Source organism: Salvelinus namaycush, chromosome 36 (genome assembly GCF_016432855.1).
Source record: "Salvelinus namaycush isolate Seneca chromosome 36, SaNama_1.0, whole genome shotgun sequence".
In the NCBI taxonomy this organism is placed as follows: Eukaryota; Metazoa; Chordata; class Actinopteri; order Salmoniformes; family Salmonidae; genus Salvelinus; species Salvelinus namaycush.
Window position 1 is genome coordinate 14,769,278 of NC_052342.1, and position 70,949 is coordinate 14,840,226.

General features: G+C 44.5%; 1 protein-coding gene across 1 annotated transcript; it reads left to right on the plus strand.

Moving 5' to 3' along the window:
* The first annotated feature begins 36,934 nt into the window (after positions 1–36,934).
* chrnb1l (cholinergic receptor, nicotinic, beta 1 (muscle) like) lies at positions 36,935–57,456 on the plus strand. The gene is made up of 11 exons (XM_038975596.1): positions 36,935–37,016; positions 40,337–40,470; positions 41,507–41,551; positions 42,233–42,342; positions 50,297–50,405; positions 50,559–50,706; positions 50,879–51,067; positions 51,863–52,086; positions 52,285–52,460; positions 56,721–56,859; positions 57,307–57,456. Exons 1-11 carry the CDS (start codon positions 36,935–36,937, stop codon positions 57,454–57,456), a joined length of 1,506 nt encoding a protein of 501 aa, XP_038831524.1.
* The last annotated feature ends 13,493 nt before the right edge of the window (positions 57,457–70,949 follow it).

Sequence of the window (70,949 nt, forward strand, 5' to 3'; positions counted from 1 at the left end):
TCCATAGGCTTCATTAATGTCATTCAGACTGTTTTGAAGTTGTTACAACTGGCTATGATAGCTGAGGTTCATAGCTAGGTCCTGAACTAATATGTATTACAAACATGTAATGGTCCATACACAGATCGGCTACATTGCTAGCCCAACATCCATAGGCATACAGCTATTTTTATCCTCCACAAGAAAATCGTTAGCTTGCCAAGTTACTTTATCTGCATTGCATGGCAAATATCAGCAAGGCAAGCTTACAAAATTGTACATTCAATTTGCAGTAAATGGTTTAGCTAGCTAGATTCTTTACATCCACTGTTTCACAGGACGACAGCTTGGTGTGATGGTTGCTTCTTGAGTCCCTAAAATATTAAACAACCAGAATTACAATTTCATACTCATGTCACAACACCCATAAAGCTAGCCAGCTAGCTGGCTAATGTGAGCTAGTCAGCTAGCTTGCTAAATTGCAATTTTTGGAAATTAACTTTATGACAAAAAAATATGCGTAATCGTTTGTCTCTACATTAACTAACATATTCCTATCAACTGTAAAAAAATGTTGCATGATTTGTTATAATGTTATAATCACTTACATTTCCTTCCATCCTAGTATTTTTGTCAGCTATCTTTGCTGAAGAAAGTCTCCAGTCTTGGGTCGCATAGAGTCAAATTCGTCACTCGATATGATTGGTCATCCATCGCCCAGCGGTTGCCGCTGGTGATTTGCATAAAGTTGGGAATAGTTTATATTTTTCACCGCCTCTCACGCCACCACCTTCCCTGCCCTCTCCGCTTCTCACCGCGTTCCTTCCATTGAAAATGAATGGGAAGCGGTGCTTCACCGCACGCACCATGTGCTATTGAACACGGGGCATTATACAGGGGTTAAAGTTCTCAGTCACTGCGATGGATTTCAGTCATATGGATTCTGGAGAGTTTTTTTTTTTTTTTATCAGGGGTGTGGGAGATGACATTGCCTAAAACAGACAGAAGCATATATTCGTAAATAAATGTGTTCTCAAATATTACATTTTCTCTGTTAGTCTGTGTGCACTGAACTGACATGCATGATCGTTGATGACACTCTGATGGTCAGATGAAGGGAATTAAACACCACCCTCTGGGGCGGCAGGTAGCCTAGTGGTTAGAGCGTTGGGCCAGTAACCAAAATATTGCTGGATTGAATCCCCGAGCTGACAAGGTAAACATCTGTCATTCTGCACAACCAGTCAAAACTGATACACATTGGTTGCGGTGGACTCATACATGGAAACTTTAACAGGTGTCCTCAGTACATTTAGAGAACATAGCCAAGGACTGTGTTTGATGTAACAGAACACAAGTCAAGATTACTCCATGTCACGTCATTCATTGGCCACAGTGGACTAATACATTGGAAATTTAACAGATGTCCCTAGTGGAGCATTTACACAATATAGCCAAGTCACTGTGTAATGTAACAGAACCCAGGTAAAGATTACCACATGCCACGCCATCAACATTTCGGGTTGTGTAAAGCCATGGGAAAGTCAATGGGGACTGCTACAATAGATTAGGATAGTGTATGATAAGAAAGGTTACACTACATTATCGTACTATTCACTGTGATATCACACTTTGAAGCAAGGATGACAAGTTTGATTATTGCCTTAAGTGGTAACATTTTACAATATGGTTCTATTTGTAAAGGGTTTATAACGGGTTTGTAATTAGGTTATTAACAGTTATTTAATCATTTGTAAATGCATTATATACCATTGGTCAAAATAGTGTGATAGCCAGTGAGCCACTATTTCCCTCCAGCTATTATAAATGCACTTACAAATGCGTATAATATTGAACCCAAATGCATCATGCAACCTTATTTTAAATGGTTGCACAGTTAAACAATTATTGTTTTCTCACTTTTGCGTGTGATGCATTGTTGCTCCGTCCCAGGAACAGAAATGGTTGGTTTTCAGACCAATGGTCAACTCCCATGTGTCTTGCCTTCAGAAAGTATTAACCCCTTGACTTATTCCACATTTTGTTATTATATAGTTTTTTCCCTCATCAATCTACACACAATACCCCATAATGACAAAGCAAAAACATTTATATTTATTTATTTCTAAAATGTATTAAAAATAAAAACTGAAATATCCCATTTACATACACTACCGTTCAAAAGTTTGGGGTCACCTAGAAATGTCCTTGTTTTTGAAAGAAAGCTTTTTTTGTCGATTAAAATAACATTAAATTGGTAGGAAATACAGTGTAGACATTGTTAATGGTGTAAATGACTATTGTAGCTAGAAACTGATGATTTTTTATGGAATATCTACATAGGCGTAAAGAGGCCCATTATCAGCAACTATCCCTCCTGTGTTTGGCATGTTGTGTTAGCAAATCCAAGTTTATCATGTTAAAAGTCTAATTGATCATAAGAAAACCCTTTTGCAATTATGTTAGCACAGCTGAAAACTGTTGTTCTGATTAAAGAAGCAATACAAATGGCCTTCTTTAGACTAGTGGAGTATCTAGAGCATCAGCATTTGTGGGTTCAATTTCAGGCTCAAAATGGCCAGAAACAAAGACCTTTCTTCTGAAACTCGTCAGTCTATTCTTGTTCTGAGAAATGAAGGCTATTCCATGCGAGAAATTGCCAAGAAACTGAAGATCTCGTACAACGCTGTGTACTTCTCCCTTCACAGAACAGCTCAAACTGGCTCTAACCAGAATAGAAAGAGGAGTGGGAGGTCCCGGTGCACAACTGAGCAAGAGGACAAGTACATTAGAGTGTCCAGTTTGAGAAACAGTCGCCTCACAAGTCCTCAACTGGCAGCTTCATTAAATAGTACCCGCAAAACACCAGTCTCAACGTCAACAGTGAAGAGGCGACTCCGGGATGCTGGCCTTCTAGGCAGAGTTGCAAAGAAAATGCCATATCTCAGACTGGCCAATAAAAATAAAAGATTAAGATGGGCAAAAGAACACAGACACTGCACAGAGGAACTCTGCCTAGAAGGCCAGCGTCCCGGAGTCGCCTTTTCACTGTTGACAGTATTGGGTACTCATCATTGCATTCATGAGAGAAGATTCAACACTTTGTTAAACATGTTCAGTCAATGAATTGTGGGTACGAAGACCAAAACATTTCACAGTTTTGAGAGGATACCTCCTCAACTGTTTCTCCAACCAAAGGTATTACGGTTACCATTTCACATCAATAATGTCCTGGATGTAAATTTGCCCTGGGCATCAGGGTTTCAAAGGTGGGTCAAGACAAATAATGAAAACCAACCTTTTCTGTTCCCGGGACAGAGCACCAATTCATCACACCCAGAAGTGAGAAAATGTGCAACTATTGAAAATAAGGTTGCATGATGATACATAAGGGTTAGTCTTAAAAGCATTTGTAAGTGCATTTATAAATGGTTAATAAATGAAGGTAAATATTGACTCTCTATTTGGGAAACTGACCAGTTATTGCACTATTTTGACCAATGCGATATAACAGTTTCTTAATGGTTAATAATATATTTACAAATAATTAAATAGTCGTTAATAACGTAATTATAACCCCTTTGCAAATGGTACCTTTTTGTAAAGTGTTACCCTTTAAGTTTGGAGGATTGTGAGTAGTGCACACCTCATGTCTGTTTATGTGAAGGAGAGAGAGAGAGAAACAGAGAGATTTTACAAGCCTTTATTGTACAATTCAGGAATCCACAGAGTTTAAATTCAATGTGACAGAATCAAGAGAAAGACTACAGTTCATCTGATTGCATGTCAGCTTTTCTCACATAGGGAAGAGCAGAAAGACACTGAAGATACTGTGTTTATCGTGATCATCATAGAGCCTAAAGCCTGTATCGAGTTCCATATAGACCACATCCCTTTCCTCCAGCTCTAGAATCACTGCATTGGATACATACTGATGATCTGCTACATTCTTCTGACCTGCCCACATTATATGGTACTTGACATTCTTTTTCATGGATACACCCACCCTTTTTGAGATGCGGTTGTCCATACCAGTGATTCTGATGTAGTAGACACCTCTCACTGGTGCTGTGAAGGCCCCTGTAATTGGGCTGTAGGCATTGCCAATGTTTGTGATGACATTGTTGTACACTAATGTGACAGCAGTATTGTAGGGGCCCACTGGACGGCCTAAAGCAGCAGAGAAGGCCACCTTTGGTCTGTCTGTGTTCTCTCTCTTCAGCTCCTCCACCTCTCGCTCACTGGACCAGCAGGCCTTTTCAGAGTATTTAGTCTATGAAGCTCAGTCCCCCACTTCATATACACATCAGAGGTGGCTGGTGGGAGGAGATATATTGGAGGACAGGCTCATTAAAATGGCTGGAATGGAATGAATGGACTGGACTCAAACACAAGGAAACCATTTGTTTGATGTGTTTGATTCCTGTTCATTTATTCAATTTCAGGCATTTCAATGATGATATCTCCTCCCACCAGTCACCACTGATAAACATTGGTCTTGGTGGACTAATACATAGAAACTTTAACAGGTGTTCTCAGCACATTTAGAGAACATAGCCAAGGACAGGTAAACATGAATGAAATCTGGGGTTGTTTAAGGCCACAGTACATCTTCCTCCTCCTCCTCTTTCTTCTCCTCCTCCTGCTTCTCCTCCTGCTCCTCATCCTTCTCCTCCTCTTCTTCCTTCTTCTCCTGTTCCTTTCTCCTCTTTCTTCTTCTCCTGCTCCACCTCCTTCTTCTTCTCCTGCTCCTCCCCCTCCTTCTCCTGCTCCTCCTCTTCTTCCTTCTTCTCCTGCTACTCTCTCCTTTTTCTTCTTCTCCTGCTCCACCTCCTCCTTCTCCTCCTCCTTGTGTGTGTGTCTGGCACCTGTGCGTGCCTGCATGCTTTCGTTCGTAAACGTGTATGTGTGCTCGTCAATGTATGTGTACTGGCTGGCCCTGCTTGTGTGAGATACTTCTTGCTCCAGTAAGCGGGTGGCAGCTCTTGACTAAAAATGCCTCTTGCCAGTCTAACCAACCAGGGATCCAATCTTCACACACACCTCCTTAGCCGTGTTTTTGAAGAGCCCACGTCAATCGTTTGAGCACGCACACGGATAGACACACGGAAACACAAACGCTTCCTTAGCCGTGTCTTTTGAGAGCCCACGCCAATCGTCTGAAAATCAACAAATGTTCCTTTTTCCATCAGAGCGTAGGAGAAAACACTTCCTCTCTTCTAGGCTTATCTGAGTCCCGTTATCTCCAAACAGAGACACAGACACTCCTGGCCGCTCCGCTTTCTCAATAGCTTTTCTACTGGCACCTGATTGAATTTTCCTTCCTGAGACGACTACTTTTGAGAAGGAGAGGGCTGATGCACTGAGACTCAGTCATGCAAAAAATACACTTTTGTATGAAGTATCCATTTGTGCACACAGTACATGCACAGAACGAGAGGTGAAGATTGATACGTTTGGCTTTACTGCAATCTCAATGACAGTGTGACCAGCAAACATGTCCACATTGACACGATGTGGGCCCAATTCGGGCTAAAATATTGGCTCCACATAGGCTGCCGAAATTGGACTGATGTGCCGTTGCTCATTGGCTCCATGTTGGCCCCAAGGACAGCCCTCACTTCCCTTGAAATAAGCGTTTTGGATTGGCTGCCCGTTACATTGTATCAGAAAGACAACAAAGTTGTTTCTATCATATACTGTGTATATACACTGAGTGTATCGGCGGTCCTCCTCCTCTTCAACCGAAAAGGAGGAGTAGTGAGGGAACCAAAATGCAGCGGAGGTTGAAGACATAATTTATTAAACAAGACGGGAAAAAACACGAAACGAAATACACTTGGAAAAACTAACAAAATAACAAACGGTGTAGACAGACCTGGACGACGGACTCACATAACACAAATAACGCACGAACAGGGAATATAGCCTACACATAAATTAACAATGAACAAACCAAACCGAACAGTCCCGTATGGTGCGACAAAACACAGACACAGGAGACAACCACCCACAACGAACACTGTGAAACCACCTACCTAAATATGACTCTTAATTAGAGGAACGCCAAACACCTGCCTCTAATTAAGAGCCATACCAGGCAACCCATAAACCAACATAGAAACAGAAAACATAGAATGCCCACCCAAACTCACGTCCTGACCAACTAACACATACAACAAACTAACAGAAATAGGTCAGGAACGTGACATAACCCCCCCCATAAGGTGCGAACTCCGGGCGCACCAGCACAAAGTCTAGGGGAGGGTCTGGGTGGGCATCTGACCACGGTGGTGGCTCAGGCTCCGGGCGAGGTCCCCACCCCACCATAGTCAATCCCAGCTTCCATCTCCCCCTACAAATGACCACCCTCATACTACACCCACTTAATCTTTTGGGTAACATCAATACAAGGGGCAGCCCCGGGATAGAGGGATAACTCAGGACAGAGGGATAGCTCAGGACAGAGGGATAGCTCAGGATAGAGAGGTAGCTCAGGATAGAGGGGCAACTCCGGACTGAAAGGCAGCTCCGGACAGAGAGACAGCTCTGGACTGAGGGGCAGTTCTGGGTAAATAGCCGCTCTGGGCTGAGGGACAGCTCATGACTGGCTGACGGCTCTGGCAGATCCTGTCTGGTTGGCGGCTCTGGCAGATCCTGTCTGGTTGGCGGCTCTGGCAGATCCTGTCTGGTTGGCGGCTCTGGCAGATCCTGTCTGGTTGGCGGCTCTGGCAGATCCTGTCTGGTTGGCGGCTCTGGCAGATCCTGACTGACGACTGGCTCTAGCGGCTCCTGACTGACTATCGGCTCTGACGGCTCGGGACAGACGGGCGGCTCTAATGGCTCGGGACAGACGGATGGCTCAGACGGCGCTGGGGAGACGGATGGCTCAGACGGCGCTGGGGAGACGGATGGCTCAGACGGCGCTGGGGAGACGGATGGCTCAGACGGCGCTGGGGAGACGGATGGCTCAGATGGCGCTGCGGAGACGGATGGCTCAGACTGCTCCTGTCTGGCGGAAGGCTCTGACTGCTCCTGTCTGGCGGAAGGCTCTGTAGGCTCATGGCAGACGGGCAGCTTTGCAGGCTCATGGCAGACAGGCAGTTCATGCGCCGTTGGGCAGACGGCAGACTCTGGCCGGCTGAGACGCACTGTAGGCTTGGTGCGTGGTGCCGGAACTGGAGGCACCTGACTGAGGACACGCACTTCAAGCCTAGTGCGGGGAGCAGGGACAGGGCACACTGACCTCTCGAAGCGCACTATATGCCTGGTGCGTGGTACCGGACTGAGGGCACGCACCTCAGGACGAGTGCGGGGAGAAACAACAGTGTGCACAGGACTTAGGAGACGCACAGGTGGCTTAGTGCGCGGTGCCGGAACTGGAGGCACTGGGCTGGAGACACGCACCATAGGGAGAGTGCGTGGAGGAGGAACAGGGCTCTAAAAACGCACTGGAAGCCTGGTGCGTAGTGTAGGCACCGGTGGTACTGGGCTGGGGCGGGGAGGTAGTGCCGGAAATACCGGACCGTGCAGGCGTATTGGCTCCCTTGAGCACCGAGCCTGCCCAACCTTACCTGGTTGAATGCTCCCCGTCGCCCGACCAGTGCGGGGAGGTGGAATAACCCGCACCGGGCTATGTAGGCGAACCGGGGACACCATGCGTAAGGCTGGTGCCATGTAAGCCGGCCCGAGGAGAAGCACTGGAGACCAGACGCGTTGAGCCGGCCTCATGACACCTGGCTCAATGCCCAATCTAGCCCTACCAGTGCGGGGAGGTGGAATAACCCGCACTGGGCTATGCACTCGTACAGGAGACACCGTGCGCTCTACTGCGTAACACGGCGCCTGCCCGTACTCCCGCTCTCCACGGTTAGCCTGGTAAGTGGGCGCAGGTCTCCTACCTGCCCTTGGCCCACTACCTCTTAGCCCCCCCCCCCCAAGACATTTTTGGGTGGTACTCACGGGCTTTACAGGCTTCCGTGCTAGACGCGTCCCCTCATAACTCCGGTTCCCTTCTCAGGTTCCCTTCTCCGGTTTCCAGCCACGTCTCTTTGCTGCCTCCTCATACCATCGCTCCTGGGCTCTCGCTGCCTCCATCTCCTCACGAGCGCGGCGATATTCCCCAATGTGAGCCCAGTGTCCTTTTCCCTCCAGTACTTCCTCCCAAGTCCATGATTCCTGTGTAGCAGGCCACTGCTCGAATTCACGCCGCTTGGTTCTGGATCGGTGGGTGGTTCTGTAACGGTGGTCCTCCTCCTCTTCAACCGAAAAGGAGGAGTATTGAGGGAACCAAGGCGCAGCGGAGTTTGAAGACATAATTTATTAAAGAAAACACGAAAACACGAACTCGACTATAAACTAACAAAACAACAAACGGTGTAGACAGACCTGGACGACGAACTCACATAAACACGAAGAACGCACGAACAGGGAAATTAGCCTACACATAAAATGACGAAGTACAACACAAACCGAACAGTCCCGTATGGTGCGACAAACACTGACACAGGAGACAACCACCCACCACGAACACTGTGAAAACGCCTACCTAAATATGACTCCTAATTAGAGGAACGCCAAACACCTGCCTCTAATTAAGAGCCATACCAGGCAACCCATAAACCAACATAGAAACAGAAAACATAGAATGCCCACCCAAACTCACGTCCTGACCAACTAACACATACAACAAACTAACAGAAATAGGTCAGGAACGTGACACTGAGTGTACAAAACATTAAGAACACCTGCTCTTTCCATGGTATAGACTGACCAGGTGAATCCAGGTGAAAGCTATGATCTCCCTTCTTGATCTCCCTTATGTTCCATTGTGAAAACATGTTACTATTGATGTTCCCAAACAGATTTCACTTGGTTTCCCATATTAAGCACTGGGTAGCTGCAGGAACCTGGTTGGAGAGCCCATGGTATACAGAGTTTGGGCGGAATATAATCTGTGGTGCAGTGAATTCACCGGAGTAGCCTACCCAACATGAGTGAATAACATATGAGTGGGAAAGTGTTCTCCCTTCGCTATTCCAGTGCATATGGATTACATGCATTTTCCCCCCCTGCCCCTGTTCCTGCCCATTTGATAATGGACCATTCTAAATCAAAACTAATTTAACATATTAGTAAAGACAAGATTAAATTGAGAATAGTCTGATGGGTGAAGATATGATCACTTGATGAGAGAACAGCTGTACAGCCTGAGGCAAGGAAGCTTTTTTTTTGCACTTTCTCAAATCATCAATAGCAGCCCAAATATCTTTTGCTTTCTAATACATTCTACGGTTTGTATCATTGCCAAAGTTGCCAAATAATTCTAAATCTAGCATATAGGACCTACTTCAAATTATCACTTTTATGCTCAACATAGCCACTTCATATGTGAGCACAAGCTCCTGAATGGGAAAAATACCCATTCTATTCTTTTTACTATAAAATCATATAATATAAAATAATGGCATTGGACTTATAAGCATATCTCGTCTGCTAAATTAACAAGCTTACAGCCTACGGCATGGCGCATAGCCAGATATCATACAGTAGCCAACTTATATTCTGTTCTTCTGAAATACATTTTCTTCATATCATGTTTCTTTAGACCTGCCTAAAATAAATAATGGATTTATTGTGATGGTGTATATTAAATTGATTTATTAGACTTGTTAAACAGTAGATGTTCCAAAGGCGCACATCAGAGGCTTGTAGGAATGGAGCCTGGAGATGCTGAACATATTAATTAATGGGAGTTGCCATGAGACCGGCAGTCTTTTGCATGACAATAACCGGCTGACAAGATGTCATGACCGCCAACGCCATAGCGCAGGCGCACCGGTTTGTGTCAAGAACTGCAACGTGGCTGAGTTTTTCACGATCAACAGTTTCCCGTGTGTATCAAGAATTGTCCACCACCACCCAAAAAACATCCAGCCAACTTGACACAACTGTGGGAAGCATTGGAGTCAACATGGGCCAACGTCCCTGTGGAATGCTTTCGACACCTTGTAGAGTCCATGCCCCGTTGAACTGAGGCTGTTCTGAGGTCAAAAGGGGGTGCAACTCAACAGTAGGAAGGTGTTCCTAATGCTTTGTACACTAAGCGTATCTTTCTCTCAAGACTGCAGGTAACAACTGTAGCTGAGGTCAAATTAACATGCCTTCAGTGTATCTAGTTGCATTCCTCCTTCTCACTCTTGTATCATGCATGCCTCCTGCCAAAGATATCTCATGCAGTGTGACTTAGGCAGTCAGATGGTGAAGTTATCAGCTAGCTATGAGTTGATATGTAAATATGAATCAAATATTTCAAAATATGAGTACAATCAAGTTCTTTCCAAAAGTTTATTGAAGTAGGCAGTCTGCTGTAAACAATGAGAATTGGGCCATTTGACCCAATCGCCTAAGATAGGTGTGCAGTCAATATAATATACTGTAGGTATAAGCTTAAAAGGGGTTTGTTACTTTGCAATCTTTGGGAAAGATTAGTATTGGTGAGTCTAACATGAAATCTCAAGCCTAACCCTAACCTGTGTCCTGTGTAATTGCTCTGTTTCAAGCCATTTGTGGGTTTTAGTACCGTAATGTTTGCACCTTCCTACCATCAGGGTGCAGGGTACTGTATTTACCAGTGAAACCAAGAGGGGCCTGGCTTTGTTCCTGCCTCCAGAAGACTACTGAGTATGAAGGACTGCATTCTGGTCTACTAGGCCCTCTGCACCACCATCTCCCCTGAAGTACTAGCAGCATGTCCTATTCCCAATTCAGTAGTTGTCTTCAGTTTTGTCCTACATGACTGGGAAATGCCCAGAAGTAATGAATACGCCAGGGACATATTCATTACGGAAACAGTTTACCGTTTAAGAACCTAACGGAAGCAAACAGAAAAAAACAAGTTTCTATTGGAAAATTCAATTGGGTCCCTCCCCGTTTCGTTCCGCTTGTGTAACGGTTGTTCTCCTCCTCGTCTGAGGAGGAGCATGGATCGGACCAAAACGCAGCTTGTGTGGAATACATGATGAATTTATTTAAACAAGACGAACACGAAGCACACTTGAGAAATTACAAAACAATAAACGACGTAGACCGACCTGAACATGAGAACACGAAGAACGCACGAACAGGAACAGACTAGACAAACGAAACAGTCCCGTGTGGTACATACACTGACACGGAAGACAATCACCCACAAACAAACGGTGTGAACAGCCTACCTTAATAGGGTTCTCAATCAGAGGAAACGTCAAACACCTGCCCCTGATTGAGAACCATATAAGGCTAAATAACAATGAACCTAAACATAGAAACAAATAACATAGACTGCCCACCCAGCTCACGTCCTGACCAACTAAACAAAGCTAAACAAAGGAAAATAAGGTCAGGAACGTGACAGCTTGCTTTCGTTTAACAAACGTTTTGCAACACAATCGGTGTAATGATTACGCCCCTGGTTTGCATCCCAATATTGTGTTCATTGTTTCACAGCCCTTTAAGTAATGGGTTGGAATTACAGAGAGAGCTCAGGGCAGCTGAGTCAAAGTAGAAGCCGGAATTGGGGTAAGTAACTTCTGATCTGATGTTCAAGAGTTCTTGTCAGTTGTAAGAAATAATAGCGGATACATTACGTGAAAAAAGACAAAAAATAAACGCCAAAATAATGACAAAATAGCAAAGCTGGATCGGAGCTTGAAAAACGTCTGCCATCCAGTACGGCACCATCTTTGGCAGTACCGACATACTTTTGTAAGGACCCAGGTGAGGAGAGACACAATCTTGTTGGCCGTCAGGTCATGTAGCATCAGTGATGCACTACAAAAGTATATGGACACCTGCTCATTGAAAATCTCTTTCCAAAATCATGGGCATTAATATGAGGTTGGTCCCCCCCTTTGTTGCTATAACAGCCTCTGCTCTTCTGGGAAGGCTTTCCACTAGATGTTGGAACATTGCTGCAGGGACTTGCTTCCATTCAGCCACAAGAGCATTAGTGAGGTTGGGCACTGATGTTGGGCGATTAGGCCTGGCTCACAGTCTGCATTCCAATTCATCCCAAAGGTGTTCAATTGGGTTGAGGTCAGGGCTCTGTGCAGGCCAGTCAAGTTCTTTCACACTGATCTCGACAAACCATTTCTGTATGGACCTCGCCTTGTGCAGTGGGCATTGTCATGCTGAAACAGGAAAAGGCCTTCCCCAAACTGTTGTCACAAAGCTGGAAGCCCAGAATCGTCTATAATATCATTGTATGCTGTAGCGTTAAGATTTCCCTTCACTAAAACTAAGGGGCCCAGCCCGAACCATGAAAAACACCCCAGAGACCATTATTCCTCCTCCACCTAACTTTACAGTTGGCGCTATGCATTTGGGCAGGAAGCGTTCTGCTGGCATCCGCCAAACCCAGATTAGTCAGTCAGACTGCCAGATGGCGGCGAGCTTTTCACTATTCCAGCCGTCGCTTGGCGTTGCGCATGATGATCTTAGTCTTGTGTGCGGCTGCTCGGCCATGGAAACACATTTCATGAAGTTCCCAACAAACAGTTCTTGTGCTGACGTTGCTTCCAGAGGCAGTTTGGAACTCGGTAGTGAGTGTTGTAACCGTGTTCCCAATAACTTTACTTAATCGATTTCTGTAGCTAGTATCAGACTACAACATAGAGTTACAAACTCTTAATAACAATGACTTGGACAATAGCTTCCAAGAACCTATTACAACAGAGAAAAAAGCTTGCTACCTAGCCAGAAAAGAAAGACATTTAAACATGACAGCTAACAGCCGGGCTTCTTTGGTGGACATTGCGCAATCAGTCAGTGGTAACCTGGTAACTCACGTCATGATTGGCAGGTGGTTGCGCCCGACAACACAGCCAATGTGAGCTGTCACTAACCAACCAATGTAGAGTATGCTTTTCTATGAAACCCAAATTTGATAGGTTAGAAGAAACAGGTCCCTCCTCCCAAAGCTCCTTCTCACCATCTCTCTCCTTGCTTGCAAATCGCTGTTTGCACATCTACAAAAAATGTTGGTGCAGTAGGGCGCTAGCACTGCCAAAAGTCTGAATGAAATTGACATGTACAGATGCAAGTTTGCGAAAGCAATTACAACTTCAAATTATTCTTTCATGTTCATAATTCATCAGTTACACCCTTGCAAATTGTGTTTAAAACTATTCTACACGCTCAAATCATTGTCAAGGATTTAACTTCAGAATTCCATTGATGTCTCTGTGATGGGTGAGACGGGCGGCCATTGGGTGTACCGATTCTCCCCATCATGGATTTAACAATGGTTGAAACCACATCCAGCAAATGCTTGCACCAATTAAATCAAATTTCAATTTCAAATTATTTATTTTTTTCAATAATTTTTAAAACCTTTTTAAATTACATGTTCTCATTTTCTCATTTTGATTGTTATGGTTAAGATGGAAATGACAAATTGAACCCCTAACCACATATCTCAGATATTTTTGTGGTGAAAGTAGTGACCTCATAGGCACCATTTTCACAACATAATCTAATGACCATTTTCTTATCTGAGCCTCAGGGTCAGTTTATACCTGGGCGACTCGAAAGAGTTAAGTACAGTCGCTTTTATGCGAATACATTTTGGAGCATGTCGGGAGTGAGTTGGTCGGAATTCTCTCGGAGAGTCTGATCTTCTTGTCGGTTCGACCTCCTATGACAATAGCAAATCACGAGCCAATCAACACAGAGCCCAGGGGTGTTCCCAAATCATAGCACATCTCAGTATGGATTCAGTGCAAACAATGAAAGTATCATCTCATCAGCTGGTTTCCTGCTTTGGCAGGTAACTTTGCTGCAGCATAGCCTGCACAACCTATAAACACAATGAGTCTGATGGAACACATCAAAACGTTAAAATGTTGACAAACTATTATTTCTTCACATTTTAAGGCAATACGCGCAAATGTTATTATTATTTTGTTTTATGAAAAGAGATCCAAAGATGCAATAACTAGCATGAGTTGCTAATATGACATAGGATTGTGCCTTTGGCTGCTGAAAGAAAGTTTATTTGAAAACCAAGAGAAGAGAAAGGCTAGTTTCAAATGGCATATGGAAGTGTTAATAAAATAATTCCCTCAACATTTCCATCGTTGGATTTTGGTTACAGGTTACTTCGAAGCAATGTAAGACATGGCTCATTATAATAAGTAAAACGTCCAGGTTACAAACATGTGCACAAGAGGCACTGTCCTTTCTCTCCGCTCTTGTGACCATTTGATCTGAACGAGTAGCCTGTGTTGACAGAATCAAGTGTTAAGCATTATGGCCAATCAAAGCTCTAAAGTTTTAAATTGTCCTGTGACTTTTTCCCCCGCGCTATCAGGACCACATTGGACTGATATGAATTGCTTGTTGGGCCATGTGGTGGAGGCTTTACAATGAGTTGGTTCTGGCGGTACTGGAACCGAATCTGACGGCTGTCTGCTGTGTATAATTTGAGCTTTAACCACAGTCTCTCTGAATCTGTTGGGGAAGACTCACTTCTGGTAACATGTTTTGTCCCCTAAGGTGAATTCTAACATAAATTACTGAAGATCAGCCACCCAGGGATTGATACTATGAGGACCAAATATGAGGACCAACTATGAGGACCAACTATGAGCAACTATGAGGACCAAATTTAACCCTCTTCAAAGCCATTTACACACACAGTCTAACTCACACAATCAATAATGAGGAGAGACAAGGTCAATCACTAAACAGGACATTAACTTTATTAAAAACTTAACGATAAGGGACCTGGTCACACCACCCACAAAGTGAATGGAGCCCACTGAGTGGAGTGAGCCTCTGGGTTATATACATCTCAGGATAGGTGCAACCTCATACAATGATTCCAAACACTAACCCCACACATCCTGTGCCAGCACTTGGCCTCCGGTACAAAGAACTTATTGTTTTGTTCAGTACTAAGAACACAAAAGGACATCTTTTGTTAGTTATTGTTCATATTAGATACACATTCACCTATGGAAACAATGTTCCCTTCTGACCTCCTTTGCCCGTTTCTCTTTCTGATATTTTACACAGCAACAGGGACATGTGATAGACAAGCCTGGCTTCTCCCCTCTCTGGGCCACAGGTGACTGAGGCCCATATGAGGGAGGAAGTGCAGCCACCAACACCAGAGTCTGAAGACATATCAACAGTAATTAAAACATGTAAGCATTTTCTGCAAATGAGACACCTTAATTATGTCAATGTTACTTAGCTAATTCTGATTTTCCCCCCACAACAGTCACACAAGCAATCGCACACAGAGAGACCCAGCCACCTATATCTTTATTAACCTCCACGCTAAATCATCTCATGGAGGAATGGACGTATGAGGCCATGAGAGAGAAGAGAGAGAAAAGGGAGGAGAGAAAAATCATTGCTAAAATAAGCGCAAATAAGCCTCTGACACATTAGGCCTGGTTTGCATGTGTCGATGGTGGCTGGGCGACACAGGAGAGGGGAGTGAGTATTAGAGCAATTTGATGAGACAGCAGTATCCCCGCTCCCCGGCCTTCTTAATTGGTTTTAGTGCGTGTTTTGGCACCGTCTGTGGCCGGTCTGAGTTGAATTAGTCTCCCTGATTACTCATCTACATCTCCCTGAAAAAGTGATACTGTGAGAGGGGGACCAAGAGGAGGAGGAGGGGAGCGAGGGAGGCGAGAGGAGCAATGGATAAGTGGTCAGGAGGTTAGAGAGGAAGTTTGGCGTCGTGAATGTGTGAAGAGGTGTGTTTATCCTCCAATCAGATTTGGAGTTTGGAGGGCCTTGTTCTTCAGCCTCCCCTCAGTATTTGGCTGACATCCACACACACACACACACACACACACACACACACACACACACACACACACACACACACACACACACACACACACACACACACACACACACACACACACACACACACACACACACACACACACACACACACACACACACACACACACACACACACACACAGCTTTGTTTTTAGGACTTAAAAAAAAAATGTATTCCCATTAAAAATCCTATTTACCCTAACCCTAACCCTGAACCTAACTGTAACACTAACCTTAACCCCAAACCCTTAACCCTAAGTCCTAAACCCTAACCTTAACCTTAACCTTAACTCCAAACCCTAAACCTAACCCTTAAGCCTAAAATAGCAATTTAACAAATTCAGGACTTGTTCTTGTTTTCCTACCTTGTCAGGACATTCTGGTCCTGATAAGGTAGGACAACATGTACACACACCCAAACCCCACATGAGAAAATACAACTGTTTAAAATACTACACTACTTACTATAGAATGATGTAGTAAACTGTAGTTGTCACGCCCTGACTGTAGAGAGCGTTTTATGTCTCTATTTTGGTTTAGTCAGGGTGTGATTTGGGTGGGCAGTCTACATTTACATTACATTTAAGTCATTTAGCAGACGCTCTTATCCAGAGCGACTTACAAATTGGTGCATTCACCTTATGATATCCAGTGGAACAACCACTTTACAATAGTGCATCTAAATCTTTTAAGGGGGGGGGGGGGGGGGGGGTTAGAAGGATTACTTTATCCTATCCTAGGTATTCCTTAAAGAGGTGGGGTTTCAGGTGTCTCCGGAAGGTGGTGATTGACTCCGCTGACCTGGCGTCGTGAGGGAGTTTGTTCCACCATTGGGGTGCCAGAGCAGCGAACAGTTTTGACTGGGCTGAGCGGGAACTGTACTTCCTCAGAGGTAGGGAGGCGAGCAGGCCAGAGGTGGATGAACGCAGTGCCCTTGTTTGGGTGTAGGGCCTGATCAGAGCCTGAAGGTACGGAGGTGCCGTTCCCCTCACAGCTCCGTAGGCAAGCACCATGGTCTTGTAGCGGATGCGAGCTTCAACTGGAAGCCAGTGGAGAGAGCGGAGGAGCGGGGTGACGTGAGAGAACTTGGGAAGGTTGAACACCAGACGGGCTGCGGCGTTCTGGATGAGTTGTAGGGGTTTAATGGCACAGGCAGGGAGCCCAGCCAACAGCGAGTTGCAGTAATCCAGACGGGAGATGACAAGTGCCTGGATTAGGACCTGCGCCGCTTCCTGTGTGAGGCAGGGTCGTACTCTGCGAATGTTGTAGAGCATGAACCTACAGGAACGGGTCACCGCCTTGATGTTAGTTGAGAACGACAGGGTGTTGTCCAGGATCACGCCAAGGTTCTTAGCACTCTGGGAGGAGGACACAATGGAGTTGTCAACCGTGATGGCGAGATCATGGAACGGGCAGTCCTTCCCCGGGAGGAAGAGCAGCTCCGTCTTGCCGAGGTTCAGCTTGAGGTGGTGATCCGTCATCCACACTGATATGTCTGCCAGACATGCAGAGATGCGATTCGCCACCTGGTTATCAGAAGGGGGAAAGGAGAAGATTAATTGTGTGTCGTCTGCATAGCAATGATAGTAGAGACCATGTGAGGATATGACAGAGCCAAGTGACTTGGTGTATAGCGAGAATAGGAGAGGGCCTAGAACAGAGCCCTGGGGGACACCAGTGGTGAGAGCACGTGGTGCGGAGACAGATTCTCGCCACGCCACCTGGTAGGAGCGACCTGTCAGGTAGGACGCAATCCAAGCGTGGGCCGCGCCGGAGATGCCCAACTCGGAGAGGGTGGAGAGGAGGATCTGATGGTTCACAGTATCAAAGGCAGCCGATAGGTCTAGAAGGATGAGAGCAGAGGAGAGAGAGTTAGCTTTAGCAGTGCGGAGCGCCTCCGTGACACAGAGAAGAGCAGTCTCAGTTGAATGACTAGTCTTGAAACCTGACTGATTTGGATCAAGAAGGTCATTCTGAGAGAGATAGCAGGAGAGCTGGCCAAGGACGGCACGTTCAAGAGTTTTGGAGAGAAAAGAAAGAAGGGATACTGGTCTGTAGTTGTTGACATCGGAGGGATCGAGTGTAGGTTTTTTCAGAAGGGGTGCAACTCTCGCTCTCTTGAAGACGGAAGGGACGTAGCCAGCGGTCAAGGATGAGTTGATGAGCGAGGTGAGGTAAGGGAGAAGGTCTCCGGAAATGGTCTGGAGAAGAGAGGAGGGGATAGGGTCAAGCGGGCAGGTTGTTGGGCGGCCGGCCGTCACAAGACGCGAGATTTCATCTGGAGAGAGAGGGGAGAAAGAGGTCAAAGCACAGGGTAGGGCAGTGTGAGCAGAACCAGCGGTGTCGTTTGACTTAGCAAACGAGGATCGGATGTCATCGACCTTCTTTTCAAAATGGTTGACGAAGTCATCCGCAGAGAGGGAGGAGGGGGGGGGAGGGGGAGGAGGATTCAGGAGGGAGGAGAAGGTGGCAAAGAGCTTCCTAGGGTTAGAGGCAGATGCTTGGAATTTAGAGTGGTAGAAAGTGGCTTTAGCAGTAGAGACAGAAGATGAAAATGTAGAGAGGAGGGAGTGAAAGGATGCCAGGTCCGCAGGGAGGCGAGTTTTCCTCCATTTCCGCTCGGCTGCCCGGAGCCCTGTTCTGTGAGCTCGCAATGAGTCGTTGAGCCACGGAGCAGGAGGGGAGGACCGAGCCGGCCTGGAGGATAGGGGACATAGAGAGTCAAAGGATGCAGAAAGGGAGGAGAGGAGGGTTGAGGAGGCAGAATCACGAGATAGGTTGGAGAAGGTTTGAGCAGAGGGAAGAGATGATAGGATGGAAGAGGAGAGAGTAGCGGGGGAGAGAGAGCGAAGGTTGGGACGGCGCGATACCATCCGAGTAGGGGCAGAGTGGGAAGTGTTGGATGAGAGCGAGAGGGAAAAGGATACAAGGTAGTGGTCGGAGACTTGGAGGGGAGTTGCAATGAGATTAGTGGAAGAACAGCATCTAGTAAAGATGAGGTCAAGCGTATTGCCTGCCTTGTGAGTAGGGGGGGAAGGTGAGAGGGTGAGGTCAAAAGAGGAGAGGAGTGGAAAGAAGGAGGCAGAGAGGAATGAGTCAAAGGTAGACGTGGGGAGGTTAAAGTCACCCAGAACTGTGAGAGGTGAGCCATCCTCAGGAAAGGAACTTATCAAGGCGTCAAGCTCATTGATGAACTCTCCAAGGGAACCTGGAGGGCGATAAATGATAAGGATGTTAAGCTTGAAAGGGCTGGTAACTGTGACAGCATGGAATTCAAAGGAGGCGATAGACAGATGGGTCAGGGGAGAAAGAGAGAATGTCCACTTGGGAGAGATGAGGATCCCAGTGCCACCACCCCGCTGACCAGAAGCTCTCGGGGTGTGCGAGAACACGTGGGCCGACGAGGAGAGAGCAGTAGGAGTAGCAGTGTTATCTGTGGTAATCCATGTTTCCGTCAGTGCCAAGAAGTCGAGGGACTGGAGGGAAGCATAGGCTGAGATGAACTCTGCCTTGTTGGCCGCAGATCGGCAGTTCCAGAGGCTGCCGGAGACCTGGAACTCCACGTGGGTCGTGCGCGCTGGGACCACCAGGTTAGAGTGGCAGCGGCCACGCGGTGTGAAGCGTTTGTATGGTCTGTGCAGAGAGGAGAGAACAGGGATAGACAGACACATAGTTGACAGGCTACAGAAGAGGCTACGCTAATGCAAAGGAGATTGGAATGACAAGTGGACTACACGTCTCGAATGTTCAGAAAGTTAAGCTTACGTTGCAAAAATCTTATTGACTAAAATGATTAAAATGATACAGTACTGCTGGCTGGTGAAGTAGGCTAGCTAGCAGTGGCTGCGTTGTTGACTTTGTTTGAAAGTTTAGCTGGCTAGGTAACCTCGATAACTGGCTAGGTAACCTCGATAACCTCGATAATTACTCTAAACTACACAATTATCTTAGATACAAAGACAGCAAAGACAACTATGTATCTAGCTAACACTACACTAATCAAATCGTTCCGTTGTAATGTATTATTAGTTTCTACAGTGCTGCTAGTCGGTAGAAGTTGACTAGCTAGCTAGCAGTTGTTGACTAGGTAGGAGAACGGTGGCGCGGCGACGAAAATAGCTGGCTAGCTAACTTCGATAATTACTCTAAACTACACAATTATCTTAGATACAAAGACAGCAAAGACAACTATGTAGCTAGCTAACACTACACTAATCAAATCGTTCCGTTGTAATGTATTTATTAGTTTCTACAGTGCTGCTAGTCGGTAGAAGTTGACTAGCTAGCTAGCAGTTGTTGACTTAGTAGGAGAACGGTGGCGCGGCGCGGCGGACGAAAATAGCTGGCTAGCTAACCTCGATAATTACTCTAAACTACACAATTATCTTAGATACAAAGACAGCAAAGACAACTATGTAGCTAGCTAACACTACACTAATCAAATCGTTCCGTTGTAATGTATTAGTTTCTACAGTGCTGCTAGTCGGTAGAAGTTGACTAGCTAGCTAGCAGCAGTTGACTAGCTAGCTAGCTAGCAGTTGTTGACTAGGTAGGAGAACAGTGGCGCGGCGCGGCGGACGAAAATAGCTGGCTAGCTAACCTCGATAATTACTCTAAACTACACAATTATCTTAGATACAAAGACAGCAAAGACAACTATGTAGCTAGCTAACACTACACTAATCAAGTCGTTCCGTTGTAATGTAATAGTTTCTACAGTGCTGCTATTCGGTAGAAGTTGGCTAGCTGGCTAGCTAGCAGTGTTGACTACGTTAGAAGGACGAAAATAGCTGGCTAGCTAACCTCGATAATCGAGAATTGTCTATGTTCTATGTTCTATGATTTTCTATTTCTATGTGTTTGGCCAGGTGTGGTTCTCAATCAGGGACAGCTGTCTATCGTTGTCTCTGATTGAGAACCATACTTAGGTTTCCTTTTCCCAACTGTGATTTGTGGGTAATTATTTTCCGTGTGTGTTTGTGTGCACCTCGGTTGCATCACTTCTTTGCTGTTTACCTGTTTGTTTTTTGTTTGTTTCGGTTTCACTTTCATTAAAAGATGTGGAACTACATGCACGCTGCGCCTTGGTCGATTTATGACAGGGAGTTTGAGGATAGCGAGCGTGACAGTAGTATACTGTAGAATACTATACTACACATTGCAGTATCCCTCAATCATGTGTAGTATTATCATAGAATTGTGTAGTATACTTTAGAAAACTACAGTAAATACTACAGTAACATCTGCAAAAACACTAAAGTGCGCAAAAACACCAGAGTAATTACTATAGTATATACTACAGTATTTAATGTGCATATACCCTGTCCATTCCCCTCCCCCATATCCAAATTTGTGCCACCCTTAAGTGAGAAACCTACATGCCAAGTATAGACCATATATTGTGTTCCCTACAGGTTACTACTATCTGTTCAGACTACAGTTCTACCTACCTACCTACCTACCTACTTACTTACTTACTTACTTACCTACCTACCTACAGTTGAAATCGGAAGTTTACATACATTTTAGTCAAATACATTTAAACTCAGTTTTTCACAATTCCTGACATTTAATCCAAGTAAAATTTCCCTCTCTTAGGTCAGATAGGATCACCACTTTATTTTAAGAATGTCAAATCTCAGAATAATAGTAGAGAGAATGATTTATTTCAGCTTTTATATCTTTCAGCACATTCCCAGTGGGTCAGAAGTTTACATACACTCAATTAGTATTTGGCAGCATTGCCTTTAAATTGTTTAACTTGGGTCAAACGTTTTGGGTAGCCTTCCACAAGCTTGGGTGAATTTTGGCCCATTCCTCCTGACAGAGCAGGTGTAACTGAGTCAGGTTTGTAGGCCTCCTTGCTCGCACACGCTTTTTCAGCTCTGCCCACAAATGTTCTATGAGATTGAGGTCAGGGCTTTGTGATGGCCACTCCAATACCTTGACTTTGTTGTCCTTAAGCCATTTTGCCACAACTTTGGAAGTATGCTTGGGGTCATTGTATATTTGGAAGACCCATTTGCGACCAAGCTTTAACTTCCTGACTGATGTCTTGAGATGTTGCTTCAATGTAACCAAATCATTTTCCTGCCTCATGATGCCATCTATTTTGTGAAGTGCACCAGTCCCTCCTGCAGCAAAGCACACCCAAAACATGATACTGCCACCCCCGTGCTTCACGGTTGGGATGGTGTTCTTCGGCTTGCAAGCATCCCCCTTTTCCTCCAAACATAACGATGGTCATTATGGCCAAACAGTTCTTTTTTTGTTTCATCAGACCAGAGGACATTTCTCCAAAAAGTACGATCTTTGTCCCCATGTGCAGTTGCAAACCGTAGTCTGGCTTGTTTATGGCGGTTTTGGAGTAGTGGCTTCTTCCTTGCTGAGCGGCCTTTCAGGCTATGTCGACATATCAAATCAAATCAAATCAAATTTTATTTGTCACATACACATGGTTAGCAGATGTTAATGCGAGTGTAGCGAAATGCTTGTGCTTCTAGTTCCGACAATGCAGTAATAACCAACAAGTAATCTAACCTAACAATTCCACAACTACTACCTTATACACACAAGTGTAAAGGGATAAAGAATATGTACATAAAGATATATGAATGAGTGATGGTACAGAACGGCATAGGCAATATGCAGTAGATGGTATAGAGTACAGTATATACATATGAGATGAGTAATGTAGGGTATGTAAACATAAAGTGGCATAGTTTAAAGTGGCTAGTGATACATGTATTACATAAAGATGGCAAGATGCAGTAGATGATATAGAGTACAGTATATACATATACATATGAGATGAGTAATGTAGGGTATGTAAACATTATATTAAGTGGCATTGTTTAAAGTGGCTAGTGGTACATTTACATAATTTCCATCAATTCCCATTATTAAAGGACTCGTTTTACTGTGGATAAAGACACTTTTGTACCTGTTTCCTCCAGCATCTTGACAAGGTCCTTTGCTGTTGTTCTGGGATTCATTTGCACTTTTCGCACCAAAGTACGTTCATCTCTAGGAGATAGAACACGTCTCCTTCCTGAGCAGTATGTTGGCTGCATGGTCCCATGGTGTTTATACTTGTGTACTATTGTTTGTACAGATGAACGTGGTACCTTCAGGCGTTTGGAAATTGCTCCCAAGGATGAACCAGACTTGTGGAGGTCTACAGTTTCTTTTCTGAGGTCTTGGCTGATTTCTTTTGATTTTCCCATGATGTCAAGCAGAGGCACTGAGTTTGAAGGTAGGCCTTGAAATACATCCACAGGTACACATCCAATTGACTCAAATGATGTCAATTAGCCTCTTAGAAGCTTCTAAAGCCATGACATAATTTTCTGGAATTGTCCAAGCTGTTTAAAGGCACAGTCAACTTAGTGTATGTAAACTTCTGACCCACTGGAATTGTGATACAGTGAATTATAAGTGAAATAATCTGTCTGTAAACAATTGTTGGAAGAATTACTTGTGTCATGCACAAAGTAGATGTCCTAACCGACTATAGTTTGTTAACAAGAAATTTATGGAGTGGTTGAAAAACGAGTTTTAATGACTCCAACCTAAGTGTATGTAAATCTCCGACTTCAACTGTACCATACATCACACCCCCACGTGCCTTATTGCTCAATTATACTATAGTATTTTTTCATGTGGGACACCACCCAATGCACCCACCTCCTACCAACACACACATTCTCTAGTCCCTCCCCATTATTTCAGTCTATTATCATACCCCAAAGGCATGTAGTTCATCCCAGAACCATGCCTCAGCATCCCTCTCTCTCTGTGTAAAACAGCACTGATGTTATTTACTGACTACTGGAAAGAGAGGAGCTGCTGTTTGCTGCTGAGGTCAGGGGCACTTCACTCGCCCGGCTTGCCCCGGAGACATGCACACACACACATACATACATAAACTCTCTCATACACACATGCACACACACACACCCCGCTACATAAGCCAGGTTCTGCCCGGAATACCAAGTAGAGAGACTACAGAGAGGGATAGAAGACCTGCCTGCTTGCCTTTGTGATGCTGTATGAACACACTGTAGCCAGGCTGAAGACACAGTACCATGCTTACCCCTGGTGGTAGCTACAGAGAACTGCAACACTAACAGGTTCCAGTCTCCATAGGCCTACAGCAAGAGAGGTGTGTTTCAGAAAGAAGAAATGTTAGGAAGTGCTTAATTTGTAAATCAGGAGGTGCCGTAAGAAAAAATTAGAGCGAGGAGGGGGGTAACCTGGGGGGCTCTGAGGCTTGAAAAAAATAACTTTATAATAAAGCATTGGATGCATATCATAGCATTTGCGTAGTGGAATAGAGCAGTAGAATAGAGACACATGCAGAACCCAGCTAGCACAGTGGATCTGGGCCGATTCCGGTTGAGAGTCGGGGCACTCGGCTGAGAGTCAGACTCGACCGACGTGATGTGCCCGAGTCTGGCCCACCTTCGGCAGTATTACATATGGTTAGGATGCGGGGATTGAGCTCGGGCCAATTCCGGTGTGAGTTATCTGGCCCAAATGTATTACTAGGGGCTCGGGCCGATTCGGTGTGAGTTATCTGGCCCAAATGTATTACTAGGGGCTCGGGCCGATTCGGTGTGAGTTATCTGGCCCAAATGTATTACTAGGGGCTCGGGCCGATTCGGTGTGAGTTATCTGGCCCAAATGTATTACTAGGGGCTCGGGCCGATTCGGTGTGAGTTATCTGGCCCAAATGTATTACTAGGGGCTCGGGCCGATTCCGGTGTGAGTTATCTGGCCCAAATGTATTACTAGGGGCTCGGGCCGATTCGGTGTGAGTTATCTGGCCCAAATGTATTACTAGGGGCTCGGGCCGATTCGGTGTGAGTTATCTGGCCCAAATGTATTACTAGGGGCTCGGGCCGATTCGGTGTGAGTTATCTGGCCCAAATGTATTACTAGGGGCTCGGGCCGATTCCGGTGTGAGTTATCTGGCCCAAATGTATTACTAGGGGCTCGGGCCGATTCGGTGTGAGTTATCTGGCCCAAATGTATTACTAGGGGCTCGGGCCGATTCGGTGTGAGTTATCTGGCCCAAATGTATTACTAGGGGCTCGGGCCGATTCGGTGTGAGTTATCTGGCCCAAATGTATTACTAGGGGCTCGGGCCAATTCCGGTGTGAGTTATCTGGCCCAAATGTATTACTTGGGGCTTGGGCCGAATGTGGCACTCTCTGGCAGATGATTACATGGGCTGCTTTACATAATTAACATTTCATTATTTATTTATTTTTCCATATTTTCTCATTGTTTCTGTGATCAAAAAAACAAAAAAACATTTACATTAAATTATTTAAGGGCCTTTCCTGTTTAAGTAGTATTTTAGTATTTTGATACTTAAAAAACTTTGTGGATGGGGCATCCTGAGTGGCGCAGCGGTCTATGACACTCCAGTGCAGTGCAAGCTGCGTTGCTACAGACACTGATTCGATAACCTTCTGTGTCGCAGCCAGCCGACACCGAGAGACCCATGAAGTGACACACAATTAACCCAGCATCGTTAGGGTAGGGTTTGGCCAGCCAGGATGTCCTTGTCCCATTGTGCTGTAACGACTTCTGTGGCAGGCCGGGCACATGCACCCTGACACGGTCGAAAGGTGTACAGTGTTTCCTCCGACACATTGGTGAGGCTGGCTTCCGGGTTAAGCGTGCAGTGAGGCTTGGCAGGGTTGTGTTTCGTTGGAGAGTTGCAGTGATGGTACAAGACTTTAACTACCAATTGGATATGATTAAAAGGGGGTAAAAAAATGAGTGTAATATTTAAAATGACTAAATCAGGTAATTTTGCATACATTTATTTAAATTTGCATCGGGCCACTTCTGGTTAGATGCCGGCAAAGCATTCATTTTGATTCCGTCCAACACCCGAGTCCAACACCCGATTCCAGGCCGATTCAATCAGTTCCGCCCCTCCGGAAGAGGGCCTCTTCTGGGCCGATTCCTCATTGCTAGCTGGGAAGATTTTGGGTAATTTTCACAAGGGGAATTTTTTGGTAGCCATATGGTCAGATTTTTTATTTTGATCAATGATTTTGATTTTGATGATGATTTTGATTTTGATGATTTTGATCATTGAGCAAATGATGAAATTACAGGCTACATAGCACTGACAAACTGATAATCTGAGATCAATAAAAACTACTTATTCTTGAATCAATCAATAGCATAGGCCTATGTGTGTGGAGAATTATATTGTACAATATGAGGAGCAAATTATAGTCCTAAAAAAGTTTCCAGTTTCACTGACTCACCCAATGATGTGCTGCTCACTCATTGGCAATGGTCGATGCGCTCCTGCCAAAAGCATATCTCTAGTCTTGTTATGCTTTGTGAAACAATGCTGATTGCTCAATAGGCATATTTGGAAGTTTATAAAATATTTTGTAGTCTACAGACAGATTAGTCTTCTCTTTTCAACAGGAGTCATTTGCTTTCCAACCTGTATTTTCCTGCGATTGTAATTGAAATATTGCGAAAGGCCTGTTTTGGCTGCATGCTGTTTGTTCGCTGTTCCAGACTGTAGGCTATGGGGTACACAGAATCCATAGCTAGACAATTGTTTCAAATAAGATATTGATCCTCTCTGGCTAAATTATAGGCTTACTCCTGGTGAATTATTAAATGTATTTATGAACAGAAATAAGTAATTCTTAAACTTGGGCAAATGCATTTCTATTTCTCAGGAGTGCTGCAGCACCTCCAGCCCCCTTCCCGTGGCAGTGATTTTATAAGGAAATAAATGATGAAGTGCAACGCTGGAGAAATGAGAGTTGCAGGCTCATTTCTCCGCTCCGATATCAGAGCGGAGAACAGGAGAAAGATCATAGAATCTCATTCTAGTTCCATGAGAGATACAGGTGTGGTTTTCTCTCCCACCACAGCAACGGCCATACACCCATCTAGTCCTTTCAGATACTGAACAAAAATATAAACACAACATGTCAAGTGTTGGTTCCATGTTTCATGAGCTGAAATAGAAGATCCCAGAAGTGTTCCATACAGACAAAAGTGTATTTCTCTACAATGTTGAGCACAAATTTGTTTACATCCCTGTTGGGGAGCATTTCTCCTTTCCAAAGATTATCCCTCCACCTGACAGGTGTGGCATATCAAGAAGCTGATTAAACAGCATGATCATTACACAGGTGCACCTTATACTGGAGACAATAAAAGACCACTCTAAATGTGCAGTTTTGTCACACAACACAATGCCACAGATGTCTCAAGTTTTGAGGGAATGTGCAATTGGCCTGAAGACTGCAAGAATGCCCACCAGAGCTGTTGCCAGAGAATTTTATGTTAATATCACTACCATAAGCCGCCTACCACGTCGTTTTAGAGAATTTGGGAGTACGTCCCAAGACAGGACCTCCACATCCGGCTCCTTCACCTGCGGGATTGTCTGAGACCAGCCACAGATGAATCACGGTTTCAACTGTACCGGGCAGATGGCAGTCGTGTGGGAGAGCGGTTTGCTGATGTCAGCATTGTGAACAGAGTGCCCGATGGAGGGGTTATGGTATGGGCAGGCATAAGCTACGGACAACGAACACAATTGCATTTTATTGATGGCAATTTGAATGCACAGAGATACCGTTACGAGATCCTGAGGCCAATTGTCCTGCCATTCATCCACCGCAATCACCTCATGTTTCAGCATTATAATGCACAGCCCCATGTCGTAAGGATCTGTACACAATTCCTGGAGTCTAAAAATGTCTTGCATAATCACCAAACATGTCACCCATTGAGCTTTTTTGATAGATGCTCTGGATAGATGAGTACGACATGTTTCAGTTCCTGCCAATGTCCAGCAACTTCGCACAGCCAATGAAGAGGAGTGGGACGACATTCAACAGGCCACAATCAACAGCCTGATCGACTCTATGCGAAGGAGATGTGTTATGCTGCATGAGGCAAATAGTGGTCACACCAGATAATGACTGGTTTTCTGATCCACATCCCTACGTTTTTTAAGGTGTCTGTGACCAACAGATGCATATCTGTGTTCCCAATCCTGTGAAATTCATAGATTAGGGCCTAATTTATTTATTTCAATCCAAGATGGCGTAGCAGAAAGTTTTTGTCCCGTTTTTGTCCCGTGTAAATATTTGTTTTTGTTTTTCTGCTCTTTTGCACACGAGTATTTCTACTTCTATCCTCATCTGCACATCTATCACTCCAGTGTTAATTGCTAAATTGTAATTACTTTGCCACTATGGACTATTTATTGCCTTACCTCCTTACTTCATTTGCACACACTGTATACAGATTTTCTATTGTGTTATTGACTGTACATTTGTTTATCCCATGTGTAACTCTGTGTTGTTGTATTTTTCGCACTGCTTTGCTTTATCTTTATCAGGTCACAGTTGTAAATGAGAACTTGTTCTCAAATGGCCTACCTGTTTAAATAAAGGTGAAATTCCCACGTTTTCCAGAAAATCCCGGTTGGAAGACTCCTGGAATCAGGATGAAAGCAGGAAATCCGGCAATCATCCAACCGACAGAATTTCTGGAAAACCTGAGAATTTTGGGAAAGTTTACTGGAATTTGGCAACCTTAGACAAGGCTGTAGTTGTGGTGTTACTACTGTATGTATTTATTGGCATGTATTTGTTTGGTGTGGGAAGATAAAGACCATGAATACCACATAATATAAATTAAGTGCATGCATTTCATTACCAGTGTGAGAATTTGTGTTTAGAAAGCTATCGCGTGCTACCGATGTATGTACCTCTGGTAATCTGTTGTGTATTTTAGTGTGTAAGGGCTATTTTTGTATTCAGGAGTGGAATAGCATGCCCATACACACAACCACACACAAACACACGCACACTCTTTTCACCAGCTGTACCAACAACCTGGGGAATTTCCATTACTGTAGAAACCTGTGCCACACACAAGCACACACACACAAATAGACACAAACACACACACACAAGCCTCCATCCATCATTCTCTCTCTCCCTTTCTTTCTCTCTCTCTCACTATCTCCCATGCACACATACACAAACACACACACCTGTCCGTTAAACTTGTCGTGCTTTCAATTTTTAAATAAAGACCTGAGAATTAAATTCAAAGGCTCCATCTGTTGTCAGAATGTGATCCCTGTGCCGTGCGTAATAGTAGAGAACACACACATAGGCCCCGTCACCTGCTGGAGCAGCTCTATAAATAACATTACACACTGGACACTGATAATCTGGGACCACTGGACACTACTGTACAGGCCTGGGCTTCCCTAGGGGGGGGCGCGTGTGTGTTCTTCCAGTGTCTGCCTGCCAGCTGAAAATCTTTGCCAGTGTGTGTGTGCATGCGTGTAGGCTACCTTCCACTCCCCCTCCGAAGCATGGCTGCAGCCGACTGAAGTTATTACTCACATAATTTTTATATGATAGTTAGGGATACTATAGTTAGCACATTTCACATTGTATTTATTAACTACTATCTGCACTGCATGATTGGTTAAGTAATTTAATGTGGGCTATATGTAAAAACAAATGTATTTCAGAGAGGATGGATATAAACCGGTTGGGACCGGTCAATAACTTCATTTTGTTGGTCGGAACAATGGAACGGAACGCAAAGAAAATTATGGTTTTGTTCAGAACGAAACGATTGTAAAATTATTGTGGTTCTAACCCCTGCCTAAAACAGATTCTGGACATCAGAACAGTGATCACTAACCTCGATTTACATTTCTACTTCAACGAGTTGGTTCCGCTGGACGTTCTGCTTACTCCGGACCAGGCTCTTATCTCTGGGACTCGAAAGAGGATGCGGCGGTGAAAGAAAGGCAGGTGAGACGGTATCCTGATGAGAATACGTCAGCGTGAAAATAGACGGCCATTAACCTTCATTCTATTGCAGTCACTGGAGAACAAACCGGATTAGCTCCATTTGAGACTGTCCTACCAATGGGACCTGAAAAACTGTAATATTTTATGTTTCTCAGAGTCATAGCTGAACGAGGACATGGATAATATACTGTACATCTCGCTGGTTTTTCTATGCATCGTGAAGACCGGACGGCAGACTTGGGTAAGACGAAGGGAGGAGGGGTGTGTCTCTATGTTAACAACAGCTGGTCCACAATCTCTAATGTTATTTTAAGGAAGTCTCAAGTATGCGTTCTGCATACAAGGCCCTCCTTCACCCTCCCTTTGACAAATCAGACAATAACTCTATCCTCCTGCTTCCTGCTTACAAGCAAAAACTCAAACAGGAAGTACCACTAACACGCTCAATACAAAAGTGGTCCAATGAAATGGATGCTAAGCTAGTACAGCTAGTACAGACTGGAATATGTTCCAGGATCCATCCGATAACATTGAGGAGTTTAAGACATCAGTCACCGGTTTCAAGTGCATCTTACAATGTTGTCCCCACAATGCATTCGGAAAGTATTCAGACCTCTTGAATTTTTCCACATTTTGTTACGTTACAACCTTATTCTAAAATTGACTCAATTGTTTTTTTTCTTCATCAATCTACACACAATACCCTATAATGACAAAGCAAAAACAGGTTTTTAGATTTTTTTGCAAATGTATTGATAGTACAAACTGAAATATCACAATTACATAACTATTCAGACCCTTTACTCAGTACTTTGAAGCACCTTTGGCAGCGATTAGAGCCTCAATTCTTCTTGGGTATGACACTACATGCTTGACACACCTGTATTTGGGGAGTTTATCCCATTCTTCTCTGCAGATCTTCTCAAGCTCTGAGTTCTGTTATACTCACGGACATCATTCAAACTGTTTTAGAAACTTCAGAGTGTTTTCTATCCAATACTAATAATACTATGCATATATTAGCATCTGGGACTGAGAGGGCACTCTATTCATCCAAAAGTGAAAATGCTGCCCTCTATCCCAAACAAGTTAAGAAGGAAAGAAATTCCACAAGTTAACGTTTAGCAAGGCACACCTGTTAGTTGAAATGCATTCCAGGTGACTACCTCATGAAGCTGGTTGAGAGAATGCCAAGAGTGTGCAAATTTGTCATCAAGACAAAGGGTGGCTACTTTAAATAATCTAAAACTTGACATATATTTGGATTTATTTAACTTTTTTGGTTACTACAAGATTCCATATGTGTCATCACAGTTTTTATGTCTTCACTTCTATTCTACAATGTAGAACATATTAACAAAGAAAGAAAACCCTTGAATGAGTAGGTGTGTCCAAACTTTTGACTGATACTTTATTTTAAGGTCTCTCCAGAGATGTTTGATCGGGTTCAAGTCCAGGCTCTGGATGGGCCCCTCAGGGACATTCAAAGACTTGTCCTGAAGCCACTCCTGCATTGCCTTAACTGTGTGTTTAATAGTAAAGGGTCTGAATACTTATGTAAATAAGGTATTTCAGTTTTTTTTTCATAAACTTGCAAACATTTCTAACAACCTGTTTTTCGCTTTGTCATTATTGGGTATTGTGTGTAGATTAATTAATATTTTGTTTTATTTAATAAGCCATTTTTGGAAAAGGCTGTAACATACCAAACTGTAGAACAAGGGAAGGGGTCTGAATACTTTCCGAATGCACTGTACATACCTCAACCAGAAGCCATGGATTACAGGCAACATCCGCACTGAACTAAAGACTAGAGCTGCCACTTTCAAAAAGCGGGACCCTATTAATCTGGACGCTTATAAGAAATCCTGCTACGACCTCCGATGAGCAATCAAACAGGCAAAGAGTCAATAGAGGACTAAGATTGAATCTTACTATGCCGGCTCTGACGGTCGACAGATGTGACAGATTACAAAGAGAAACCCATCCGCAATCTGCCCAGTGACGCAAGCCTACCAGATGAGCTAAATGCCTTCTATGTTCGCTTCGCTTCGAGACCAGTAACACTGAAACATGCATGAGAGCACCAGCTGTTGCAGATGACTATGTGATCTTGCTCTCCATAGCCAACGTGAGTAAGACCTTTAAACAGGTCAACTCTAGCAAGGCTGCAGGGCCAGATGGAATACCAGGACGATATTCAGAGCATGCGTTAACCAGCTGGCAAGTGTCTTCACTGACAATTTCAGCCTATTTCCCTACCCAGTCTAATACTAACTTGTTTCAAGCAGACCACTATGGTCCCCATGGCCAAGAACATCAAAGTAATCTGCCTTAATGACTATCACATCAACAACATCATCCCAGACACCATGGACCTACTCTAATTCGCATACCGCCCCAACAGATCCACAGATGCCGCAATCTCTATTGCACTCCACACTGCCCTCACCCACCTGGACAAAAGGAACACATATGTAAGAATGCTGTTCATTGAATACAGCTTTGCATTCAACACCATAATCCTTACTATAACCCTTGAATGAGTAGGTGTGTCCAAACTTTTGACTGGTACTGTGCTTACACTTGTCGTGGAAATTCATACTGAGAGAGAATTTGTCATTTCTTCAAACAATCATCTTTATTTAATATCGATTAATTATTGCAATAATGAAGCCGTCAACCCCACACCCCACACAACCCCAGTTTATCCTTAACAGACAATTTAGAGTTCTTATATAGCTGACACTAAAAATGCTTAGTCATGGCTGGTTCCACCCCTCCCATGCAGATCGGGGGACACCACAAGCCATCCTGGGTTCATCCTGTGGTCATCTGCACCCGGTGTTGTTTTAACCCCACACCGACTTAGTTTCCCAGATGCCAGGATGATTTTGAGTCAATGAGGGATTATGTTCTACTCCTCCAGGCTGTCTCTATCTCAGTTACACCCACCACATCTTGTCTATGGAATGCGGTCTTTAGGTTTTATCACCAAGTCAACTGTCAGCTCAAGCCCCAGAGGCCCAACTCTACCCACAGACACAGATGAGAGAGTACTCATCAAACCTTATTTGGCACATAAACAGTATTATAACATGATCTTGTGATTTTGGTCTCACACACGGACACCCCAACACACATACACACACACAAACACACACTACATACGCCCACACACACACACACATAACACGCGCACACTGATGCCACTCAGACACACTCACACACAGACACACACACTTTCACACTCACCATATTTAGAGAAAGTACTGTATATGAATGAGAATCATTGGAGAAACCACCCCAGCATACACAAGTAAAGGAGTGGACGTGAGCACTGTCTTCTTTATATCCTGCAATAGGCAGTTTGTTTACGTTTTCAGTTCCTCATTCACCTCTGTGGTCAATGTCACCTGACTGAACTAGGTGAAATGTGTCATTGTCAATACACACAGCTGGGTATCCATCCATACAGGGATGAAACGGCACCCTATTCCGTATGGGCCCTAGTCAAAATAGGGTGACATTTTGGGAATCACCCAGGGTGTCCGACGCAGTGGCATTATGGGACAGTGGGACACTGACTGACTGACTGACTGAGATACACAGACACTTTGTTTATATTGACAGCAGTGCAGGCAGGAGGGCAGGTTCCAGCTATGCCCACTCAACTCTGAATGTGTCTCAGATTTATGACTTGTTTATGTTTGTATCCTCTGGCAACACCTCCTCTAGGCTTGCTCTCTGATCTCCACAGGAGCAGGGTCAAACGAGTCAGAAATAATGATAGAGAGGGGAGGGGAGAGAGAGACAGAGTAAGGGGGAGAGAGAGAGAGTATGTATGAATGTATGGATAAACCACTTCTCCAATCTTTTTGGCTCTATAACAAAGAACAAACAGCAAAACATTTACATGATCAAATACAAATCTTAGAATCAACTATTAAAGACTACCAGAACCCATTGGATTCTCCAATTACATTGAATGAACTACAGGACAAAATACAAACCCTCCAACCCAAAAATGCCTGTGGGGTTGATGGTATCCTAAATTAAATGATAAAATATACAGACCACAAATTCCAATTGGTTATACTTAAACTCTTTAACATCATCCTCAGCTCTGGCATCTTCCCCAATATTTGGAACCAAGGACTGATCACCCCAATCCACAAAAGTGGAGACAAATATGACCCCAATAACTACCGGGGGATATGCGTCAACAGCAACCTTGGGAGAATCCTCTGCGTTATCATTAACAGCAGACTTGTACATTTCCTCAGCGAAAACAATGTACTGAGCAAATGTCAAATTGGCTTTTTACCAAGTAATCGTACAACAGACCTCGTATTCACCCTGCACACCCTAATTGACAAACAAACAAACCAAAACAAAGGCAAAGTCTCCTCTTGCTTTCCTGATTTAAAAAAATACTACTCTATTTGGCATGAGGATGATGGAAAGTGGTTTTGGGGGAAAAACATCCAACATTATAAAATCCATGTACACAAACCACAAGTGTGAGGTTAAAATTGGAAAAAAATACACACATTTCTTTCCACAGGGCCGGGGGGTGAGACAAGGATGCACCTTAAGCCCCACCCTCTTCAACATATATATAAATTAATTGGCGAGGGCACTAGAATAGTCTGCAGCACCCGGCATCACCCTACTAGAATCTGAAGTCAAACGTCTACTGTTCGCTGATGATCTGGCGCTTCTGTCCCCAACCAAGGATGGCCTACAGCAGCACTTAGATCTTCTGCACAGATTCTATCAGACCTGGGCTCTGACAGTAAATTTCAGGAAGACAAGAATAATGGTGTTCCAAAAAAGGTCCAGTTGCCAGGACCACAAATACAAATTCCATCTAGACACCATTGCCCTACACAAAAAATTATATATACCTCAGCCTAAACAGCGCCACAAGTAACTTCCACAAAGCTGTGAACAATCTGAGAGACAAGGCAAGAAGGGCCTTCTATGCTATCAATAGGAACATAAAATTCAACATACCTATTGGGATCTGGCTAAAAATACTTGAATCAGTTATAGAACCCATTGCCCTTTGTGGTTGTGAAGTCTGGGGTCCACTCACCAACCAAGAATTCACAAACTGGGACAAATACCAAATTAAGACCCTGCATGCAGAATTCTGCAAAAATATCCTCAGTGTACAACGTAAAACACCAAATAATAACCTGCTAATTACCAAAATCCAGAAAAGAGCCGTTAAATTCTACAACCACCTAAAAGGAAGCGATTCCCAAACCTTTCATAACAAAGCCATCACCTACAAAGAAATGCACCTGGAGAAGAATCCCCCACGCATGCTGGTCCAGGGTCTCTGTTCACAAACACAAACAGACCGCACAGATCACCAGGACAGCAACACAATTAGACGCAACCAAATCATGAGAAAACAAAAAGATAATTACTTGACACATTGGAAAGAATTTACAAAAAAATAGCAAACTAGAATGCTATTTGGCCCTTAACAGGCAGCACACAGTGGTAGAATACCTGAGCACTGTGACTGACCCAAAGACAGGCTTTGTGCACACTGCCCAATAAATGAGGTGGAAACTGAACCTCCTGACCAAATCCAGTTTTTCTAAACTCCCATATCTATTGGGTGAAATACCACAGTGTGCAATCACAGCAGCAAGATTTGTGACCTGTTGCCACAAGAAAAGGGCAACCATTGAAGAACAAACACCATTGTAAATACAACCTATATTTATGTTTATTTATTATCCCTTTTGTACTTGAACTATTTACACATCATTACAACACTGTATATAGACATAATATGACATTTGAAATGTCTTCATTTTGGGGTAATTTTGTGAGTGTAATGTTTACTGTTAATTTTTTATTAGCTATTTCACTTGCTTTGGCAATGTAAACATATGTTTCCCAAGCCAATAATTCCCCTTAAATTGAAATTGAATTGAGCAGGACAGGGATGGAGGAAGAGAGAGAATGAGAGAGGGGGGGGGCGGCAGAAAGAGAATAGGGGTGAAAGCGAGAATAATAAAGAAAAAGGGAGGAAGCCATCATAAAAAATGGTGGACCAGGTATTTTCCCCGACTGCTAGACCTGACCAGGAGAAACGCAGGGCTCTACTAGTTATAGACCAAGGCCCATAGTTTCTCCTGGTCAGGTAATGTCATCCAGTCCCTATTTATTTATGACATGTCTAGCCCTTGAGACGGCTTTCTAGCCTGATTACCTGTGTTGATAGTGATGTGATGTTTGAGTGTGTTGACCAGGTGTTGGACTCTGGAAAGGGCTGGCTGTGGTGTTTTATGGTTGGTTTATGTCTGAGCTGGAGTTCCCCCCCAGTCTTTCCAATGCTCCACATATCATACACTGGGCAGAGCTTGGAATGCCATTCCACCAAAGGACAGAGACACAGAGAGAGAGTGAGAGAGGGCAACATACAGTCTAACTAAAAAGACACAGATGGCCAGACAGAGATAAATTGATGGAGTGAAAGAGAGAGAGACATTAGAGTGTAGCGCGCAATTTGGCGACCTGGCAGGAAGTCAAAACAAGGAAATAGCAGCATGTACAATGAGGTTTCCACCAAAAGCACAGTGTGACCTGATATGGGGGTCATGACAATAGGTATATTTTTGGGAAGAACAAAGGGGGATCATCTGAACGTCACCCCGTTGTTCTCCCCAAAAATATACCTATTGTCATGACCCCCCCCCCCCCCCCCCCCCCGGCCCCCGGCCAAAACAACACAAACAGGTGTCTGACTACGGAGGCTTTCATAGTCCATAATAAACTCCTCCCTCCTGTCACTCTCAGCACCACCGGCCAATCAGGTGAGACCGTCCCCAGGCAGACGACTCCCACCCAAAAAGAGAAGAGAGAGAGAGAGAGAGAGAGAGAGAGAGAGAGAGAGAGAGAGAGAGAGAGAGAGAGAGAGAGAGAGAGAGAGAGAGAGAAAAACTGTTCACTCGCACATGCAGAACTCCGCCTGTAAGTTGGCATAGCTAAACGGTGGTGTAGCGGCTGTGTTGGCCTGTTTAATGCTCTGGACCTGGATACGTGTGTGTTAACGATTAGTGACTTGGTTGGACTATCCAGGTTCCTGCTAAAGGTGGTTAGAGTGCCCACTCATTGGAAGAGTGGGTACGGTTGGTGGGTAAGGTCGGTACGGCCCTACGGTACAGTTTGGTTGGTTTGTTGGTTGCCAGGTGAAGGGGCAAGACGGTGTGGGTACTTGTGGTCTGAGGTGTTCTGAGGATGACTATGAAGATGAAGATGGGAGAGAGGATTGACCTTTTCCTGTGGGTGGTGTCTGCTTGCCTCTGCCTCACTCTCACTGGTAAGGAAAGTTTGTGTGTGTGTCAGTGGAGGCTGCTGAAGGGAGGACGGCCCAAAATAATGGCTGTGTGTGTGTGTGTGTGTGTGTGTGTGTGTGTGTGTGTGTGTGTGTGTGTGTGTGTGTGTGTGTGTGTGTGTGTGTGTGTGTGTGTGTGTGTGTGTGTGTCTGTTTGTGTGTGTGTGTGTGTGTGTGTGTGTGTGTGTGTGTGTGTGTGTGTGTGTGTGTGTGTGTGTGTGTGCGTGTGCAATGCATGGCATGGCATTTGTTTGCATCTGAGGTTGTGTGTTGAGGTTGAGGTTGTGTGTTAAGCGACTGAAGAAACCCATGGTATGTGTAAGTCATAAATGACATCTCTTTAAAAAGACGGGTAAAAATGTAATTACAGTATGTCATTGTCATGACTTTATTAGCAACCTAATAACAGTACCACTCTAGCCTCTGTGCACTTTGGTTTTGAGTGACAGACAGAAGAAAAAAAAACATACACCCGACCAAGATCCGTGCCTTTGACTTTGACCTCGCCACCCAGTGGGGGTGTTGTAAGCAAACATCCCCCCATGCTAGCTGGTGACCTCTAGACCATTGTCTCCCCTCTCAAACATCCCCCCATGCTAGCTGGTAACCTCTAGGCCATTGTCTCCCCTCTCAAACATCCCCCATGCTAGCTGGTGACCTCTAGGCCATTGTCTCCCCTCTCAAACATCCCCCCATGCTAGCTGGTGACCTCTAGGCCATTGTCTCCCCTCTCAAACATCCCCCCATGCTAGCTGGTGACCTCTAGGCCATTGTCTCCCTTCTCAAACATCCCCTCATGCTAGCTGGTGACCTCTAGGCCATTGTCTCCCTTCTCAAACATCCCCTCATGCTAGCTGGTGACCTCTAGGCCATTGTCTCCCTTCTCAAACATCTCCCCATGCTAGCTGGTGACCTCTAGGCCATTGTCTCTCCTCTCAAACATCCCCCCATGCTAGCTGGTGACCTCTAGGCCATTGTCTCTCCTCTCAAACATCTCCCCATGCTAGCTGGTGACCTCTAGGCCATTGTCTCTCCTCTCAAACATCCCCCCATGCTAGCTGGTGACCTCTAGGCCATTGTCTCTCCTCTCAAACATCAACCCCATGCTAGCTGGTGACCTCTAGGCTATTGTCTCCCCTCTCAAACATCAACCCCATGCTAGCTGGTAACCTCTAGGCCATTGTCTCTCCTCTCAAACATCCCCCCATGCTAGCTGGTGATCTCTAGGCCATTGTCTCCCCTCTCAAACATCAACCCCATGCTAGCTGGTAACCTCTAACCCATTGTCTCCCCTCTCAAACATCCCCCCATGCTAGCTGGTAAGCTCTAACCCATTGTCTCCCCTCTCAAACATCCCCCCATGCTAGCTGGTGACCTCTAGGCCATTGTCTCCCCTCTCAAACATCAACCCCATGCTAGCTGGTAACCTCTAGGCCATTGTCTCCCTTCTCAAACATCCCCTCATGCTAGCTGGTGACCTCTAGGCCATTGTCTCCCTTCTCAAACATCCCCTCATGCTAGCTGGTGACCTCTAGGCCATTGTCTCTCCTCTCAAACATCCCCCCATGCTAGCTGGTGACCTCTAGGCCATTGTCTCCCCTCTCAAACATCAACCCCATGCTAGCTGGTGACCTCTAGGCTATTGTCTCCCCTCTCAAACATCAACCCCATGCTAGCTGGTGACCTCTAACCCATTGTCTCCCCTCTCAAACATCCCCCCATGCTAGCTGGTGACCTCTAGGCCATTGTCTCCCCTCTCAAACATCAACCCCATGCTAGCTGGTAACCTCTAGGCCATTGTCTCCCCTCTCAAACATCCCCCCATGCTAGCTGGTAACCTCTAACCCATTGTCTCCCCTCTCAAACACCCCCCCATGCTAGCTGGTGACCTCTAGGCCATTGTCTCCCCTCTCAAACATCAACCCCATGCTAGCTGGTAACCTCTAACCCATTGTCTCCCCTCTCAAACATCCCCCCATGTTAGCTGGTAACCTCTAGGCCATTGTCTCCCCTCTCAAACATCCCCCCATGCTAGCTGGTAACCTCTAACCCATTGTCTCCCCTCTCAAACATCCCCCCATGCTAGCTGGTAACCTCTAACCCATTGTCTCCCCTCTCAAACATCCCCCCATGCTAGCTGGTAACCTCTAGACCATTGTCTCCCCTGGGTGCCTACTGTGGTGGTGTAGTGTCATTGTATGTGTCCCCCCTCTCTCTCTCTGGGGAGGGAAACCAGGCAGGAGAGGTATGAAGGGATCAGGGATTTTATGATTTCCTCCAAAGAGAGAGAGGGAGAAGGGGGAGGAGAGAAGGGGGAAGGAGGGAGGGAAGGAGGGAAAGGGAGCTAGAGAAAGTGAAAGAGAGAGGAAAGGAGAAGGAGAAGGAAAGGGAGATAAAGAGAGAAGGAAATGGAATGATGGAAAGGCAAAGAGGGAGAACGAGACATGGGGAGAGAGAGAAAGAGAGAGATAGCCAGACTGTGATAGAGTGACTGTGATAGAGGACAGGGAATGAGGGAGTTAATGACCTGTCGAAAAGAGAGAGAAGGGTAGAGCGATATAAAGAGACAGAGGGGCAAAATAAATAGAGAGATAGACATATGGAAAGAGAGTTTGAGAGAGATGTACATAGTTTGGTAGATTGGTAGAATATTACTGTTTGATCGAAGCAAAAATATAAATCAGGGCCCATATTTACTGAGCGTCTTAGAGTATGAGCGCTGATGAATACGATTACATGGACAGGAGGGAGCCCATCCTAGATGTTTTCTAAGAAGCTTGATAATTACAGCCCCAGAAGTCCACATTGAAAGAATGAAAGATCAAAGTAAAGTGTTCCTTCATCAGAGATCAAATGGAACGTTTAACGAAGCTCATTAACACTCCATTGTGTGATCATTCTGTTTAGAATCTGTTTTGATCTCATATTTTGCCACTGTTCCAGATATTTCTTTGAACTTGTGGTACAATAGTTGATATCGATTGCAGTACAGATCACCTTTGCTACCCATTTTACACCACCTGCTCCTCACTTGTTGTTTCAGCCCCTCAGCCTCTCCTCTTGTTCCCTCTTGTTCCCTTCTCATTCCATATCTTTCTCTCTTTCCCTGTCTCGCTCTCTCTCTATTTCCATCTCTCTCTTGCTCTCTCGTTCTCGGTATCTCTCATCTCTTGCTTTCTCTCCCTCCCTCCCTCTCTCTATTTTTCTCTCCCCCTCTCTCTCTCACTCTCTCTTCACCTCTCTCCCTCCCCCTCCTCCCTCAATCTCTCCCTCCCCCTCCTCCCTCTTTCTCTATCTCTCTCCAGGTGCGTCAGAGACAGAGAGGCTGCTTCACCAGAAGATCTTCCAGAACTACAACCTGAAGGTCCGGCCAGCTAAACAATGGGAGGAGAAAGTCCAGGTCCGCGTGGGGATGACCCTCTCCCAGCTCGTCAGCCTGGTACGACACACACACGCACACGGAACACACATATAAACATACACACGATAACACAAATAAACACGCACAGACACACACACATAACCACTCAAACAATTCATACATAGACACAAAGAAACAAATACAAACTTGCTCTTGAGGACACACACACACAGACACACTTGGCACTGCCAACTATCCTGCCAGCCAGCCCTCTCTCAGCGACATAGAGCCTCCAATCTTGCATAGCCAATTATGCTTTCCTAGGACAGGATTGAGTATATGCACAACAATAGAGTATATGCTGCCATGCACAACAAGACTCACCCCCAGCTTAATGTCTCTATTTCTCTGGGCAGAATGAAACTCGTCCCCAGCTTAATGTCTCTATCTCTCTGGGCAGAATGAAACTCACCCCCAGCTTAATGTCTCTATCTCTCTGGGCAGAATGAAACTCGTCCCCAGCTTAATGTCTCTATCTCTCTGGGCAGAATGAAACTCGTCCCCAGCTTAATGTCTCTATCTCTCTGGGCAGAATGAAACTCGTCCCCAGCTTAATGTCTCTATCTCTCTGGGCAGAATGAAACTCACCCCCAGCTTAATGTCTCTATCTCTCTGGGCAGAATGAAACTCGTCCCCAGCTTAATGTCTCTATCTCTCTGGGCAGAATGAAACTCGTCCCCAGCTTAATGTCTCTATCTCTCTGGGCAGAATGAAACACCCCCAGCTTAATGTCTTTATTTCTCTGGGCAGAATGAAACTCTCCCCCAGCTTAATGTCTCTATCTCTCTGGGCAGAATGAAACTCGTCCCCAGCTTAATGTCTCTATCTCTCTGGGCAGAATGAAACACCCCCAGCTTAATGTCTTTATTTCTCTGGGCAGAATGAAACTCTCCCCCAGCTTAATGTCTCTATCTCTCTGGGCAGAATGAAACTCACCCCCAGCTTAATGCCTCTGTCTCTGGGCAGAATGAGACTCACCCCCAGCGTAATGTCTCTAACTCTCTGGGCAGAATGAAACTCTCCCCCAGCTTAATGTCTCGATCTCTCTGGACAGAATGAGAAGAACGAGGAGATGACAACCAATGTGTTCATGAATATGGTGAGCGTCAAGCATTTATCTTCGTCATCTCTCCGCTAATCCTCCCTCGTTGCCTCCCTCTCTTCTCATCTCCACGTTCCCCCTCTCTTTCAAAAATGGGACTTGTCACTTTTTATAATGGCAAATTATTTCTTTCTTTATCCCTCACGCATGCAGCCTTGCTCTTTTGCTCTCACACTCCGTCTCTTTCTTTCTTTTCATTTTTCGCCCGTCTCTTCTTCCCTCGCTCTATCGGTCTGCGGTGCTAATTGGTATGGGAGCGGGCCTGAGTGTGTGTGACAGTGCAGTGTGTGTGTATGTCAATGAGACTGCCGCAGCCACGTTATAAATGACAACAACACCAGACAAAAGCAGAAAAGATTTCACCTCTGTTCCCATTGTGTCCTTTCTTTTTATCTCCTCCTCACATTGTGACTGTATCTCTTTTGCTGCTGCCTCTCTCTCTCTCTCTCTCTCTCTCTCTCTCTCTCTCTCTCTCTCTCTCTCTCTCTCTCTCTCTCTCTCTCTCTCTCTCTCTCTCTCTCTCTCTCTCTCTCTCTCTCTCTCTCTCTCTCTCTCTCTCTCTCTCTCTCTCTCTCTCTCTCTCTCTCTCTCTCTCTCTCTCTCTCTCTCTCTCTCTCTCTCTCTCTCTCTCTCTCTCTCTCTCTCTCTCTCTCTCTCTCTCTCTCTCTCTCTCTCTAGGCGTGGACCGACTACAGATTATCATGGAATCCGGAGGATTACGATAATATAGATGTCCTCAGGATTCCTCCCAACAAGGTGTGGCGGCCAGATATCTACCTCATCAACAAGTGAGACTCCTGTCCTGCTCCAAAATAGAATAGCATAGAATATCATTCATGTTCCATCACCAAGAGGTTAGAATAGCATAGAACACCATCCAGGTTCCATCACCAAGAGTTTAGAATAGCAGAGAACACCATCCAGGTTCCATCACCAAGAGTTTAGAATAGCAGAAACACCATCCAGGTTCCATCACCAAGAGTTTAGAATAGCAGACAACACCATCCAGGTCCCATCACCAAGAGTTTAGAATAGCAGAAACACCATCCAGGTTCCATCACCAAGAGTTTAGAATAGCAGAAACACCATCCAGGTTCCATCACCAAGAGTTTAGAATAGCAGAGAACACCATCCAGGTTCCATCACCAATAGTTAAGAATAGCAGAAACACCATCCAGGTTCCATCACCAAGAGTTTAGAATAGCATAAACACCATCCAGGTTCCATCACCAAGAGTTTAGAATAGCAGAAACACCATCCAGGTTCCATCACCAAGAGTTTAGAATAGCAGAAACACCATCCAGGTTCCATCACCAAGAGTTTAGAACAGCAGAAACACCATCCAGGTTCCATCACCAAGAGTTTAGAATGGCAGAGCACACCATCCAGGTTCCATCACCAAGAGTTTAGAATAGCAGAAACACCTTCCAGGTTCTATCACCAAGAGTTTAGAATAGCAGAAACACCATCCAGGTTCTATCACCAAGAGTTTAGAATAGCAGAAACACCATCCAGGTTCTATCACCAAGAGTTTAGAATAGCAGAGAACACCATCCAGGTTCCATCACCAAGAGGTTAGAATAGCAGAGAACACCATCCAGGTTCCATCACCAAGAGGTTAGAATAGCAGAAACACCATCCAGGTTCCATCACCAAGAGTTAAGAATAACAGAAACACCATCCAGGTTCCATCACCAAGAGTTTAGAATAGCAGAAACACCATCCAGGTTCCATCACCAAGAGGTTAGAATAGCAGAAACACCATCCAGGTTCCATCACCAAGAGGTTAGAATAGCAGAAACACCATCCAGGTTCCATCACCAATAGTTTAGAATAGCAGAAACACCATCCATGTTCCATCACCAAGAGTTTAGAATAGCAGAAACACCATCCATGTTCCATCACCAAGAGTTTAGAATAGCAGAAACACCATCCATGCTCCATCCAACCAGCTCTCACAGTCTCACTTCAGAATTAGACGTTCATCCATGTGTCTCAAATGTCAAATTTCAAAGTTGAGTGTTTAACGTTACGTTTAGGAATTATCTCGACATTTTTAAGGTTATGGTTAAATTTAGGCATTAACTCCAAAACCTGAAGGTTTGGCATTAACTCCGAATGGTTAAGGTAAGGGTTAAGGTTTGGGATAGGCTTAAAACAAAATTCAAAAAGAAAATAAAATTATCACTGGTGTTGAACTTGCAACATTTGGACTCAAAACCAAAACCTACTTGAAGGTAACAGAGTTCACTGTTGCCCCTAGTGGCCTGTTTCCATTTCATCTCCCAACGTCCTCAGACATGAACGGACGTTGAATACTAACTTGTATCACGGATGACACAAGAATAGCAGAAAATACCATCCATGTTCCATCACCAAGAGTTTAGAATAGCAGAAACACCATCCAGGTTCCATCACCAAGAGTTAAGAATAGCAGAGAACACCATCCAGGTTCCATCACCAAGAGTTTAGAATAGCAGAAACACCATCCAGGTTCCATCACCAAGAGTTTAGAATAGCAGAGAACACCATCCAGGTTCCATCACCAAGAGTTTAGAATAGCAGAGAACACCATCCAGGTTCCATCACCAAGAGTTTAGAATAGCAGAAACACCATCCAGGTTCCATCATCAAGAGTTTAGAATAGCAGAAACACCATCCATGTTCCATCACCAAGAGGTTAGAATAGCAGAGAACAGCCATCCATGTTCCATAACCAAGAGTTTTTCCTGACTATGTGACACTGAACAGGAAAAACTCTGCACTCCTTAGATGTGCCTAAAACTGGGGCCTTGTATATTTCTTTTGGCCCTGTCCCACCCCCCACATTGCTTTTCCCCAGAGCTGAAAAACATCCTGCAAATGTGTTTCTTTACCTATACTTTACGCACAATTGTTTGTGGTCACCCTCTCTTCACATTTCTTACTGTCAATCGTGAATGATAATTCGTTAAGTTTTACAGGTGAAACGTTCATCTGTTATCTGCACATCAACCATTTGATCTAAATCAGTTTCATGGGATATGCATTTATCTCTTCTTGAGTTATTTACGCTACAGTGTTGTTAAGAGAAGCCTACAGTGTTTTGAATTAGCTACAGTTGAAGTCGGAAGTTTACATATACCTTAGCCAAATACATTTAAACTCAGTTTTTCACTATTCCTGACATTTAATCTGAGTAAAATGTCCCTGTCTTAGGTCAGTTAGGATCACCACTATATTTTAAGAAATGTCAGAATAATAGTAGAAAGACTGATTTATTTAATATTTTATCACATTCCCAGTGAGTCAGAAGTTTACATATACTCAATTAGTATTTGGTAGCATTGCCTTTAAATAGTTTAACTTGGATCAAACGTTTCGGGTAGCCTTCCACGAGATTCCGACAATAAATTGGGGGAATTTTGGCCCATTCCTCCTGACAGAGCTGGTGTAACTGAGTCAGGTTTGTAGCCCTCCTTTGCTCGCACACGCTTTTTCAGTTCTGCCCACAAATGTTCTATAGAATTGAGGTCAGGGCTTTGTGATGGCCACTCCAATACCTTGACTTTGTTGTCCTTAAGCCATTTTTCCACAACTTTGGAAGTATGCTTGGGGTCATTGTCCATTTGGAAGACCCATTTGCGACCAAGCTTTAATTTCTTCACTGATGTCTTGAGATGTTGCTTCAATATATCCAAATCATTTTCCTGCCTCATGATGTCATCTATTTTGTGAAGTGCACCAGTCCCTCCTGCAGCAAAGCACCCCCATGACATAATTTTCTGGAATTTTCCAAGATGTTTAAAGGGACAGTCAACTTAGTGTATGTAAACTTCTGACCCACTGGAATTGTGATACATTGAATTATAAGTGACATAATCTGTCTCTAAACAATTGTTGGAAAAATTACTTGTGTCATGCACAAAGTAGATGTCTTAACCAACTTGCCAAAACTATAGTTTGTTAACAAGAAATGTGTGGAGTAGTTGAAATACGAGTGTTAATGACTCCAACCTAAGTGTATGTTAACTTCCAACTTCAACTGTAAATGCAGGAATGGGTTTCTGTCCATGCTTCTCAGAGTCTGTAAAGGCTCCTCTACTTAAGTGCCAAAAAAACCTGCAACTGGCAGATGCCGTCAGGGAGATCGCTGTACGGCTCCAGCCAGTCGCTCTTGAGCCAGAACACCAGCCCCACCAATAAGCTGTTGGCGCACTCAAACCGCAGGAGGTTGACGCCGATGTATGCTGGGACCACTAGGCCCAAGAGCTCACAGGCGATGCACATGACCAGGTAAGATGCCCACGTTTTGCTGAAGCCAAGTCAGACTGACGTAAAGGACGTAAAGGATGCATTCTCCTCGTCCTCGTTGGCCCCTAGCTGCCCTAACTTGGGCATACCCGAAGCTCAAGTTGCTCTGCAGCGTTGGGTTGACGTCGTCCCACTGCTCTGTCAGCCTGTTGGCCTCCTCCAGCCACGAGGACAGCTGTTTGTAGTGGGGCAGCAGCACACAGGAGATGCCTATGCAGATCCCCACTAAGAAATGCCCCACTATCACAGACTACTGCACCACGCACACTAAAGGGTTCTTCCCTCCCTCGTATTCGACTTCTATGAGATTACTGACAGCTGAACAGCAGGAGCGCACGCCGGGCAGCACCCACACCAGCAGCGTCAGGGAGCAGTTCCACAGGGCTCTGCAGGGGGCGGTGTGGCACCCGCGTAGCGTGGCTCGGCGGCATAGTCCAGCAGCCCCAGGGCTAGCATGGGCAGAGGCAGCTCGTTGAACATGTCCGAGGCATGCTCCAAGAGGAAGCACTTGGACACTGGGGAGCAGGCAGGTCCGAGGAACCACACAGCCTCCATGGCGCAGGCCAACGCCATGCCGACCAGGAAGATGGAGAGGCCACAGCCGCTCATGAAGGAGGTGTGAAGCCGGCACAGGCAGATGGACAGGATCAGACAGTCCAGGCCCACCTTTAATGAGATGGACAGAATCAGGCTGGTGTTGTCCTCACAGCTCTCCTCTTCCCAGGACTCAATGATGGGAGGCATTATGAAGATTTTGCCTTTGAGACTGAGCCCAGACCCAGAAGTCATCTATTGGGTCTGTGACATTCTGATCGATGTCACCAGAAAAAGCTGTTGAAGAGTGAGTGGAACAGTTAGCAGTAATCTACAAACAGCTTCTACCAAGCAATGAGACAGTTTTCTAGTGTTATCAGTACTACCTGGTCTCTCGTGACTCGTCTACAGCAAAAACAACCCTTTAGCGAAGTCGAAAATAAGAAACTTCAACTCCCCCTTTAATGGATGTAGCATGCCTCAACACTCATTGTTTGGATTCCACCAACCTCAAGTATTAAGAAATACAGTACCCAACGAATACATTTAGATGGTGACAGGTTGAGTCAAAGGCTAACATTTCCAGGTATGGCAATCCATTGACTATATTTTCAGCTATAGAATACGAGTTTGTCCAAGTGCAGGAAGAAATGCATGCTTTCTTTTGAAACTATGCAATTGCCTAATCCAGATATTTTCCACATACAGTAACAGGAATCTTCAATTATAAAAAGCTTCAAAATATGATGTTAAAACTATCATGCTGATCTTGTGGACTGCCAGTCCATGCATCCATATCTCCATCTATGAATTTGAGCATGATTGAATTCCTTCAGCCCCATCTCTCAGCTCAATTGCAAACCAAGTGACAGGGTTGCCTTTTACTTAATTAGAAAATTTGAATTAAGAGTTATTTTCCAATGACACAAAAAAATATATATCAATCCACGTAACACTGTGATCATTTAAACACATTGCATGTAGGCTCTACCTCTCAATTGTTGTGGGTAATGCTGGTGTAAAGGGATTTTTCATGTGAACCAAAAGGAGAGCAGTCGATGAAAACATCAATCAAAAATCTATCCGATTTAATACAATAATTCAGTGAGCACACCTCTAGAGCAGAACAAAAGGGCCTCTTGGAAGCAGGCCCTTTATATTCTAATCAGACAGTACCAAATGTTCTCTAAACATCAGCCAAGAGGCTTGTATGAAGTCAAAACAAAAGACAGTGACTTTCCCAGCTGCTACAGACTCACACAGTGTTCATACTGTCATCAATGGAATACTAATCAGTTTGTCATTGAAACTTCAGTAGCTCTGACGTCGATCACTATCAAACGATTTGAGAACAATCCATAACAATCAGTAACAAGTCTAGTGACCATCAACCTGTACACAAGTGACTGTCACAAATAGAACACTGGAAATCATGTGTATTGCACAAAACATACAAATATGCTAAGCAGTGTGTTAATTACACTTAACTAAATATGGAGAAAAAATGGTTGGGGGCCTCCCAGAGCTTTTCTTGAGTTATACAGTGTTGTTTTGAAGTAACCTACAGTGTTGTTTAGAAGTAACCTATTGTGTTGTTTTGAAGTAACCTACAGTGTTGTTTTGAAGTAACAGAAAGTGTTGTTTTGAAGTAACCTACAGTTTTGTTTTGAAGTAACCTACAGTGTTGTTTTGAAGTAACCTACAGTGTTGTTTAGAAGTAACCTACAGTGTTGTTTAGAAGTAACCTACAGTGTTGTTTTGAAGTAACCTACAGTGTTGTTTAGAAGTAACCTACAGTTTTGTTTAGAAGTAACCTACAGTGTTGTTTAGAAGTAACCTACAGTGTTGTTTTGAAGTAACCTACAGTGTTGTTTAGAAGTAACCTACAGTGTTGTTTAGAAGTAACCTACAGTGTTGTTTTGAAGTAACCTACAGTTTTGTTTAGAAGTAACCTACAGTGTTGTTTAGAAGTAACCTACAGTGTTGTTTTGAAGTAACCTACAGTGTTGTTTAGAAGTAACCTACAGTGTTGTTTTGAAGTAACCTACAGTTGTCACGCCCTGACCTTAGTTCCTTTTTTATGTCTCTATTTTGGTTTGGTCAGGGCGTGAGTTGGGGTGGGCATTCTATGTTTTGTTCTATGTTGTCCTTTTCTATGTGTTTGGCCTGGTATGGTTCCCAATCAGAGGCAGCTGTCAATCGTTGTCTCTGATTGAGAACCATACTTAGGTAGCCTGTTCCCACCTGTGTTTGTGGGTAGTTGTTTCCTGTTTTGTGTTGTCGCACCTTTCAGGACTGTTTCGATTTTCGTTTCTTTCATTCACTTTGTTATTTTGTATTTTTCGTGTTCAGTTAATAAATTAACATGGACACTTATTACGCTGCGTTTTGGTCCGATATTTCCTGTTCCTCAGATGAAGAAGATCGTTACAACAGTGTTGTTTAGAAGTAACCTACAGTGTTGTTTAGAAGTAACCTACAGTGTTGTTTAGAAGTAACCTACATTGTTGTTTTGAAGTAACCTACAGTGTTGTTTAGAAGTAACCTACAGTGTTGTTTAGAAGTAACCTACAGTGTTGTTTAGAAGTAACCTACAGTGTTGTTTAGAAGTAACCTACAGTTTTGTTTAGAAGTAACCTACAGTTTTGTTTAGAAGTAACCTACAGTGTTGTTTAGAAGTAACCTACAGTGTTGTTTAGAAGTAACCTACAGTGTTGTTTAGAAGTAACCTACAGTTTTGTTTAGAAGTAACCTACAGTTTTGTTTAGAAGTAACCTACAGTGTTGTTTAGAAGTAACCTACAGTGTTGTTTAGAAGTAACCTACAGTTTTGTTTAGAAGTAACCTACAGTTTTGTTTAGAAGTAACCTACAGTGTTGTTTAGAAGTAACCTACAGTGTTGTTTAGAACTACTTCACACCCCTTGACTTTTCCACATTTTTGTTGTGTTACAAAGTGGGATTAAAATGGATTTAATTGTCATTTTTTTTGCCAACGATCTACAAAAAATAGTTTGTAATGTCAAAGTGGAAGAAAAATTCGGACATTTGCAAAAAAAAATATTAATAATTGCTTGATTACATAAGTATTCAACCCCCTGAGTCAATACATGTTAGAATCACCTTTGGCAGCAATTACAGCTGTGAGTCTTTCTGGGTAAGTCTCTGAGATATTTGCACACCTAGATTGTACAATATTTGCACATTATTCTATAAAAAATTCTTAAAAGTCTGTCAAGTTGGTTTTTGATCATTACTAGACAGACATTTTCAAGTCTTTCCATACATTGTCAAGACAATTTAAGTCAAAACTGTAACTAGGTAACTCAGGAACCTTCAGTGTCTGTTGGAAAGCAGAATAAACCAGGTTTCCCTCTAGGATTTTGCCTGTGCTTAGCTCTATTCTGCTTATTTTTATACAAAAAAACTCTCTTGTCCTTGCCAATCACAAGCAAACTCATAAAATGATGCAGCCACCACCATGCTTGAAAATATAAAGATTGGTACTCAGTGATGTGTGTGTTGAGTCCATGCAACTCATTATGTGACTTGTTAGGCAATGTTTTACTCATGGAAATACAGCATTTAGGCTTGCCATTCAAAAGGGTTGAATACTTATTGACTAAAGAGATTTCAGCTTTTCATTTTTTATTAATTTACAGTGCATTCGAAACTATTCAGACCCCTTCACTGTTTCCACATTTTGGTACGTTACAGCCTTATTCTAATATATATCTTCTTTTTTTTTTTTCAATCTACACACAACACCCCACAATGGCAAAGCAACGATGCAGGGCTCCCTTGAAAAGGAGACCTTGGTCTCAATTGGAATCCCCTTTCTAAATTAAGGTTAGATTAATAAAATATGCATCACATGACTCCTGATTGTCCTTTATGTGACCTCCTTATCCACACAGTAATGATGGTCAGTTTGACGTGGCTCTGTATGTCAACGTGCTGGTCTACAGTGATGGGACAGTCAACTGGCTGCCTCCTGCTATCTACCGCAGCAGCTGCCCTATAGAGGTACATTATCAATAAATGATTATATTATTATTAACCAATAGAGGTAATGAACCATGGCCCGTATTCATAGAGCTTCTCAAAGTAGGACTGCTGATCTAGGATCAGGTCCCTAGATCAGCACTCCCACTCTGTAATAACCTTCTTTGCCTATAGGTGGCGTACTTTCCGTTTGACTGGCAGAACTGCACCATGGTGTTCCGCTCCTACACCTACGACTCATCAGAGGTGGACCTGCAGTATGCCCTGGATGAGAAAGGAGAGGAGATACATGAGATTATCATAGATGAGAACGCCTTCACTGGTTAGAGTCCTCTCTCTTCTCTTCTCTCTTCTGGCCTCTCTTTTCTTACCTCCTCTTCTTTTCTCTTCTCTGCTCTTCTCTTTTCTCCCATCATACACCTCTCCACTCCTCCCACTGCTTCCCCCTTTCCCCATCTCCCCTCTGCCCTTCATCTCCCTTTCCCTTTCCACAGAGAACGGGGAATGGGTGATCTGCCATAAGCCCAGCAGAAAGAACGTGAACCCCGAGGACCTGTATGAAGACATCACCTTCTATCTTATCATCGAGAGGAAGCCTCTCTTCTACGTCGTTAACATCATCGTGCCCTGCATCCTCACCATGGTCCTGGCCATCTTTGTCTTCTATCTACCACCTGGCGCATGTCAGTCCCATGCCACACTATGCCACATATGCACATTATGTCTCATTGGCATGTGTAACTTGCATAGAACCGGATAGAGGGCACACCTAGCACAAAGATAGGATGTGTGCCGTCTTTCCATCTCTATGGCCTCCCGGGTGGCGCAGTGGTCTAGGGCACTGCATCGCAGTGCTAGCTGCGCCACCAGAGTCTCTGGGTTCGCGCCCAGGCTGGGCTGGGTTCGCGCCCAGGCTGGGCTGGGTTCGCGCCCAGGCTCTGTCGCAGCTGGCCGCAACCGTGAGGTCCGTGGGGCGACGCACAATTGGCATAGCGTCTTCCGGGTTAGGGAGGGTTTGGCCGGTAGGGATATCCTTGTCTCAGTATGTAAAATGTATGAAAAAATGTAATAAAATGTATGCACTCTACTGTAAGTCGCTCTGGATAAGAGCGTCTGCTAAATGACTAAAAATGTAAATGTCTATGATAAATTGAGATGGGGAACTTGCCATTGTTGATTACACAGCAAGGAAGTATCAGTAAGAATATATGTTGTGCTCTGGGTACAATGTTTATGTAGTCTGTTTATACTTCTTGGGGGTTTATTTAAAAAAGAATTAGAGCAGGTGTCTCAAACTGGCAGCCTGCTGGCCAGATGTGGCCCATGAACCAACTTAATGTGGTCCGCAGTTGTAAAAGAAGCAATATTTGTCATTAGGTGGTTCATAATGTTTAAGCCCAGTCTTTATCACTTGCCAGACAACTGCAGTAGATCCATAGCCGCCATATTTTAGCCCTGTGTTTCCCTCTCTCTCCCAGGTGAGAAGATGACCCTGTCTATCTCTGTCCTCATCGCTCTCACTGTGTTCATGCTACTGCTGGCTGACAAGGTCCCCGAGACCTCCCTGGCCATCCCTCTTATTGTTAACTATGTCATGTTCACCATGATCCTGGTCACCTTCTCAGTCATCCTCAGTGTGGTGGTCCTCAACTTGCACCATCGGACCCCCTACACACACATTATGCCCCCTTGGGTGCGCAAGGTGAGCTGTAGCCTACATGGCGGTGCTATGGACGGTGGAGTCTGTATGAGATATAAACTAGGATCCTCAGCATTCTTCTTCTTCATTATCTTTACAATACATCTCTATGCAATTCCCTGCTTCTGCACTGGTTCAATGCCAAGGGGCCATATATTTGCTACTTCCTGCTAAAACCTTGACCTTTGACCTCTCATCCAGGTGTTCATCCACTTCCTGCCGAAGTACCTGGGCATGCAGAGGCCCCACCCAGAGGAGCCTTTGGAGGAGGAGCCTAGTGATGACACGCCCATCCAGAGCATCGACGGACGCAGGCCGGGGGGAGAGTACTTCTTCAGGAAGATCAACCCTGAACTGGTCCTACCCTGGAGAGGCAGGTAAGGTATCAACTAACACACGCAGACCAGGGATCCACCAGTAGATCACAGCTAATTGCTTTCGGTTTGAGACAGTCGTCTTGGCTACAAAGATTTGGTGGTGAAGAGATTTCTATTCGACTGAATACAAGCTAGCCAAAGCATGAATCTTCTTTTCAGCACTATCCTGAGGCAAAGTATAAATGCCTTTTTCTCCTGTGCCAGCTTTATTATAGTTAGGTACATTGTGTGCCCAGGCTTGGCAGTAGTATCATCTTCTTTTGGCCAATAGATGTCTATATGTGCTATATCATCATAATCTGCTATAGTCTGGGAACCTAGTTCCTATCCCTCCCACCTCTATACCCTCTAATATACTCTACTATACTCTATACCATCCCAATAGTCTAGCACAGTAGGTAATGTTCCTCCTATACTCATAGCCTCTACTATACTCAACAATACTCTCCAAAGCCTCAAATGTGCTCTACTTTCCTCCACATAGCCTCTACTATACTATACTCTATTCTACTATACACCACTATACTTTACTCTCCATGGCCTCTACTTTACTCTCCATGGCCTCTACTATACTCTACTACACCCCCCATGCCCTATACTATACTCAACTATACTCTCCATGGCCTCTACTATACTATACTATAATATACTCTACATGTCATGTACTATACTATACTCTCCATGGCCTCTACTCTACTATACTCTTCATGTCCTACACTATACTCTCCATGCCCTCTACTATACTCTACTATAATCTCCATGGCCTCTACTATAATATCCATGGCCTCTACTATACTATCCATGGCCTCTACTATACTCTACTACACTATAGTCCTCATGTCCTATACTATACTATACTCACCATGCCCTCTACTATACTCTACTATACTCTCCATGGCATCTACTAAACTCTGCTATACTCTTCATAGCATCTACTATATTCTACTCTACTGTACTATATTATACTATACTCTCCATGCCCTCTACTATACTATACTATACTCTCCATGGCCTCTACTATACTCTCCATGCCCTCTACTATACTCTACTGTAGTCTACATACCCTCTACTATACTATACTCTACTATATTCACCATGGCCTCTACTATACTCTACTCTTCCGCAGCCTCTACTATACTATACTCTACGATACTCCCCATGGCCTCTACTATACTCTTCATAGCCTATACTATACTATACTTTCCGTGGGCACTATTATGCTCTCCGTGGATAGCCTCCTCTAAATACAGTAGTTCCGACTATACTTTCCACTATACTGTCCACATCCCACTCAGTGATGATAAATATCTGACAGATTAATTTGGCCCCTCAGTAGTCTGTGAGTGCCACCCTAGTCTCACCACCCAGAGTGGGGCTCGTAAACACCCAGAGACCCATGGATCTCCAGGGCTGGTGGGCACTACTCATCCCAGGCCAAAGGCATCATATTCAGGCCTGCTAAGCCTCAGACCCCCATCCACAGTCGCCAGGGCATAAGCCTCTGTTTGGTTTGGCCATTAGGGGTAATCCCGAAAGAGCGGGATGGGGCAGTCGGTTGGAGGGAGGGGAGAGAAGGGTGGCTGGTAGATGAGTGTGGAGTATAGGGAGAGGTGTTGAGTGATCAAAGTAGAGGAGGATTTTGTGGGTTTTGATGTGGAGCGAGGGATGGAGGGATGGAGAGGTTACTCTATCAGAAGATGGCTCTGCTTCAAGGCGAATGGGAACGATGGCGCCAGTGTCAACTCAACTGTTCCCTCGGAGTGTGTAGTGAGTCAACGCTCTCTCTCTGCTGTGTGTGTGTGTGTGTGTGTGTGTGTGTGTGTGTGTGTGTGTGTGTGTGTGTGTGTGTGTGTGTGTGTGTGTGTGTGTGTGTGTGTGTGTGTGTGTGTGTGTGTGTGTGTGTGTGTGTGTGTGTGTGTGTGTGTGTGTGTGTCTTCACAGCTCAGGGTCTAGCTATGCTCCGTCCTGCCTGTTGCGTGCCAGCAACATTCCAGGGCTTCTATTCATTACCACAGACAGATGGAGCCGGTGTCACACACACAAACACACAAACAAACGCACACTATGGCACATAGTCTCTGTGGTGCCAGAAGGTTATGATGTCCTGGTGCCAGTCTGGCCTCCCTGAAGAGGTGATAACTGATACTGAATAGCCCTGTTCCTGGCTAATGAACAAACACATCTCTCGGCGGCTGTGTGACTATAAAACAGTCCCAAAGAAAGAACGTCATGTGAACTAGACACAGTGGAGGCTGGTGAGGAGTGGACGGCTCATAATAATTGGTGGACTAGAATGAATGAGCCCGTCCCCCGCAAAGTTCCACCAGCCACAACTGGCATGACATATGCCTAAGGTTGCAAAATAAATTCACTGGTTCTCCCGAAATCATGTTTGGAAGATTCCCGGAATAACAACAGAATTTCTGGAAAACCAAGGAATTTATTGAAAGTTCCAGGAACTTGTGCCTCAAGTTATATAGATAATTCTCTTAGACCAACTGTACATGAATGGTGTGGTACCTACATATTCAGAGACCATCACTGGTCTGGGGCTTGAAGACAGTGATACTGAATTAGTGATATATCGATAGACTAGCCTGTTATGTGAGTGTTAGAGGTATCTTGGAGTGACAGGAGTGAGAGGGGGGAGACCTAAGAGTGGGGACCGTGAGAGGTGAGAGGGGACAGAAGACCAGAGGTGAGAGGCGGCAGAGGACAGGGGTGCGTGGCAGTCACCCGTTAACACCCTGTTTGTGGAGCAGGTTGACCCAACATAGTGGTGTTACTACTATAGGGTGGCAGGTCTGTAGGGTGCTATGTATGTCTGTGCATGACGTAAGCTATTTAAAGGACATATGTTTGGGTGTATATTACATTATTTCTGCTGTGTTGATGCCTGGGCCACAGTGTTGGGCCTTGTATCGGATGTGTGAAGGATCAGGCCACAGTGTTGGGCCTTGTATCGGATGTGTGAAGGATCAGGCCACAGTGTTGGGCCTTGTATCGGATGTGTGAAGGATCAGGCCACAGTGTTGGGCCTTGTATCGGATGTGTGAAGGATCAGGCCACAGTGTTGGGCCTTGTATCGGATGTGTGAAGGATCAGGCCACAGTGTTGGGCCTTGTATCGGATGTGTGAAGGATCAGGCCACAGTGTTGGGCCTTGTATCGGATGTGTGAAGGATCAGGCCACAGTGTTGGGCCTTGTATCGGATGTGTGAAGGATCAGGCCACGGTGTTGGGCCTTGTATCGGATGTGTGAAGGATCAGGCCACTGTTATAAACCTTATAGGAAACGTACGTCCTTGACCGAGATGCTTTTTCTTTCAATATCATTCAAAATATTGCTCACATCATTTGTCAACCAACGGGATACAGTTTCATATGTTAACTTTCATGTTCATAGTCTGTTCTCTATGTGAATTGGTTTATGTTCTGGTGTGGTTTGTACACTGCGCGGTTGGACAATGTAGTGTAGAGTTTATGTCAAATAAGTATTACTTAAATGCTATAGCAGTAAATAATAGCCATCTTAGAAGTACCGTAGTTTCCCATGGTACAGACAGTGTTAGTCAGTGGTAGTCAGTGGTAGTCAGTCGTAGCCAGTGGTAGCCAGTGGCAGTCAGTGCCTCTGTCGAGCCCCCACATAAAGATATATCCTAGCGTAAGGTAGTGTTCAGGATGGATTTTCTGGCAACAATACTGCTATGGAACAGCTGTGTGAGGCAGGAATACCTTTAGGGGTCAGAGTCCCGTGTAGCTCAGTTGGTAGAGCATGGTGCCAGTGTTGTGGGTTCAATTCCCACGGGGGGACCAGTACTAAAAAAATATTCAAATGTATGCACTCACTACTGTAAGTCGCACTGGATGAGAGCGTCTGCTAAATGACTTAAATGTAAATGTCATACCAGCACCACAATACGTTGTCCCAACATTACCTCTGTGACAGGAGTGTCACTGTCACTCAGAGACCTGGAGGAGGGGACACATGCCACAACAGACACACTGGTATGTGTAGAGAAGACTAATGAAGTTTAGTTGACACATAGGTATGTCCTCTGGAAACCTCAATGGTAAAAGACAGACAGAAATATGACACTTCTGACTTCCCCATGATTAACTACATTTGTTGTTAGCATTTATTTGTTTAAGTGTGTTTGCGTTTCTTCTCAAATTCATACACCGTTGTGCTCTCTCTCTTCCTCCCCATTCTCTCTCTCTCTCCTCCTTTCTACACACCCCCCCTCTCTCCCCCTCTCAGGAGTGAGAGTACAGTACAGCTCCAGAGGTTCTTTGACAGTGACAACTACTGTCTGATCCTCCCCCCGGACCTCAAGTCAGCCATCGCTGCCGTCACATACATGGCTGAGCAGCTGAAGAAGCAGGATGGCACCGACTCGGTGAGCTACACACACACACGCACATACACACATACACACAGGCAAGCATGCACACACACACAGAGGCACACACACACACACAGACAGAAACTTCCCCATGCTCATTAAATTAATCTCCATTCTCTCATCCCAGAGCACAGTCAGTGTTCCCAGCATGCCCTGGTGATGTCCATGTGTCACTGCAGACATACTGTGCTTCCTTCTTCATTACTTACATGCTTTCGTGTCTCTATGTCTCTTTGCGTGCGTGCATGTGTGTGCGCACATCCCTCTGTCCGTGTGTGTGTGTGTGTGTGTGTGTGTGTGTGTGTGTGTGTGTGTGTGTGTGTGTGTGTGTGTGTGTGTGTGTGTGTGTGTGTGTGTGTGTGTGTGTGTGTGTGTGTGTGTGCGTGTGTGTGTGTGTGTGTGTGTGTGCGTGTGTGTGCCTGTGTGTGTTCCTCCCTATAGGAGACAGGAGACTGGCAGTACATAGCCATCGTGGTGGACAGGCTGTTCCTGTGGCTGTTTGTCATCATCACTACTCTGGGGACTCTGGCCATGTTCATGGACGCCAAACTCAACTACACCCCAGACGAACCTTTCCCCCTGAGAACGTAGTCCATTCACACACCCCAGCACAGCCACTCTGGTGCTCACAAGGGATTACAAGAACTACACTTCCCATAATTCCATAGCTGAGTACCAACTTCTTTGATATGACGAGGACCAGAGGTTTCCTCAGGTAAAACTCAGTGTTCTATGTATAATGTATAATGTATAATGTATTGTCAGGGATGACACAGTACCATATACTTTTATATGAATAGTCCCCTTCTCTGATCTTGCTCCTTTATGAAAGCAATAGAATCTAATATAGACGGTTTATAGATTAGCATCAATTTAAATAGGACAAATACATTATTCATATACAGTACTACTTTGTACTATTTTCTACATTGTAGAATAATAGTGAAGACATCAAAACTATGAAGTAACACATATGGAATCATGTAGTAACCAAAAAAGTGTTAAACATATCTTTTATATTTTTCAAAGTAGCCACCCTTTGCCTCTTGGCATTCTCTCAACCAGCTTCATGAGGTAGCCACCTGGAATGCATTTCTATTAACAGATGTGCCTTGTTAAAAGTTAATTTGTGGAATTTCTTTCCTTCTTAATGCATCAATTGTGTTGTGACAAGGTAGGGGTGGTAGGCAGAAGATATCCCTATTTTGTAAAAGACCAAGCCCATATTATGGCAAGAACAGCTCAAATAAACAAAGAGAAACGACAGTCCATCATTACTTTAAGACATGAAGGTCAGTCAATGCGGAACATTTCAAGAACTTTGAAAGTTTCTTCAAGTGCAGTCGCAAAAACCATCAAGTGCTATGATGAAACTGTCTCTCATGAGGACCGCCACAGAAAGAGACACAGAGTTACCTCTGCTGCAGAGGATAAGTTCATTAGAGTTACCAGCCTCAGAAATTGCAGCCCAAACAAATGCTTCACAGAGTTCAAGTAACAGACACATCTCAACATCAACTGGAGACTGTGAGAATCAGGCCTACGTGGTCAAATTGCTGCAAAGAAACCACTACTAAAGGACACAAATAAGAAAAAGAGACTTGTTTGGGCCAAGAAACACGGTCAATTGACATTAGACTGGTGGAAATCTGTCCTTTGGTCTGATGAGTCCAAATTTGAGATTTTTGGTTCCAACTGCTGTGAAATTGTGAGACGCAGAGAAGGCGAACGGGTGATCTCTGCACGTGTGGTTCCCACCTTGAAACCTGAAGGAGGAGGTGTGATGGTGCTTTGCTGGTGACACTGTCTATGATTTATTTAGAATACAAGGCACACTTAACCAGCATGGCTACCACAGCATTCTGCAGCGATACGCCATCCCATCTGGTTTGCGCTTAGTGGGACTAGAATTTGTTTTTCAACAGGACAATGACCCAAAACACACTTCCAGGCTGAGTAACGGCTATTTGACCAAGAAAGAGAGTGATGGAGTGCTGTATCAGATGACCTGGCCTCCACAATCACCTGACCTCAACCCAATTGAGATGGTTTGGCATGAGTTTGACCGCAGAGGTAAGGAGTGCTCAGCATATGTGGGAACTCCTTCAAGACTGTTGGAAAAGCATTGCTCATGAAGCTGGTTGAGAGAATGCCAAGAGTGTGCAAAGCTGTCATTAAGGCAAAGGATGGCTACTTTGAAGAATATAAAATATAAAATGTGTTTTGATTTGTTAAACAATTTTTTGGGTACTACATGATTCCACATGTGTTATTTTATAGTTTGATTTATTCACTATTATTCTACAATGTAGAAAATAGTACAAATTTTAGAAAAACCCCTTGAATGAGTAGGTGTGTCCAAACTTTTGACTGGTACTGTACCTTATTAATTGTAATGTATCCTGGTCTTTCAGTGTGTTTGAATTTGAAGCAATACACTGCTTGTAGTATTAAATAACTGATTTATTGTACCAACCATTGTCATAGGATTATTCTCTGTTGACTATACCCAATGTGACTATTAAAACCTACCCAAAACAGAAATAGTGGATAGATGGCAGCATTCGCGTGAAAGTGAAAGCACAAACCAACGCATTTTCCCATGGCAAGGTGACTGGGAATATGGCAGAATACGAAGAGTGTAGTTATACCCTCCGTAAGGCAATCAAACAGGCAAAATGTCAGTACATAGACAGAGTGGAGTCACAATTCAACGGCTCAGACACAAGATGTATGTGGCAGGGTCTATAGACAGTTACGGACTACAAAGGGAAAACCAGCCACGTCACGGACACCAACGTCTTGCTTCCGGACAAGCTAAGCACCTTCTTCAACTCCTTTGAGGATAACACGCGGCCCACTACCAAGGACTGTGGGCTCTCCTTCTCTGTGGCCGACGTGAGTAAGACATTTAAGCATGTTAACCCTCGCAAGGCTGCCGGCCCAGACGTCATCCCTGGCCGCGTCCTCAGAGCATGCGCAGACCAGCGGGTTGGAGTGTTTACAGACATATTCAATCTCTCCCTATCACAGTCTGCTGTCAATACCTGCTTCAAGATGTCCAGCATTGTTCCTGTACCCAAGAAAGCAAAGGTAACTGAACTAAATGACTATCACCCCGTAGCACTCACTTCTGTCATCATGAAGTTATTTGAGAGGCTAGTTATAAGGATCATATCACCTCTACCTTACCTGACTCCCTAGACCCACTTCAATTTGCTTACCGCCCCAATAGATCCACAACCGAGGCAATCACCATCGCACTGCACACTGCCCTGTCTCATCTGGACAAGAGGAATTCCTATGTAAGAATGCTGTTCATTGACTATAGCTCAGCATTCAACACCATAGTACCCTCTAAGCTCATCATTAAGCTCGGGGCCCTGGGTCTGAACCCCGCCCTGTGCAACTGAGTCCTGGACTTCCTGACGGGCTGTCCCCAGGTGGTTATGGTAGGAAACAACACCTCCACTTCGCTGATCCTCAACACAAGGGCCCCACAAGGGTGTGTGCTCAGCCCCCTCCTGTACTCCCTGTTCACCCATGACCGCGTGGCCAAACACGCCTCCAACTCAATCATCAAGTTTGCAGATAACACAACAGTAGTAGGCCTGATTACCAACAATGACGAGTCAGCCTACAGGGAGGAGGTGAGGGCCCTAGGAGAGTGGTGCCAGGAAAATAACCTCTCACTCAATGTCAACATAACAAAGGAGCTGATCGTGGACTTCAGGAAACAGCAGAGGGAGCACGCCCCTATCCACATCGACGGGACCGCAGTGGAGAAGGTGGAAAGCTTCAAGTTCCTCGGTGTGCACATCACTGACGATCTGAAATGGTCCAACCACACACACAGTGTGGTGAAGAAGGCGCAACAGCGCTGAAGAAATTTGGCTTGGCTCCTAAAACTCTCACAAACTCTCACAATTGAGAGCATCCTGTTGGGCTGTATCACCGCCTTGTACGGCAACTGCACCACCCACAACCGCAGGGCTCTCCAGAGGGTGGTGCGGTCTGCCCAACGCATCACCAGGGGCAAACTACCTGCCCTCCAGGACACCTACAGCACCCAATGTCACAGGAAGGCCATAAAGATAATCAAGAACCACCTGAGCCACGGCCTGTTCACCCCGCTATCATCCAGAAAGTGAGGTCAGTACAGGTGCATCAAAGCTGGGACCAATAAACTGAAAAACATCTATCTTAAAGCCATCTGACTGTTAAATATCCATCACTAGCCCGTTTCCACCCGGTTAGGCAACCCTGCACCCTGCTGCCCTATATACATAGACTTGGAATGACTGACCACTTTAATAATGGAACACTAGTCACTTTAATAATGTTTAAAAAATGTTTACATACTGCTTTACTCATCTCATATGTACAGTATATACTGTATTCTATTCTACTGTATTTAAGTCAATGCCACTCTGACATTGCTCAATCTAATATTTATATTTTTCTTAATTCCATTATTTTACTTTTAGATTTGTGTGTATTGTTGTGAATCGTTTTTAGATACTACTGCACTGTTAGATAGTACTGCACTGTTGGAGCTAGGAACACAAGCATTTCACTACACCCGCAATAACATCTGCTAAATATGTGTATGTGACCAATAAAATTTGATTTGATTTGATTAGAGAGGTTAGCTTGGGTATCAGTTCCTGCTCTCTTGCTAGCTCTTTATGGAAGTGTTGTGCCATGTTTGGGAGTTGGCAAGAGCACAAACAAATCTGGGACTAGGCTATAGTAGTTTCTCTAGTCTCGATGTTAACTAACCATGCTTGTATTGGCAGATTGACTCCATTGTTGGCCTCATTAATTTCCTTAAGAACATCTGTTATTATCTTCCCATGATTAAACTCTACATCCTCTTCTACCAAGCTATACTAATGGCCCATTCTAACACATAGGCTGCGTTGAAATGGCACCCTATTCACTATTGAGCCCATAGGGCTCTGGTCAAGCATGCATTATATAGGATGCATCCCTAGAGTGATTTATAGAGGTAGAAATTAAAAATTAAAGGATATTTTGGGAGAGTGAAAGAATGGTGCTGAACCTCTCACCACCTGCAGTTTGTCATTTTGACAGAGGGGGGCAGCAGACTGCAGTGTGTACTCACCTTCTACTGTCATCAGCTCCACCACAATCAGAAGTATGGGAGTATGTGATGGCATTACTGTCACATTCACTTTGCTTTTCAGCTATTTCAAAAGACCTGAGTACATTCATAAGACATCACAGAGTTGTTCTGTATTTCTTTTATCCTGTGGAGAATCTGAATAAACAATATGTATGTTTTGTTTCCACAATGATCATTGTTAAAGATGCTTGCTGTAAAGATACTGTAAGTGTATGTATTATTTAGGAACTACTTATAGCTATAGTTCACTCTTCAACTATTTTTATAGGATTTTGTAGTTTTTATTTTCATGTGACATCTTCCACCTACTGTTAAGAATTTCAAAAAAGTTGCCCATGTTGAAAGTGAACTGGTACTAAACAACATACTCAAACTGTTACCTAACCTTGTCTTTGCATTGAATGCTCCCCCTTCGCTCCTCATCTCTAACCCCACCCCTTGATTACTTTCAAGTGCACGGCTACCTAGCAACCCCTGGACTACACTATGTGCTTTGTAACCCTGGGAGCAGCAGCAGGTGAATGAATGGAGTTGTAAACAGGCTATTGACGTATCGATACACCATTCTAAGGGGCATTGTTTTGGTCTCAAGAGTTGTTCCTATGAGAACTCCAATACAGGAGTTATAATTGGCCTCACGTTCAGTTTACTCTCCTATCCAAATATATTTACTGTACATTCATTGGCGGTCATGTCTTCTCATTGCCAGGTCTCCTTTGAAAGAGAGGTATTTTGATCTCATTGTGACAACCTGGTAAAATGAAGGTAAAATAAAAATAAACCAATTGAGGTATAAGAGTATTATGACATTTGAACATACTGTACTTTTCTGTGTAGACAGTCATCAAAACATGTTCTCTCTCCCATACAGATGATATGGTCAATGGGTCATAGAGTTGAGTACACACATACAGTACTAAAGTGAAATAACATTACCTCTCTCATTACATCGTAGTTTGACATAAGAAAAATGAACAAGACAATGTCACTAGGACTCTCCTGCTGTCTCAGGACATTAGAGAGAAAACGAGGGAGAGCAATGTAGAGAGAAATGAGGGAGAGTGGAGGAGGACAGAAGAAAGGAGGAGGAAGACATTAGCCCATTGTGGACTGTTGGCTTTTCAGGGAAAGCTTTAGAACCCAGCATGTTTTATTGTTAACGGTTCAGTAGCTTCCAAGGGAGCTTACAGGACTTTAATGGCTGCTTTTCAGTCTCTCCAACACCCGAGGAGGGTTGGGGGCCCGCAGGAGAAAAGCAAAGAGGTGTAAGCCTTGCCCTTCTTAAGGGCTGATTTAGCTGGTTTTGCTCTCCCATCGAGCATTGTGCAATGGCAACAAAAAAATACAAGACAAATGTGTGATAACCAGGGGGGAAAAGGTGGTAAAAGAGAACAGGAAGGAGAGAGGGAGAGAACAGTTTATTTTGTGTGTCCTGGTGACTCAGGGGACTCTGGCCCCTAGTTCCAATATGGGCCAATAGAACGGTAGATAAATCACATACTGTAACTAGGAGCAACAGCACTAGTGATCAGTGCTGAGAGAGCTGTAGGGGTTCCATGAAGAGAAGTTACTTACTATCTCTTCCTCCAAGTCAAGCTATAGAACTAGAGGACATTCCTTAAATTACAAGGACCTTCTTCCCAGCAACAATGGGCCCTTTGTTGACCCCCTGAGCCCAGCATCAAGGCCCCGGGCTTAGCTAGGAAGCGTCTGAACACTAGCCTAGTTTATACCTGACACTAATATGCGTCCTTTGACTTGATCTTGTCCACTTTCTGATTGTGCCCACATTTTCAGAAATATGTCTACACATGGTATTAAAATGTGTCTCACATCTGTCCACTGTGTCCGCATTATGACCAGATTTCCTGGTCCCTCCCTGTATGCAAATTATTTGACAGCTATTCTTTAAAATTATGATTTCTATATTTTAAGACACATATTGATGCCATAAGTCAATGGTGCCAGCTGTCAATGATTTTACGGGTTAATGATGATTTAAATGGTTTCACTGTCCATATCAGTTTACATTTGTAAGATATCCAGACACAATGCGTGCCTGACTACCTCAGGAGGGGGTCAGGAAGATCTGATCACAATCAGATCCCAATGCATCTTTTAATTGTCTATCAGGACAAAGGATTAATGTTAGAACCAGTTATAAAAGGGGCTATTGGCTGAAGGGCAGGGAGATGGAGGCTGCTGGTGGAGGAGGGGAGGGAGGGAGGGAGGAGATTGAAGGGACGGAGGATTGGGGCAGAATCGCCCCTGCCTTTGGGACTGGTGTTCTGTGAGAAACAACCATTTGATTGAACTCACCAAGAAAACACCATCAAACTATGTATTATATACCTTTAATCCACTGGTGGCTTGCAAAAATCCCAGTATTCTGGCACTGCAGAGATTGTTTCCTCCCAGATCGTCTATGATTATAGCTTCCTCCCAGTGTCTGGCTATGGATTGTGATTTCCTAGCTATGTGAAGTAACACACACTGTGGCGCCAGTCATGTTGCTCTCGGGACAATGGGTAGAAATCAGAAGGCAATGAGTGCCAATCACAACCAGGAAGTGAGCTGAAGTGCTCATTGGATGATTAATTGATCCAGCCAGCACGACGGATTAAATACTGTAGGTGGACCATTATACGTGGACAAGTAGGGTAAGAGAGCACTGTCTATGAATTTGAGAGTGGTTTCATTTCTCCAGCCCCATCCCTCATCTGTTTACCAAAACAATAGCGGGGTGTCGCTTCGTTATTTTTTGAACTACAGATTTCAGCTTTAAAGCTGAATAAGGACAATGTACATCAGTGGCAGTTGGTGTCAGTATGCATGCCAGCAAAGCCACTACACAACCCAACACTAAACAATACATTAATTGCGCTATAACGTTGACAAAAGGTGCCCACAAACTCTTAGGGCCTACATAAAGCTGTCCCAACAGCAGTCCCAACATCTTACCACTGTTACACCTGGCTATTAGCTGAGCCTTGTCTGGCAGCGAAACAGTTCATTCAGACTCTTTTACTGCCTTTTAAAAAAACATAGCTGATGTGGCTGACTTGCTGAAACAAATGTGATTCCTACTGACAATTAAGATTTACAAACTATGGCATAAGGGGACAACAAGCGGATAAGAGGCAATCCATAATTTTGATTAAGACATTAATGAGCGAGCTAGGACGGACATAGTCAATATAACTATTTGTTCAGCACTTTTGAAATGGACAGAACTGTCACGCCCTGGCCTTAGTTATCTTTGTTTTCTGTAATATTTTGGTTAGGTCAGGGTGTGACAGGGGGGAATTTTGTGTATAGTTGTCTCGTCTGGGGTGGTTGTATGGTATAGGGGGTTTAGTAGAGTGTATGGGTTTGTGTTGACTGTAGGTATCTAGGTATGTCTATGGTTGCCTGAATGGTTCTCAATCAGAGACAGCTGTCATTCATTGTCTCTGATTGGGAGCCATATTTAAGGCAGCCATAGGCATTAGGTTAATGTGGGTAATTGTCTCTGTGTAGTGTTTAGTGTCAGCACTATTTTGTTTGTAGAGCTTCACGGTCGTCTGTTTGTTGTTTTTGTTCATTTGTCGTCTTCATAATAAAAAGAAGATGTATTTCTCTCACGCTGCGCCTTGGTCCACTCTGCCTCATTATGACGATCGTGACAGAATTACCCACCACAATAGGACCAAGCAGCGTGATTCAAGGCAGCAGCAGCAAACGCAGGATTACAGGAATTGGGAGGAAATTCTGTACAGCGAAGAACCAGGAGAATATCGCCGCCCCAAAGCTGAGCTGGAGGCAGCGAAAGCAGAGAGGCGGCGTTTTGAGGAGCTAGCACGGAAGCAGGAGAAGGATCTGGGCTATACTACCTGGGAGGAGATCGACAGGTGGGCGATCGACCCAAGGAGAGTGCCGGAGCCCGCCTGGGATTCTCTGGCGCAATGTGAGGAGGGATAACGGCGAATGGAGGCAGCACGACAACGCGGTAGGAAGCCTGTAAATCAAGCCCAAAAATTTATTGGGGGGGGGGCTAAAGGGTAGTGTGGCGAAGTCAGGTAGGAGACCTGCGCCAACTTCCCGATCTTACCGTGGAGAGCGAGAGTACGGGCAGACACCGTGTTATGCGGTAGAGCGCACGGTGTCTCCTGTACGTGTGCATAGCCCGGTGCGGGTTATTCCACCTCCCCGCACTGGCAGGGCTAGATTGGGCATTGAGCCAGGTGCCATGAAGCTGGCTCAACGCGTCTGGTCTCCAGTGCGTCTCCTCGGGCCGGCATACATGGCACCAGCCTTACGCATGGTGTCCCCGGTTCGCCTACACAGCCCAGTGCGGGTTATTCCACCTCCCCGCACTGGTCGGGCTACGGGGAGCATACAACCAGGTAAGGTTGGGCAGGCTCAGTGCTCAAGGGAGCCAGTACGCCTGCATGGTCCGGTATATCCGGCGCCACCTCCCCGCCCCAGCCCAGTACCACCAGTGCCAACACCACGCACCAGGCTTCCAGTGTGTCTCCAGAGCCCTGTTCCTCCTCCACGCACTCGCCCTATGGTGCGTGTCTCCAGCCCGGTACCACCAGTTCCGGCACCACGCACCAAGCCTCCTGTGCGTGTCCAGAGTCCTGTGCATCCTGTTGCTGCTCCCCGCACTAGCCTTGAGGTGCGTGTCCTTAGCCCGGTACCTCCAGTTCCGGTACCACGCACCAGGCCTACTGTGCGCCTCAGCCGGCCAGAGTCTGCCGTCTGCCCAGTGCCGCCTGCGCTGTCCGTCTGCCCAGAGCCGCCTGCGCTATCCGTCTGTCCCGAGCCGTCAGAGCTGCCCGTCTGTCCCGAGCCGTCAGAGCTGCCCGTCTGTCCCGAGCCGTCAGAGCCGCCCGTCTGTCCCGAGCCGTCAGAGCAGCCCGTCTGTCCCGAGCCGTCAGAGCCGCCCGTCTGTCCCGAGCCGTCAGAGCCGCCCGTCTGTCCCGAGCCGTCAGAGCCGCCCGTCTGTCCCGAGCCGCTAGAGCCGTCCGCCAGACAGGAGCAGCCAGAGCCGTCCGCCAGCCATGACCAGCCAGAGCCATCCGCCAGCCATGACCAGCCAGAGCCGTCTGCCAGCCATGATCTGCCAGAGCCGCCAGCCAGCCAGGATCTGCCAGAGCCGCCAGCCAGCCAGGATCTGCCAGAGCCGCCAGCCAGCCAGGATCTGCCAGAGCCGCCAGCCAGCCAGGATCTGCCAGAGCCGCCAATCAGCCAGGATCTGCCAGAGCCACCAAAGCGGGTATTAACTATGGTGGAGTGGGGGCCACGTCCCGCACCCGAGCCGCCGCCGTAGGAAGGCCCACCCGGACCCTCCCCTTCTGTGTCAGCACTATTTTGTTTGTAGAGCTTCACGGTCGTCTGTTTGTTGTTTTTGTTCGTTTGTCGTCTTCATAATAAAAAGAAGATGTATTTCTCTCACGCTGCGCCTTGGTCCACTCTGCCTCATTATGACGATCGTGACAAGAATTCAGAACATGGGCCGTTCTTACAGTGTTCCCCCTGTACACCAAGTCAGAACCGTAGGATAAATAAAGGGGGAATATAATCACACAACGAAAGCTCTTACAACATTTGATGGTTACATTTCTCAAAATCAGGGTATAGGCTACATGTGCACCACCAAGTCAGAAGAGTAGGCGAAATTAACCTCTATGGGATCGGTGTCCCTCAAACCAGGACAGTTGTTGCTCAATATGCGATAATGTGACTAGAATGATGTTGTAAACAACAGCCAACTTTCTGGGACATAGACATGTCTTATATTGTCAAAAAGCATAAATTACTGATAATCTAACTGTGGTGTCCAATCTACAGTAGCTATTACAGCGAAAAAATACCATGCTATTGTTTGAGGATAGTGCACAACAACAAAACACTTTAATCATGGCAACTGGTTTGATACATTCACTTCGGAAGGTAAATAATATGTCACGCTCTGACCATAGTTTGCTTTGTATGTTTCTATGTTTTGTTTGGTCAGGGTGTGATGTGAGTGGGCATTCTGTTGTATGTCTAGTTTGTCTATTTCTATGTGTTTGGCCTGATATGGTTCTCAATCAGAGGCAGGTGTTAGTCGTTGTCTCTGATTGGGAGCCATATTTAGGTAGCCTGTTTTGTATTGTGGGTTGTGGGTGATTGTTCCTGTTACTGTGTTCCTGTGTTTGTGTTCACGTTACGGGACTGTTTCGTCTTCGTTCATTTTGTCGGTTTATTGTTTTTGTTCGTTGTTAAAGTATTCAATTAAAAAGGATAATCATCATGCTGCATTTTGTTCCTCCTCTCTTTCGCCCAACGAAGAACGTTACATAATATACTTACATTCAGTAATCTTGCTCTGATTTGTCATCCTGAGGGTCCCAGAGATAAAATGTAGTGGAGTTTTGTTTGATAAAATCTATTTTTATATTCAAATGTACGAACTGGGTTCTAAAGTTTGACCCCACTGCTGTCTCTGGCTCCACACCCACCCGCCTGGCCATCTAGATGAGTGAAGGTTAGTGTCTTTTCTTTATGGAAGCTAATGATCCTTCATGTATGACATTACGGGGAGTGTGTAAACTTTATTTTCTTTATTGCCATAGCATTTTTGTATGTTCTCTATAGTTATGCACTTGAAAATGTATGAATTGACCAAAATCGGCACATTTGGGCAAACTCCTGGAAGACTTGATACAAAGTATTGTGTAATGATGTAGTTCTTCACTGGATCAGTCTGACACTTTGCACACACACTGCTGCCATCTTGTGGACAACATCTAAATTACACCTATAATCCTACATAACTGTCTGGCCTTTCTCTTGCATTTCAAAGAGAGAAAACACATGTTTTTTTATTTGTATTTTCTTTTACCAGATCGAATGTGTTTTAAACTCCTACATTCATTTCAAATTTTCACAAACTTCAAAGCAAACATTTCTTGTGGAAGTGGGAGTCCTGGGAGTGCATTCCGACGAAGATCAGCAAAGGTAAGTGAAGATTTATAATGCTTTTCATGAGTTTTGTTGACTGCACAATTTGGCGGGTAACTGTATGGCTTCCTTTTGTGGCTGAACGCTGTTCTCAGATTATTGAATATTGTACTTTTGCCGTAAAGCTTTTTGAAATCTGACACAGCGGTTGCATTAAGAACAAGTGTATCTTTAATTCTATGTAAAACATGTATCTTTCATCAAAGTTTATGATGAGTATTTATGTTATTTGACGTGGCTCTCTGCAATTTCTCCGGATATTTTGGAGGCATTTCTGAATATGGCTCCAATGTAAACTGAGGTTTTTGGATATAAATATTAACTTTATCAAACAAAACATATATGTATTGTGTAACATGAAGTCCTATGAGTGTCATCTGATGAAGATCATCAAAGGTTAGTGATTCATTTTATCTCTATTTCTGCTTTTTGTGACTCCTGTATTTGGCTGGAAAAATGACTGTGTTTGTCTGTGATTTTGCGGTGACCTAACATAATCGTTTGTGGTGCTTTTGCTGAAAAGCCTATTTGAAATCGGACACTTTGGTGGGATTAACAACAATATTACCTTTAAAATGGTATAAGATACATGTATGTTTGAGGAATTTTAATTATGAGATTTCTGTTGTTTGAATTTGGCGCCCTGCACTTTCACTGGCTGTTGTCATATCATCCCTCTTATGGATTGCAGCCATAAGAAATTATTAGGGTGCGGTAAGCTACTAACGGCTTACTACACAACATACACTTTGTATTACTTCCTTAGCTACAGTATACATATCTTTCTGGCATATTACATCATTTATTCAGCAGCAATCAAAATATTTTTGGACTCACCTTGTTGTGCTGTGCTCACTTGAACAGGAAGGTGGCCCGGCGATGCTTCGTAGGGAAATTTTATCATAAAACTTTGTCATCAAAGTCTGGCATTCTCTGGATTTATGGTACATTCAAGACAACTGGGAATTCTAAAAAAACATCATGATGATGTCAGTGATCTTCAGGCCCAAGTTCCGAATTTACAATTCCGAGTTGGATAAAAGTTCAAAATGTATTTTCCCAGTCGTAGCTCGTTTTTCCCGAGTTCCCAGTTGTCTTGAACTCACTAGTCAGATTTTTCAGTTCTGGGTTAACAGTTGTTTTGTGCACGGCACAAATCATGCTTCATTGACAGCATGGCCAATGTTGAATGTTTATCATTTTAAACTAAGAAAAGAGACCCTCAATCTTAGACTCGGGATCACACAGCCACTCCACTGAATAGCAGGCTAATGATTGCTTTGCAATGCTTGCAGTTAGCCACTGATTCCTTCCAAACCACTCATTGTTGAATTTGCGATTTCCAACTTGTTGTGTAATGTTTATATCCAATGGCCGATGTGCACCGATACATTTTATCTATAATGTATCTTCATTTTTTCTCTTTATATGACAAGGATTAAAAAGGATTTGCCAGTAGATTGTCAACTTCGTTTATGATGATGACTGCTAGCTAAGATTTTGATAGTATGATATTCACATGATCAGTCCAATCAAAGCTTCTGTAGATATGTCATTTTATCTGTGGCCTTAAGCCTACTTGGATTTGCACTTCTAATGTAACTATATGGCAGCACCCAAGGAGCTACAATTTTCTAGTTCTACACTTGGTGCTGACGTAGTGTCCCCTTGAGTGACAGAACACTGAGCAAATCACGGCGTAATGCTCCGTATTTTCTGCTGGCTTGCCCCACCACCACAGAAAGCACTGAGCTAGGCTGAAACACCTGCATTTTGGAAGTGCCATACTCAAGAAAACAAAAAATAGACCATGTTTGTATGCTGCTTTATTAACTCAATGATATATATATTTATTACATTGTTTGCAAACAAATATGTGACACATGTAAATGCCAAAATAACATGCAAAAACAGGAAAGCACCCCCTGCATGACGGGTCTCTGCC

Excerpts from the sequence above, each read along its gene's own strand:
- chrnb1l (XM_038975596.1), top strand. The coding sequence starts at position 36,935 with ATGACTATGAAGATGAAGATGGGAGAGAGGATTGACCTTTTCCTGTGG. Across the intron at positions 52,461-56,720 it reads GTCCTACCCTGGAGAGGCAG|GAGTGAGAGTACAGTACAGC; the intron begins GTAAGGTATCAA and ends TCCCCCTCTCAG. Across the intron at positions 56,860-57,306 it reads AGCAGGATGGCACCGACTCG|GAGACAGGAGACTGGCAGTA; the intron begins GTGAGCTACACA and ends TCCTCCCTATAG.